Raw genomic sequence first — 72089 nt, forward strand, 5'->3', positions numbered from 1 at the left:
CGAAAGCAATTTGCTTGTTCATCAATACTTAATTTTGCAATCATAAGAGGATATCAACATAAATGAACCTAGCTTGTGAGTTTTAATGCTTGAAACTTGAAAAAGAAAGTTGCATTTCCTCAAAGTGTAAAGCATTTCCTCAAAAGCGCTTTAAAAGTAGAATTTTGTTACATATAAATAAAGTCGCGTACTAATATGCGTATGAATACTGATTTTTTTATATTTAAAATTTAAATTAACATTATTTTTAATAAAATCTACTTTTTAACCAATTACATTAGATTGATATACATATTAATAGATAATTATACTTACAACTAAATTTTTCCTTAAAAGTAAGGTGTGGGACGTAATTTTAGTTTTAATGACATTTGAGAATTAACAAACATAGTCATCCTATTAATTTTACACAACTATAATCATTCTCATTTATAGCAATTCCTTTTAGTAAAAGACTATACTCTGGTCCCTCGTATCACAACAGGCAAGCACATGGGTTGAAATTTTGTTACTTAGCTGCTGCAGTGGGGCCACCCAGGTTTTCACCCGCCCACCTACTTAAGATTATCTATATAATCTAAAAAAATAATCTAATCCATAATCCTTCATATTCACTACCCATCTTCGACCTTTGCCTCTCTCCTTTTTTCTCCTTATCCTTCTTCCTTCTTCTTTTTTTTCTTGAAAAATACTATAATCACAAAAAAATTACATAAAAATAAATTTACAAATTAATATAACTTGATGTGATACATTAGATTATAAAATTATTTTTATTATAAAATAGATCTAATAAATTTTATAAAATTACATAAGTTTATAAATTTATTTTATGTAATTTATTTGTGCACGTAGCAATTCACTTTTTTCTTACTTTCTCCTTCTTCTGTTGCCATCGGTTTGTGTTGGTCAAGATCTATTGGTTGAGAGACCTACTCCTATAGTTGTGGGACTTAAGTAAGTGATGGTTGAGACCAACGATAGCAACCGTGGGGATGGTTGATGCGCTGTAGTTTTCTGTGTTAGATCATAGATAATTAATGTGCTGCAATTTTCTGAGTTGGATAGTTGATGAATTGTGACTTTCTAGGTTAGATGGGTGGACGGATGGTAGTTTTCAGGGACTAGAGGATGGCTACCCGCCCATATTTAGGGTGGGCAGCAGCTCGTATATATAGGGCGGGTAGCAGCCTATACTATATTAATGTCACGTTACTCATCAACCTTGAATTTTATTTTATTTTTTCACAAAAAGAGATAATCTATGGGTTAATGAATCATATCAGTTGAATGTATGACAAAACTCAAACTATGTATAAAAGTTTTACTACGTGATAATAAAAAATAGACACTTTTGAAAAAAGTGGGTTGCATTTTAGTATTTGAATGGACACTTAATAAACGTTAAGAGTACAACACTTTCTAGTAAAAACTAATGATAAAGTTAAAAACAAGTCAAAGATAGTGATGAGAAATTCACAAATAGAATACGATACTTCCAATTAATCTGCCATACAAGATTATATTATTTTTACTTCTCAATTAGTCTCTCCAATCTCTATTGCCTATCCACTCCGAAGATTCACCTCTCAGATAGCATCCACTTAGTGTAAAACAATTGAATATTTTCGTCATTGTACGTCATGTTAGCAAGTGAATGAATAAAATAACTCATTTATATTAAGGACACTGCTACGTCCACCACCGACAAAAGCTACTGAGCATTTGTACCGACAGTGTTAAAACATTTTTTTTCTTTTTTGCAGCATTTTTTGTGTATTTAAAAACAAAAAACACAATACTTAAAAAAAAAAACACACATTTCGATGCATATAATCGGTACACATAATCGATCGATGGGTCTATCATTTTCCTTGTATTAAATGGATACTATCCATTTCACTTGAGATGAAGAGGATACTTATCCTAACAAGCCTCACCAAGTCGTATTTATGAGCTTTATCGTATTAGATATTCATGTAATAAATCGATTTATTTTCGTTTTCTTGACAAATATGGGATTGAATAATATAAACGTAAACACAATTAAAGTTTGTCACAGAGAAATCACATTATCAAAAATAAAAGAAGAGATTGAATATATAGGAATGGAGTCTGATATGTCAAAAGATAAAAGCCCATTTGACCACATTATGGATGGTGGAGTGGAGTGGGGTTAGCCGAACAGTAGGTTTTCTGATCTCTCCAAATGATAGAAAATAAAATATATATGATAGAAAATGAGATGGAAAAGAGATGAGGGAGAGAGACTTTGAGGGATACATCTTTATTATTGTCCATTGTTCCTGAATACATGATATGTACCCATATTTATAAGTGAATGAAACTAGTTGGTTAAAGAAAGAATGGAAATACAATAAATCAATGATATTGATTGATACTGACTGATTTATACAATAAACTAAATATTATAGAGGATAAGTCAAATCACCACACATACTAAAATTTTATGAATATATTATATAATAAGTATGATAACATTTTCCATCACCATCCTGAGTTCATAAATAAGATCATGTTGTCGTCTAGGTGGATGAGACTTTGGGATTTGATTAATGACCTGACAAAAAATGTCTCTGTGGCACATGGCACAAGTGGATGGAGGGCGAAAACAAACTAATGTATAAAATTGATCATGAAAATGAGGGTAGCGATCTATTAAGTGCAAAGGAAGCCTCTAAAAGAATTGGGGTGGACGGAAAAGAATACAAATAACACATTCAATACGGGACTTATCACGGATAGAGATCTGTTAAGTACGTAGGAAGCCTTTGGAGAACGTGGACGGAAAAAATACCAAATAATACGTTGAATATGAAACTTATCACAAACAGAAATCCGTTAAGTACATAGGAAGTCTTTGAAAAACGTGTCGTGAATAGGACAGAACATCAAACAACACGTTGAATTTGAGACTTATCACGAATGGAAAAATGCTGCGAGAAATATTAGGAAATTGATGGCTCTTATGCCAAAATGCCAACGACAACTTGTACAATCAATTGGTAGTCCGATATAAGAAAAATCAAATTGAAAATGGGATGTAACTAAGAAATTTTGTGAGAGGTAAAGCTAGCAGAATAAATTTAAAAGAAATACTCCATACAATTGAGCTTAGCATTAGCCAAGAGTTCTAATACCATGATAGAAAATAAAATAAAATATATATATAAAAAAAGATGGAGAAGAGAAGAGGGAGAACGACTTTGAGGGTTACATCTTCGCTATTGTCAATTGTTTTTTCATACATAACATATGTCCCTATTTATAAATGAATGAGACTAGAGAAAGAATGAAAATACAATAAATTAATGTTGACTAATTCACATAATAAACTAAATATAGTATAGATAAGTCATATTATTATACATATTAGAATATTATGAATATATTCTATAATAAGTATGGTAATATTCTAACACCAAAGATTGTCAAAATGGTAAAAGATTGCTTGGATATCAAACTAAGAACCACCCTCTTAAGATAATGTCCTCGAGCTAAATAAATTTTAACATGCATGATAGCTGGTAGAGTTGCATGAACTTCACGAAGTAGTAAGAATAGAGTGTATCTATTATTGCTATAATTGCAAGGTGCGTGTGCTCTGGACAAGGCCTCAAGGTGCTCTAAATATGCACACCAACCTCCTTTGTTTCGAAAACAGAAATTGGAATTTGTAAGGGCATACGAGTCCATCATCGTACATTATACATCACAATTCATCTGATCATCCTGCATCACGCCTCCGACAAACGTTCCATGCAGCCTTGAGGTTTTAAATACATATTTCCAAGACATTTGCCGGCCTGGTTCCTGGGGAGAGAAAATAAACCTATAAATAAAAGGTTGTATAGGTTAGAAATATTTATTTTATTTTATCATTACAATTTTCTTAAATTCTTACACAAATAATAAATAATTTAACATTTTCAAATCTTAATTCAATTTTTTCAAATCTCAAAATAATAATAATATTTTAAACTTTTATCTCGAACTCATAATTCTCATCTTACTTTCAAACCTTAGGCCTAAGTTGTCCGATCCAAAACTATTGATAGAAATATAAAAAGGAAATTTTGGATCAACATTCCCGTGCTAAGAGAGATTTAAATTTACAACCTGTGACTTTCTTTAAGAGAGAACTCCTTACATTAGTTGAACAGAGGAACATTTCTGCTTACTCTTTTCTCAATTTTTTGTTTTTTGGTTAACCAAAATTTAGACCTGATTTGATTTTACAAACATTTCAAACTATCTCATCTCAACATTTAAACACCATTCAAATATAAGCATTTTTTAATTTTTAATTTTCAATTATTTCATTTAATTATTACCTAATTATTATAATTTTCTTAAACTTTTACACAAAACACAAAAAACAATTCAATTTTTTCAAATCTCTAAACAAAAATAATAATTATATTCTAACCCTCTTTTAACTTTATAATTTTTTTCATTCAATTTTTTCTCCCTCATTTTCCAAAATCTCATAAAAATCTTATCTAAAAATATTTCTCTACTATTTACAAATTATTTTATTACTATTTATAGATTTCTTACTCATCTCTTTTCATTTCTATAACCAAACCAGACCTTGGCAAGTTCTTTTTCTTTGGACTATACCTCGTCAATATTTAACGACTTTGATGACAAATGTCCACAGAGCCTTTTGCGTTTTCTTTTATCTTTCATGTAAGCGGAGATTCATTACAGACAGACTACCAAATTGTCGTAAACTCGTGGATGCAGGGTTGAGTTTCTACAGAGCTGCAAAATTAGAGTCCAGCAACGGATGATCATTTATGTACAAGATGCACATCTACAAAAGGAACTACAACTACATAAGTGGTTAGTGTGATTGAGTCAACCACACCCCCCTTTTCAACACCAGCCCAGCCCCCCCCCCCCCCCAAAAAATAATAATAATAATAATAATAACAATAACAGAGAAGTAAAAGCAGAAACAGAAACATATATAGATCTATATATATGAATATAAGGAAAAAGAATAGGGACGAAGCATTTAAGTTTTCATGGTATCCTTGGAGCGGCAGCAGCCCACCATTCCAGCCGATGAAACACATGACACGAGAAGAAAAGTGGGGGAAACGCGTAAAAGCTAGAGTTCTTAAAAGGGAAAAACATCATGTGCAAACTGTAAAACCATGAGCAGCAGCCAAATCCACCATCCGCGTCAAATATTGAGCTTGTGGACAGAAAATTATGGTATTATCTGCAAATTCATTTTAGCTGGATGAGAAGCGGTTCATGGAATGCAAATCTTTATTCCAACGTAAAAAATGTAAGGTACTGGGCCTCTTGAATCACTTTTACACAAACCAGAGCAGTGTTAGGAAATAATCTCAATGACAAAATAAATTGTACAGATAATCCTTAGCAAAGATGACCCATCTCACAGACAGTATGAGGAAAGTACGATTCATCAAAGTGGAGGCTTCCCATCGGCAGTTAATGGAATATAACTTTATAACCACGAGTCAAAAGGGGATCTTCCTAGAAGTCTGTCACAGCTGTAATATTCACAAACAAAAAGTCCTAAAAGTCTCCTGCCCTGAAGCTGCAGAAGGTCTTGGCATATGCAGTCATCTCAAGAAAGGTGAAACTTGAGTTCCTTTATGAGTAAACTAATAAAGAATAAGCACAGTAAAGATCAAAGGAATCAAAATTGACCACTAGCCAATGCTGCAAGGCAAGGTCAGGAGATGGTGTGTAACCCCCAAATAAGACTAATAAAAGAATTCCATTGAATAATTACTGGACTAAGCTTTATTTTGATCGCATCATTAAAAGTACTAAGTTCAAAAGAACAGGTTTCTGGATAATTCAAGGTAGCTGGGCCTCCTGACAAGAATATTAATAAAACACAATATTTTCTATACGAAAAACCACTAGCTCAGTTGTTCCTTATTTTGTTGCCCTGAACACTATTGTTCCATTCAGCCCATTCAAATTTCAAAACTCGGCAAACTTAAATGTCAAATACAACCAGATCCAATCCAGTTCAAAGGGCGTGAGAATCAGTCCCCTAAGCCTCTCTCCAGAAACTTCTCCCTTTAACTTGCACTGTTCAATTTTCACTTCGAATCATAGTTGTAGGTCCCTTAAACTTTCCTCTCCCGCAATCTTCTCATTTTGTCCCCTTCACTTCCCTTGCCCTCCATTACTTCACCAGTACCTATGTTCAAGGGCACCCACAGGACTGTTACAGCTCCCCCTGCCTTAGAAAACCTAGCCCTCAAGGTATAGGTAGCCTTCAGCCATCCTTTTCCATACCCAGGCGGCATCTTCTTCAGCTTGGCCTTCCTAATGAACTAGAAGCTCGGTTCTTCTGTGCTTCCCTCTCCTTGTATTTCTTTCCGATTTAGTATCTGGATGGGGTTCCGTTTCAAGATTACCCTTGTCATTAACCCATGGAAGTTTTGTTGGAGGTTAAACCATCTGGCCAAGCTGCTTCTTCAAAAGGGACGGCAAAAGGAAGGTGATGTGTACTCTAGATCCTTCTGGAGGTTCCACTGGTAAGCTATTTATTCGATTCTTGTATCTTATACATTCCATGGCATATCGATGCTAACTTATTTCTTTTCGGCAAGATGCAGATTGTATGGATGGGGTTGCAGTTAAAACCATTCTCCCTTTTCAAAGCTCTGCTCCTCCCTTTTCATGTCTGCATTCTTCTTCTAGCCATCTTGAGCTTGTATTAAGTTTTGTTCAAGTGTCTGTAATATGAATGCCCTGCTTTTAATATATTCCTCTACTGCTTGTAATTTTATTGTGCCAGATGTGTGTTGAATTTATCATAGTGGGGGATAGTCGTATAGGGCTTCCAAGGGTGAGACTTTAGTTGGGAGGTGGTAGCTACTATTGTACCACCATTCAGCCAGAGAAACCCACGTGTACCCATCTTTAGGGCAATCTCCCGTGAAACTTCTAGAGTATTGTTCAGGACCTCAGTTTGGCCATCAGACTGAAAAATGGTACACCGAGGTATAATTCAAGGTGATTCCTTGGATTGGAATAACTCTTGCCAGAACTTGCTAGTGAATGTTGCCCATCTGTGATAAATGTGTCCGGCATGCCATGAAACTTCATGATATTATTGATAAACAGTAGAGCTAGATGATGCTATTTAAAGGAAATTAATGTAACAAAATGGGCATACTTTGTGAGCCTGTCCACAACTAGAATAATTGAATACCTGTAGGAAACTGGTAGACCCTCTATGAAGTCCTTGGATATCGATAACTCCCTTGTAGGTACTAGTAGAGGCTATAGTAAACAAAAGGCTAGTGTTTTCTATTTTGCTCTTACGACAAGTCTCGCACTCTTTGACATAAGCTCTGATGTCAGCATTCATCCCCACCAAGAATTAATCCCTCCTAGCTCTCCAAGCTATATCATTAACGCTGCTCAGGATTCAGCACTTGAAGGTACACCTTTTACCGATATACACTATCCCTTTATAGAATAGAATTCTGTCCCCCCATAATATACTGCAGGGAGCTAATGGAGGACTCCATAATTGAAAGGATGTACTGCACTTATTTTTTTTATTTTTTGATAAGTGAAGGATGCAATGCACTTCTTCGTCCCCTTCATAGCTAGCCTTTAGGTCTTCCACCTTGGAGCCATCTTTTTCCTTCTAGATAGCACATCTGCCACCTTGTTTTCCTGCCTACATATGAATTCCACCACAAAGTCATACCCTAGCAGTATGGAAACCCGTTTTGTTTGAGATGGAGTCCTCATATCTTGTTCCAACAAATATTTGACTTTGTGGTCTATTCTGATATGAAATGATTGCCCAAGCAAGTAGGGCTCCACTTTTGTATAGCTAGGACAATGGCCAAGAGTTCCTTTTCATAGGTTGATAGGAACGAGTCCCTTCCCTTTAATCCCTTGCTTGCTTAGGAACGTAATAGGTTAACCTTCTTGCATTAGCACCTCCCCTATATTAGACTCCCAGTCATCATACTCAACTGAGGACCTTCGTAAAATCTGGCAAGCTGAGTACTAATGGTTGCATTCAACAATCTCTAACTTACTAAAAGCTTCTTCAGCTTTTTCATCCCACCCAAAAGGATCCTTTTCAGCAACTGTGTTAAGTGGGCAGCAATGGCACCCCACCCCTTAATAAACTTACTTCTTCTTTATTGGCACTAGGTGTCGGGGAACAAAGTCCCAACTAATCTCAGCGGTGCATAGGTCCTCAGCAAGTACACCTCATATAATTCAAGGGAAAATTCCCCAAGTCTAATGGCTCAAGGGTTCAAACCTTAGACCTGGAAGGAGTATACCACCAAGGCCAAGACTCTTACCACTTTTTTGTTTTTTGATAAGTAATAATTTTATTGAAGAAATAGGCATAAGCCCAAATACACAGGAGGTATACAAAGGATAAACCTACAACTTCCAGAAACAAAAAGAAAACAACCCAGAAAACTAAAAAAGAAAGCCAAGACTCTTACCACGCAAGCCAACTCCTAGAGGTTTACCTCTTTAATAATTTTCTAATTTCTATAGTACATGTTAATCCAAAGAAACCCCGTAATGGTTTCGGAGTGGTGGGCCTAGGCCACCTTGTCATGGCCTCACTCTTCTTCAGATTGGCCCTGACCCCTTTACCTGATATAATGTGTCCAAAACACTCCACCTCACCAACCACAAACCTACATTTTCACCTCTTTACAAAGAGCTGCAACTGCTTCAACACCTCCAACACCCTTCTCAGATGCCCATGATGCTTAGTTTTAGTCTTACTGTAGACTAGTCATTAAAAAAACAACACATAATCCCTCAAGAACACCTTAAAAATCTCATTCATCAAACTCTGAAACGTGGATGGAAATGGGCTCACCAAAACATAATGACCCTTGTAGGTCCTAAAGGCCGCTTTTGGTTAGTCTTCAGCTTTCATCCTTGCTCCACATAGCTCATCCAAGAATTTATCTACCACTAGAACGGGAAATTTATTTTTGACGGTTTCCTTATTAAATGCCCTATAGTCGACATATATTCGCCTTGAACCATCCACACCAAGAGTACTAGTGACAAAAAGGGACTTTCACTAGGCCAACTTTTTTTTTGATAAATATTTTCACTAGGCCTTATAACTCCCGACTTACCTTCAATGAAACATGGAAACCGCTAGGAAATGCCCTAGCTACCGCCCCTTCTCCTTAGCGTTCTGTTTCAATAAGTCAAAGGGGCTGCCAGGAAATGAGTTTACAGCAGACCCACAGCCTTACCCTAAAACACTTCCAGAAACCATAGGATATACCTAATGAGTTATATTAAGCAACAACTCAAATTCCCTAGGTTTGAGGTACAAATTGGAGTCAAAGTATGTGGCACTACTAGTACAAGGCTAGTCACACAGTCAACACAATTACACACACTAGTGCATTTGGATACTTGACTATTGGCTCTTAAAGGCACACTTTTAGGCCAACAACGGGTCCAGACAAAGGCTTCAGGAGGACTTTAGGACACCACAAATGGGCTGTCACTAGCCCTAACACAAGAAACCAGTTCAGCCACATCAACAGTGGCACCTAGCTGCTGGAAATAGAAATCCTAAGGGACTAATTAAGTACTTGAAAGCATTAGAACTTATGTCTAACTAGATGTAATGTAGTCCATACAAAAGAGCATCATTGTATCTAAATGAGTGTTATGCTTAACACAATTAGAAACCAAGGGAAATCAGATCAGTCCAAGCGTGCAAAAGAAGGCAGGGAGGAACTTTTGAGGCCTATCTTAAGTAGAATTATAAATAGCAATGGCTATGGGTTTTTTCCTAGGTTGCAAAGGAGGACCTTATGAGCTTGACTTCAAGGTAAGTGGCACGATGATACTTTTACATGAGCTTAATTATTATTATTATTATTTTTTTGCTTGGAAAGTGTTGTTTATCTACACAATCTACTGCCATCTTCATTGACCAGCCCCTTTTCATGAATATTGGTTGGATTATGATAATGCTGCTTGAGGATACAATTATGTATGTTTTGCTTACTAAGTTAATTTGTCTTGAATGGATCCTATGTTATGATAATCATGCTTATGACTGTTATTAAGCCATGATTAGTGCTATGCCATGCACATGAATATGACATGCCAAGAACATCATGAAGTCGATTTCTTCACATGCATCTGTTAAGAAAAGATTAGAGAGAAGCCATGTGAACAATAAGTTGAGCTTTAACAGTAAGCAGATTATGTTATGGGTGAATGTGCAAACCACACTGAAGGAAATTTATGTGAAACCATGGTCCACCAAAGATATGCTATGAATTATGATGCGGTCAACAACAATTGGGCCGATGCACAAAGAAATTATGATAACCACAATACAAGTGATAGACAAGATTAACAAGTCATGCACCAAACATGTAAGATGCATAGATTCAATCATTCATTCACCCATGACCATGATGTTTAGCCACTGTTACAATTACCAAGGTTACTCTAAGATGTTTAATGAATTCTACATATCTTATGTTACTAATGAATGATCCACATAGTATAGAAGTGTAAATATGCAAGATTTCCTATCCTTTCCACTAAGAGCTAGGGTATCCTGCCAATCTTTGCATTGGCTTAGCTAGTTTGCTTTGCCATCAAGGCATGACATTCTATGGACCCTTCCACCACCTCTCTCTTCACAAATTTGGGGTGTCTTACTTTCATGCAATTCATAGGGTTCAACGAGCAATCAATATTTCCTTGCCTCAACAAGAGAAGCCGCATCCCACAGGGAAAGAGTCCCGTAGACCCCTCAGAAAAGATAGCAGAAAGAGAACCGTTGCTTTGACTTGACTTTCCCCAGTAACCCTTTGCACTCTTGTCTGTAGATTGCCACAAAAGATTTGCGAGTATGCCCCTCATGTCAGATACCTAACGCAGCTACAACATTGTACAAGTCAATAAGCACAGTGCCTAGCATCCATCATTTATGTCTTGGACATACTAGGGTTACTAATCTCCTCTCCCTATCCAGAATCCTCGAGATATTTTCCCTCAGGGTACCAGTGAATGCTTTTAGGAAGCGACATCAATTGTCAAAAGTGAGTGACTCTTCAGGAATTCATTTTTTGAACGATCCAGACTTTTGAGCTTTGGTTGATCTCCTACATCCTTTTGATTACCTACGTTTTGTTGAGCGGATACCGATATGATCTAATCGATTGCATAAGACAGAATTACAACCCAAGAATGAGAAAAAGAGCCATTTTCCAGGAGAGAAATATTGGTCAACTTCCACACAAGAATGATAAAAAGAGCCAATGCCTCCTTTCAGTATTTCAATTGAAATACCCGTAAATGCTATTTTTCACAAAATGGTATTCTTGCTTATTTAGATGATCCTCAATACAGAAGAAAAATTCATGAACTACAAAAATTTAGACTCTTTTCTCACTACTAAGGAAGAGCAAGAAAACAAATTAAATGATTGTAAATCGAAGCCCCCTTTTGGGTAAGTTTACAGAAGGAGGTGCAATTTACTTTTTGTATGTTTTATGTTTTTAATGTGCCAAGTGATTCTGTCAAGATAAAGCAAGCAGGCAAGGCATTAGACTGAGTTTTAGAGTTCCAAACCCAGTTAAAAACATCTTAATGCATGGAATGAATTTTGAGTTCTATGTCAATGTCCTATCAGTTATCAAACACTTCATGTTAAGTCTTTTTATAAATCAATAAAAATGAGGAAAATTTTCAGTATGTTCGTTTTACGTTTTAGTATAATTCTTTTACCTATGGGAAAAGATGATACACCCTAATTGCAAAAATTTGAATATTGATCTGTTTCAACCGTGCCTTGTTTAGCTTACGTTTAGAATCACCCCGTTTTCATGAACCTTGTTGATCATTTCCTAGTATATACCCAATCTAACACTACTACCACTTTAGGCTAAATGACACATTCCCCAAAATGAGCTACAGCCCATTCTTCACTTATGCTCCTAAACTTTAACTTAATGCAACCCACACGAAATTGAGATTTTGGCATTAATTTGAATAGAACCATGTGAAAATACAAAATTGCCACTTGCATTAAAAGTGTTGAAGGCTAATTTTTTTTTCTTTCACTCATTGCTTCGGTCATAGTTAATGACTGTTTTTTACAAAGGTAAACTGATATCGAAACATCAAGATGTCAGGAAAGATTGGTACTTCATTTCATTTAGGGGAAGTGTAATTATCCTTTAATAGAGTATCATTTTTTAAAACTCAGGAAAGATTATCAAATTAAAATTAGGAAAAAAACATGGTAAAAAGGATAGGCTTTAATTGGAATGGAGGCAAATACCAGAAACACTTATAGCAAACTGACCTGAATGAGCAGTATATACAACCATAGGATACCATGCTGAAGGCCAAGATCCTTAATAAATCGCCGCTGTCAGGTATGTACAGAGTATGCAGGACCATTTTCCATTCCCTTATCAATATGGAAACACTTGGAACATTCAGCATCAATACACCAGAGATACATATGCTAAAGCAAGACTCTGTAAAAGCAGATTATGAACACTGACCTTATCAAGAACCATAACCATGAAATCGAATCTAAACCATGAACAGAGAACTGATAGTAGTTTGGCGAAGAACCTTCGAACTTTGATCTAGGCCATGAGATGCAACCTATCAAGCAAAATAAAACATTATTATACAATGAGAATAAAGCCCCGTTTGGTTGTAAGACTTAATTGAGATAATTTTAAACTGAATCTAACATCCAAACACAACTCTCAAATACTAAATTCATCTCAACTCAAAACCTCTTTACACGCGGGACTCAAAAATCTTTTTCAACTCAACACCTCTTTATACGTAGGACCTACAACCTTTTTCAACTTCCCATAAATAGTACTAAACTCATCTTAACATCCAAGCACATCTAAACTCATTTTAAATGGGCCCTGCATAACTCATTCCACCAACTAAACTCACTAATATTCATAAGCTCAACTCAACATCAAAATGCAGCCTAAAGCAGCAAAAGGAAACTTGAACAAAATACAAACACTCTCTTTATGTTCAATACTTAGTCATTGTAGAAATTGTCTAACCATCCACAATGCAAGATTCTTTCTGAAGTTAAAATATTGAATAACATAATAACAAAAACCAAAAGAAAAAAAAAAAAAAAAAACTTTCACCATGTAAGTTAGAGCAGCATAGCGTTCCTCATTCAAGTACAATGGTTTCCCTCTATGCATTTCAATGTCCTGCAAAATGGAAAAAGAAAATTGTAAAAAGTACACATGAAGTTTCATGGATACATTAAAGACACAAAAATTACAACAAAAGATAGCAGCAAACAGATATATTCAAACAAGTATGCCATTTTTCAGCAGTTATATTGAAAATATTAAAAAATGACCAATCAAATCAATGTTCAATAAAAGGAATTGAGGTATTGCGATGAAATTTGGCAAAACTTAATAGGTTTGAGATCAGCATTTGGGTCTTTAAGAATAAAGGAAAACCTCATAGATCGAAGTGTTGAAACATTTGCATCCACACAATCAATTGGACCTTTTGGGTAAACAGAGGAAGTTCCAAATGAGAGCAACATCATTATCATGACTATTACTATTATTATGATGTTTTTTTTTTATTTAAGTAATTACTATTATTATTATACGTGGATCAATAAAATCTTTTACTTATCAAAAAAAAATTATTATGTTATTATTTACGGATATTATTTTGTTTGTGTTGAGGAATCCTTTCAAGGGAGAAAAATGAACAGAAGAATCCTTCAAAGTGATAAAAAGAAAGGGTTAAATACTAAAATAGTCTCTATGGTTTGCCTCTAAGACAGATTAGTTCCTAAGCTTTCATTTTGAATTTTTACTCCTTATACTTTTAACTCTGATCAAATTAATCCTTCCATCACTCCATTAGTCAACTGTTAAAAATTGTCAAGTCAACAAAAATAAAAAATGCAAAGCACAGAAATAATATTATTAAAAAAACTTCATTTAAAAATTAAAAAAATAAAAATTTTAAAAAAAGTTTCAATTTAAAATGAATAACTATGTTTTTCTTATGAATTGTATTTTTATTTAAAGACAGTCAAGACTGAAGATTTTTTAGAAGTTTTTTTTTTTTTCAAATTTAAATTCAAATTAAAAAATAAGGAATTTATAGAAGTTTAAATTGAAATAAAATCCTAAAACTGATATTCATTTTAAATTGAAAATACTTTTAGAATTTTTTTTTAATTTTTAAATGACTTTTTGTTTTTTTAATATTATTTCTTTATTTTTTAATTTTAAATTATGATGCACAAGTCACATCTAGGAGTTGACTAATGGAATAGTGACGGAAGGATTAATTTGATCAAAGTTAAAAGTACAAGGAGTAAAACGTTCAAAATTAAAACTTAGAGACTAATATGTCTTAAGAGGCAAACCAGAAGAACTACTTTAGTATTGAACCCTAAAGAAAAGTGGAAAGAAACCAGCAGGTGAACAATTACCTCTTCACCAAAAGCATCCAAATAAGGTGACGGCCAAGGAGCCTGTCGTGCGCATCTCTGTAACAGGATCGTTGTTCTCTATCACATCAAAAAGTTTCACTAATCAGTTATCAAACAGGAAAAAAACATGGAAAGAAAAATCAAGACAAAACTCAAAGATAAACAAATAAATGAAAAACTATTTAGGGTAGACGCATAAACTAGAAATGAGCAAGTAGAAAGCATACCCTGATCAATAGGAAAACTCCAGTACCAGCACCACAGGCCATTGCATGAGCTTGGCATCCACTTTGGCTTTAGAATCAATAAACAAATAACCGAATTTCCAGTTAGTTGATAAAGCATACTCACGCAAAACAGGTGATTGTGAGATCGAATCTTAAATCGTGAATTGTTAAAATATAATTCAATTCCTCTTTTTTAGTGCAATGTAAATGTCTTGTTACATTAACATCAGGAGTGTATCCATGTGCACTTTTGAAAAAACATTCTCTCTAGAATCAACTGAGGATAGGTAGAACAAAAAACCTGCAGCATGACTTCCAGCTGGGAGAACATAATCTACCACACAGGAGGCATAATGCAGGATCAGGAAGGATAGTTTTGCAGTCAGGGCAACACTGTTTTATCAACCTGATAGAAAATATATACTATGAATGAAAATTTTCATGAGGAAGAAAAAGAAGGAAAGATCGCCTGTGAGGATATCTGAGGTGGAGAAGTTAAAACAAACCTCTGCAAGAGATCCTGGTAAAGATGGGGAAGATGCATTAACTTAAATGGAACTGCAGGTTTAACATGCATAACACCTCCAAAACTACAACGTTCAAATTCCTTGTGAAAATGATAAAACCATTTCAAAACTAGAGAACGCAGAACTTCTTCCTTTAAAACAACGTCCAGTGATGGAATCTTAAACATGTTCTCCAGCTTTTGAATTTCATTGAGCTCAACCAGAGAACCATCATCCATCATATCATTGATGGCAAAAGATGATCTACCAAGCAAATTATTCCTATCACAGAATGGTGCAGGGGAAGAAGGGTATAGCAGTTTCCACAGCAGTGCACACCTCCTCAAATAAGGGAAACTCATGCTACGAATTGTATCTCTTATATTACTAGATGAGCCAATATAGTTTGAAGCAAAAAATTTCTGGGCACATCCAGATTCTGCCAAAACTTTTGAGATGTCAGAAATCAGGCAATCGTTAAATCCTAGTTCACTTGTCTTGCATTGATGCAACCCGCAATACATAATTATAGCCTGCATTCCAATTTGCACGATCAGGAGACCAGACTACTTCTAAAAAGAATTACTTAGAAAATAGAACTAAGTGCAGCTAACATACCTGTGCTATAGAGACAGCATAGAAGACATGCACAAGCGACAACAATGATTCTTTGCAAGAAAGAAATGGGAATGGTAGACAAAACAGAACCCACATCAATGATGAAAATGGGTCACGAGAAAGGACAGGATCAGAAGCTCGATTCCAAAATTGAGTATCAGGACATGATTCTTCCTTATCAGCATGTTTTACGATGCGCAACATATTACCTGTGAAGCATAGCAATGATGATAGCAGATAAGCAGAATATTTTGAAAAAAATAAAAAACACACACACACACACTGCTGGACATGCATTGCGTTAATTGCAAAGAAGACAAAAGGAAGAGGATATTGTAATCATCACAAACAGGTGTTATGCAAATATTCTAACCACAAATCAAGCATAAATCCAAATATGGTTCGACTCAACATATTGATTATGCTACATCTCTCACATGTCAACATTGGATCTCTTTAGCCAGATGGGAACAAAAACTTTTATGACAGAAAATTAAGGGGGTAGGTAGAAAGGATGGAAAAAAGAAGGATAAAATGTATTTTGTATTATGTTTCCACTATACCTAGTTTGAAATTGCTTTTGATATATTACAGGGGCAGAATCACCAAATTTCTGCTTATTTTTCTACTTTTTTTATCGATGAAATATGGAAAACATGATTGGACAAAATCATACAATAGGAAGAGGTGGGTTTAATCGTACAAGACCATCATCATGTTGGATTGGTGCTACGTATGCAAGAAAAAGTGGGGAGTCCGTGGACCACTTACTATTGCATTGTGATGCAGCCACAAGCTTATGGAATGATATCTTTGCTAGAGTGGGGCTACATTGGGTGATTGGCAAGTTGGAGGCATCCAAGGTAACTCTCAAATAGAAGCTATGTAGAAGATGATCCCAATCTGGTGGTGCATATGAATGGAGAGGAATGGATGGAGTTTTTTGAGGATCGTGGACGGACAATGGATGAGCTTAGAACTTTTTATTAATACCTTATTCCATTGGTTAGTTGTTATAGAATTTAATGGCATGAACTTTCAAGATTTCCTAGTATCTTTATACAATCATGCATAGGTTTTGCTCTTGTATACGTCCCGAGTACTTGGGCTTTGCCTACTTTTCTCATTAATAAAGTTCTTATCTATTGGTAAGAAAAAATCATACAATTTATATTTTAATACTCCTCCTCATATGTGGGATTAAGTATGAAGTCAAGGTTTGAACTCGACCTCAATTTCGATACCATTTATATGCCAATTGTACAAAATGTTTACGCTAATGGGTGGAGGTGATTTAATCATATAATTTGCATTGTAACATAAACAATAATAGCTTATAAGATGAGAAGGCCACAGAAGTAACAAAATTGTACCTTGTCCGGACGTGCCACTGGTATAATCTAAAGATATACCAGAGCAAATAGACGCTGCAAAAAGCTGAGTACCTCTATATCTCTGAAGCACATGAACACCATTCTTAGTTTGCCAGTTTTGGACAACTTTTAGCAGCAACCACATTATAAATCCACTAGAAGATTTGAGTTCCTCATACATGGCATTGATGCCATAATTTGGAGTGATATGAGTCCTTCCACAACGAGCAGCAATTTCCATTGAGATGAGGGAGTACTTAAGAGTGTCCCACATAAGCATTGAGTGGCTTACCCTTGCAGACCTTGATAACTTATCCTGTTTGTTTGGATAATACATTTTAAAGAGCGCTTGAAAAACTGGCTCAAGATTTTGCCTCATTCTTCCATTTCTCTGCAGGGGAAAAGATTTAAGAGTTTCATCCTTCCCAACTACATTGGCTGCAGATCTCAAGAGAAGCAAGGCTGGCTGAATGCGGAGTGAACTAATTTCTTCAGATGATGTTGCTGAAGGCCCAGCACCTAGATAAGAACTCATGGTTGAACTTACAGACTGCTTCCACACTTCCTTGCAAACCCCAGGCAAAGCAGGCAAGACAGAGTTGACAAGTCGACGACAGGTGGGGCAGAGAAACTCTCCCTGACCAGATGGAGGACATGAAAGATCAAAAAAAGCCCGTTACATTTAACCCCAAAAAATGAAAGGCACAGTAAGGCTTTACCTGAGATGGATCCACAATATGCCCTCCTTCAAAAACAATTCTTCTGACAGATCTGGATAACAAGTAAGACATCTTAGGAACTTTACATAAACAAACATCGAAGTCTCTCCTTCACAAAAGTGATTGCGGTAAGACTATAAATATCTTTCCCAGTTGTTTCAAGATGAGAACACAAATCGCAAAAAATCTTTGAAGCGCACAGGTTTTATGGATCTTATTAAGTTTCTCTAATGCAACTATTCAATAAAAGGGATAAACAGATGTAGAGAAATTCCAATGGGAAGGGAAAAAAATAAAAATCAGATAACAAACTCAAGATCTTATTATGTGTTTGAGCCATGCCACCGTTTGCCACAAGGGCAAGGTGGTTATGAAACGCCTTGAGGCAATTACCTTCGATGGATTATCTAACCACGCATATAGCTACCAAGCAAATGCACCTTCTACATTTTTACATCTTAAATTGCCCTATCTCTAGTTACTTGTGTTTCCAAGTCACTTAATCTTATTTTTCTTGCATTTAACCTTTAATTCAACTGTCTCTTTTATTGTATAACTAGGAGTGATTCATTACTCAATCGGGGATTGCATAATATTGTTATGTCATTATTGATAGACAGCTATCCATGTTATTTTAGAATAGAAATGCAAAACATGCTGGATGAACTACAGAACAGTCAGCTAAACTTTCCCTCAGTCATCCATTTGCCTTGGTACACATATATACACAACAATATTCCAGTGCACACCCTTATCTTCAGCATCATGTCAATTCAAAGCTTAATCACAAAGCTTAAGCATATAAGGCGAGACACTCTAAAGCCCAATTCCCTCAGTCCCAATTTAAAACTTTTTGCATGCAATTTAAATTTCATGGAAGTTGCACAATCTACATTAAGATAACCTTCAGATTATTCACCAAAGTATATTTATAATGCAAAAGAATTTCTAGAGGCCACCGGACTGGGGAAACTTCCCCTAGAATTACCCAAGGTGAACTTGCGAAAAACTCCTTGCCGAGGGCCTACACACCCCCGAGATTAGTCGGGACTTTGTTCTTGGACACCCGGCACCAATAAAAAAAGCATATTTATATTGCAGAATCTATTTAACAGATTACACATACAAATTGAGACAATAAAGAGCCTTATTTCCTTGTCCCAACATAAAAACTAGCAGGTTTGTGGTTCCAACCACATTGAAATGCCACAAAATGTTTGAGACTCATTCGAGGTTTCAAAAGGAAAATTTCTATACATAAATGCATAATCTAAATCCAGGCAGAAAACAGAAGGCATTCAATTATTATATCACCAAAATTATGACAAGATAGATCTGGAATAATTTAAGATTTCAACTCCTCTTTCAGAGATAAGATATCCCAGAGTGCAAAAGGCAGCAAGAGCCAAAATAAAAAATACTCATAATCTTATGTCATATGAAATCTTCTTCCCAAATATTTACCTCTCCTTCAAAGAAGATAAATAGCGATCAAGACATCCCTGATGCACAGCGTGCCCACAGGAAGAGATATGAACTCCATCACAATCTGAAGGGCCAAATCCATCGTATGACGGACACTTTGAAGTAGATTCTACAGAAGCCTCATCATTATGAGAATCTTGAGATCCTGAAGGACTTTCTTTCTTCTCTCTCCAAAGAGCAACTATGTACTTTCCAAGTAAGACAGATTCTGTGTCCCTGCCTTTTTCAAAACCCCCTTCAGCAGTAGGAATTTTAGTATCTTCCTTTGAAAAATCGGAATGCAACAAATTATCATGCACTTCCCTAAGTATGGAGAAGTACATATCTTGTTCCAATGTCTCAATGGAACATATACTTCTCTCGCTCCCATCCTTGAATGTGTGTAGCTCTTGAATACCCCTTAATGCAGGGAACTGAGCCTTGAAAAATCCTAGAAAAGCATTGACTTCCTCAGGTTGCCCACAAAACTCATTGGCTGCATTCTGTACCAACTGTGCTGAAAGAGAAGATGAAATCAGCCCTGGACCGCCAGACGATGTGCTTGTTTCAGATTGATCAGTCACCTTGCCAGTGGCTGTAGAAACATTCTCCTTCTCTAAACGGCAAAATTGTTCCCATGATGGGGGACCTCGGTCAACGAAACTCACAAGTCTCGATTTCTTGTTCCAAGAAAGCAAAATCATTAATTTGTGACTTAACTACAAGCAATATACATCCATTGATAGTAGTAAAATTATTCCACAACAAAAAACCTAGAGGAAACAGAAATGACAGCAAAGACCCTGCTTACCTGGAGATGAATCAGGAATGATATTGGGTTTTTTGAGTTGGGATCATGGCATAGAGAGCAAACAACTTGTGCAGACTCTTCTGAATCATCTCCAACATCAGATCTATTTACATCTAGTCCAGAATTTGAACCTTCATCCACAGCAGAATCAATGCTTGCCAAAAACTTAGATTGCTCAGCTCTCATTTTCTCCTGCATAACAAACCAAGTTAATTCATACCTTGGAAAAAGTTACTTTGGTAAAAACAAAAGAATAAACATACAGCAAGAGCAGTTTAGATTTGGTTTTTCTAAATTAAACTTTGTTTAAGAATTGCTGTCAAAAATGTGAAATACCCAGGAACGGCTGAGGGATATACTCAGGTGAACAGACAGAACTAGATAACCATCTCTTTCAAATTTAGGAAACAAGTCAAACCCTCCCAATTATGAAACAAAGAATTCTCCTACTAAATATATTACACAAATGAAGCCTCTGCTAACAATCATTCATTCTCTGAAAAAGTCACTGGAAGAAATGCATTCAAAAGAAAAAATAAATAAATCTCACCAAGATGGCAGCTTGTCTCTCTCGAGCTTTTGCCTTACGTTTCTCACTATCAGAATCCAATCTGGAGAGATTCATATCACTACTAGGATTGGGGTGCGATAGACAACTGACGACTTCAGGTGCAAGTTGTTGCAATTTGGCCATGCATCCAGAATCAATCTCAGCAAACTTCTTCAATATACTTTCAATCAGGGAAGAAAGGTTGCAACCTCCTGCATCCAAAAAGATGTCTGTGTTTTCTTTCTTCTCCATCCTCTTCAAAACAACAAGAAGTGACAACAAACTTTGTCCACCAGCATCATAGTTTAATCCCTCCCAAATTTCTTCACTAGAATCAGCTAGGATTGGGAATACATCTCCTTCAGAACATGGCTGATCACAAGATTCTCTCTGCTGACAACAGATGTCTAATGCTAATGAGAGTAAGTGCAATGCAGTAAGAACAACACCATCAGGAGCACGTGATTCAGTCCCTTTATCAGTGAAAACAGCATAAAACAGCACTGCACGGATAATTCGAAGGACCACCTTACAAGTCGCTACTCTAGCTACCTCTTTGAGTGGAGAAAAAATCTTAGTCCACCTGGGCAGCTGATTGGTCCATGCAGAGACCCTACAGAAACGCAAGTATCTCTCTTCAGCACTCTGCAAATCCCTTGAATTCCAACGAGGGTGGTACAAATCCAATTCTTTCCAATATCTCCATCGGAGTGAATACATACCCTGCATACAATATATATATTATGTATATCAGAACCAATTTGTGTCAACTCAGGAACACAAAGGTTTTGGAAAGAAACAAAACCTGATTAAAGCCAGATGGTCTGGAATATGAAGCAACCGTATCCAATATTTCCTGAAGCTGGTCAGACTTTGAGAGGTCACGAGGAAGAGATTTCACCAATTGACTACGAGTGGCATCTCCAATGGCTAACTTACAAATCAACTCTCTTTTCAAACTTTCAGCTGTAGTTATCCCAGAAAACCGCCTTTCTTTGACTATCTGAATAATGATAGTGAGCATTTCCTGTAACAGAACTGGTTCAAACCTGAAACCAAGTGTCCATTACCAGAAGATCAACATGATATTAGGGGATCAAATACCCACCTCAATATAACATAAAAAAGGTTACACTCACAAGGACAATTTCATGATGATATTAAGAATACATATATATATATATATATAAATCCCTAGGGATTGGCTCAAGTGGTAAAGGCTTTCCCCAAGTCTAAGGTTCAAATCCCCTTAGATGTAAACAATCTCTAAGGGGCCATCAGACTGAGAGATTTTCTCTTTGAATAACTCGAGGTGCACTTGCGGGAAACTCCTTGCCAAGGGCCTGTGCACCCCCGGGATTGGTTGGGACGATGTTCCTGGATACCCGGTGTCAATATATATATATATATATATAGAGAGAGAGAGAGAGAGAGAGAGAGAGAGAGAGTAAACTAACCAACACTATTTTGCTGCAGGGATAATAATAAATAAAAATAACTCAAAAAGGAAAAAATATGCCTGATATCTATAGATTAATAAAAGGTGCCCCAACTGATGGTACTAATCATGTATGAGTCAGTCCATTAGAAGAACATAGAACAGGAAACATGGAGTGTGCAAACTTAACAACTGAGAAGTGTAATATCAGACAGAAATTAAGGAAATGAGCACCTACTCGTTGGACCCATCAAGATTCAAAGAAAGGTAGTTTGACAGCCCAAAGCGTTCTAGAATTCTACTGACGAACAGATCAGGTGGAGCCAGTGCAGCACAGCACTGCAGCAGAAATAGATCAAGCTCTAGACTCTGTTCAGACCTGCAGCAAAAAACTATCAGAAAAACACAAGTACCCCTTGGCTTTCTTACCACAGGAAAAAAAAAAAAAAAAAAAAAAAAAAAAAAAAAAAAACGTAATAAAACCCCTATGTTCTCAACAAAGTACATTATCACATTTTATAATTTACTAACCACCCAACTGAACGATACCATTCACAGGAATATACGGCAGCATCGCCATGCTTCCTCCACATTCCAGCATGAACCTCAGCACAAAATACCCTCACTCGTAAAGGATGCTCCATAACAAAGGCAGAAAAACCAAATGGATGGCAGCCCCCAAGAACATGAGCAAAGAAATCAATGCAGCTTGTTGATAACGAGTTAACAGAACTGCCACTAGTCATATTTGGCAGTGCAGATTCACCAAAACATCTTCTCAATGCTTTATGCAAAAGAAGTGAAACTAACCGATGCAATGGAATGTGGACAGATATATCCTGTGAACTAACATCGTAAACTATGTTTGGCCAATCAGACAAATTCAAAATATGTAGTGCATCTATATCCATCGTATCACCCTCCATCAGAATGTCATTAAACCACGCCAAACTGCTGGCATTAACAGCATCGGCATCATAACTGATCATTGGTTTGTTGTCCTTACTTTTCCTATTCTCCAATTCAAAACTCACACCAAGACCACTATGTACATCTGAATAGCACCGCAAACCATGATCTTCACTTGAACTTGCAAGTCTGCCAAAAATATATTTGCCTTTTCTAATCTTGGATAATGTCTCCTTCAGTGCTGAAAAATTGCTACCAGAGTTACTGCTAGTATTTGGAGTTAATTTATTAAGAGCAGCCCCAGTGGTATTATCAACTTCCAACCAGTTCTCAATAGCCTTCAGACACTCGTACATTAACCACTTGACAGATGGTGGAATGAAGAGATGAGAAAGGTTATCATGTTTAGCTTCACCAAACTTTGATAAACAAGGGAGAGCACTACTCTTCGGTGTCGCGCTACATGCAGAGCTTTCCTGGGATAACCGTCCTACTTTGGCATGCCGTAAAGCATCTGTGTCAACCATGTCTAGCTTATCTTGCTCGTATGTGCTAGAAAATATTTCACCATCTGTCTCTTCACTACTAGCAACTGAAAATGCCCCATCCACCAGGAGAGAATGAATATTACCAATAGAATGACATAAAGCAAAAGGCCCAAGCATATTATCATTATCGTCTTCTATATGGATGCCTGTTTCTCTCTTTTGCGGGTTCATCCCTTGCACAAAAGCCAGAAGTCTCACCCAACTTCTAGATATATCTTTCTGGTCATGGATTACATATTTAGCCACAACAGCATGACTCATAACAAAGCGAATATCTTCAAGCACACGAATAGTGGTCTCATACAAGGTTCCCCACTTGGCAGCCTGCAAAAGGACAATTTATCCACAATTTTTTATATAGAACAGAAATGAAGAGGGGGATCTCTTTCCCCTAAAAACGAACTGCTATATTAAAGGGAAATAGTTATCAGCCAATAAATTTTTAAAGCAATAACTATTTCCATCCATGTAACATGATGATCAAAATCTACCACTTGCAAAAAAGGTTAAAAATTTTGTGTTACCTGCAAACGGCCACATTCACCGGCACATGAAACAAAAATGTCTCCCAAACATCCTAATAACATTGCAAGTAGGTTCATTTCCTTCACGAGACGCGGTGTTAAAGTTGGCACAGTGAAGATTTGCACAGAGAATGTAGACAGTAGCTGATTCTTGAGAGCATGATCGCCACCCTTTTTTATGGCTTCATTTACAGCAATCGGATAGTAGCTCAAAAATACTTTCCCAAACTCATACTTGAAGAGAGGTTCCCCAAGTAGTTTCAAAAGCAAGTCATATAGTTTCTTCACAACTTCCTCTTTCAAAAACCTCTCTGTCCTCACCAGAATCTCCAATAAGCCATCAGAAGAAAAGACAATCCTAGAAACAAAACTGAGCAAACTCTCACTGTACTTGCAAAACTCTAAAAGCATCTCAACCACTGCAGATGTTAGTTCATTCGCAACCTTTCTCCTTTCAGCAATATGATCAACAGTTCTAGGACTTTCTGGAGAACTAGTTTCTGCAAGTAATAACTTGCTTTTCCAACAAACAAAGAGAGCATTAAGGACAGGGCCCACAGAGTTTGTAAACTCCTCGGGAAGAGGTTGTATTTGTTCCGCACCTTTATGCTTTGAGCAGAAGCCCTCACGTTTCCATGCTGTAACATCCCCACAATCACAGCAGCCACCGCCTGTATAAATAATAGAAAAATCATGGTCCTTGTGGTTCCCATTCTGAAAACAAGGAACACAAATCGCACATGTCGGGTCATGTTCGCAAGTCCGACACCTATATGCTACATCATTATTTCCCCAAACAGCGCCACAAACACCACGCTCGCCAAGACTCATTTTGGAGAGGTTCTCTAGGGCAGTGGATGGTTCACCCTCAAACATCAACCATTGTAACCATAGCATGCTCTCTCGGAATCGTCTTTTCAAGCTAGCATTGGATTTTTTAGAACTTGGCTTGGCTTCCCAGAGTGCCTCCACCCCTTCCCCATCCAGAAGCAATATAGCAGAAACCAGCTCTGGAATGCAGGATTTGTCATCCTTGACAAATGCAACTAAACCATGTTGGAGCTGATTAAGTTTTTCCTCGGGAACTCCAAGTAGAGCAAGCCTCTGGTATAAAATGAACATACAAAATGTTAACATATATACACCTAACCAAAATACGATTTAGATTAAAAAAAATAACAAAAAAATTAACTTGTGAATCAGAGAGTATGTGAAGAATTTATTTTCTTTTGTGAAGAATTTATTAGTTATTCACATGCTTTTTTTTGTTCACTTATTAATAGTAATACAATTATACAATAAAATATCTAACGACTTTTATATTATTAGATACTTATACAGATTTATTCTTGATCTATAAATTTTTCTTAAAACTTAGAAAAATGAGTAAGTCAAGAAAAATTGTATAATTTTATGACGTATGATTTTTTTTATATAGTCACATGCAAAGTATATATTACTTATGCTGACACATACCGCACACTTTGCCGATCACCCCTCGGACACCAAATCCTAGTTCCGCCCCTATTAGTGACGATCTAAAGTACAGTCTTATCCAAGATGAACCAAAAATCAGAACATGTACATTCATTCACTTATCTAAGAAAAAAAGTCCGAGGAGAAGGGCTCATATATTGAGGTAAGTTTCCATGTAATCCATTTTGTTATATCAGAAGACCCGGCACGTACTTAAATTGGCTAAAATTCTAAAATCCATGAGTTTAATTCATTCTATCGCCCGTTTGCTCAACGCATAAAGCATGAGAGAGAGAGAGAGAGAGAGAGAGAGAGAGAGAGGAGGGGGGGGGGGGTGCCAAAAATTACAACCACAAAGAAATATACAACACTTATGGGGGAAGGAGCCAAATTTAGGCAATAAAAGCGTACACACAGTTTCACATGACAATATCAACCTCAACTCTGATTACAAAAAGAAGTAGTAGTAGTAGTGCAACAACAATAATAAAGAAGCAAGAAACGCAAACAAAAGAAAAAGAATCAAACGGAAGTTTATAGAATAAAATCGAAGGGAGAGTGTACCCGTAGGATTCGATCACGGGGCTTGAGGGGGCTGGATTCAGGAGGTGAATCGATGTCCATGTTATCCATAGTACTAGGAGAGCTGCGCCAGTAGCGCACCAGCCAATCCGCGCAACACAAACACCACCGAAGCCCAGAGCTGTCGCTACCCAGGTTTGCAGATACAATTGCTTCTCCCCCAGAATTTTTTTTTCCCTCAGAAACCCTAAGATCCCCTTTTTAAATTTCCAGGGGACTCTGATTCTTTGGAATCCCGCAGCGGTTGCGGCAGCTGGAATTATGCTTCCATTTTCTAACCCCACCCAACACTATTTAATTCTTTATCTGGAATTATCTCAGAGATAGATAATGGTAAATACCATTTCTTTGGTTTTTGCGGATAAATTATGTTTTTTTTTTTTTTTTTTTTAGGCAAGGCTACCACGCCGCCTAGAGTTAGCGTGCCGCCCAGGCAAATTTTTTTTTTTAATTATTATTTTAATATATTTATATTTTTTAAAAATTAAAAAAATTTATGAATATATTTAAAACCACTTTTTCATTCATTAAGTTAAAAATAAAAAATAAAAATTTGACCAACGGTCATTTGGAGCCGTCAAACAGAGCATAAAAGTTTTTCTTTTTTTGTTTTAAATATAATATATTTACTATTTCACTACAATTTATTTATTACTCTTTTTGTATTTAATTTTTTTTTTATTTTTTATTTTACTTAATGATTAAGAAAGTGAGTATTAGTAAATTTATATTTTTTAAAATTTTTTCTTAGTGATTAAGAATATTAAAAAATATTTAAAAGAAAATGAAATGAAAATAAAAAAACTTGTAATGTACTTGAGTAGTGGATGGGTAGTAATAGGGTAGTAAGCCAGTAAGCCTATCATTATCCCTTTTTTTTTCATTGTCGGTATATGTACTTACTACTTGCAGTTTCTAATATCTTATGGGAGTTAACTTATATGCTACGCGTAGGGATTGTAATATATAACACAATTCGTGAATCTTATATTAACGCAATGTGAAATTAACGAATTTGAATCTGATATTAATGAATTTGAGTCAAAATAGATTAATCTGTTACGACACGAATTATAAATAGGTTAATAACAAGTCAACATGCTTAATACAAAATCTATCCATTTTTATTCGTTTATAATTTATTTCAAAATTAAAATTTTATTATTGTTAAATTGTAATATTGATATTTTTTCAGTATGTCTATATTTTTATTATTTTTATTGTTAGTATTATAATTTTAAACCTATTCTCATATTTGTTATTGTATGGTTTGTGATACTAATTTTATTATATGTTAAATTTGAAAAATATTGATGTATATTTTTTAAGATATTTTGATTATTAATAATATAGATTTTAACTTTTGTTTAAAATTATGTAAATCAAATTAAATGAATTATGGATTTTAGTTCAACTAATTTACATAAAACAAATGGATTTAAATAAATCGTATCATGTTTACATATTTCTAATTAATTATTAAACAATGTCAAAATGGGTGACACTATGGGACCTATTATTTAAATGGATTCGACTAAGGTTCAACACATTTAGCTTAATAGGTTGGGTTCGATTAATATATATAGTCAAATATTCATGACTTGATACGATACGGATACGAAAACACGATTTGTCACCCTAACATTGTGCTTTTTTTTTCTTTTTTTTTTCTTTTTCTTCTCCAGATATTTTGGCTAAAGAGAAATTAATATAATTGGCTTTTTGGAATTAAAATATATTAACAGAGAAATTTATTTATCATTCATTTTATTATCATCACTCCACGATTTTTTTTAATGTGAAATTATTATCTTTAAATAGTTTTTGAGGTTTTATAAAATTTTCTTTTAAAAAATATTTTTGTCTCATTTATATTATATTGTGTTGACATGATTTTGTTGAAACAATTTTTTAGTGGGCCAAAAGCCAACGGCCCACATTAAGAGATTTTTGATGGCGAAATTAACTACCTTTGATAATTTTATAGTATCTCAACTTTGCACTTAATACAATGAAAAAAAAAAAAAATTAGGAGATGATGAGAATTTAGGAGATGATGAGAAAAATATCGTCCATATCGTCCCGAGGGTCTTCCTTTTTTTCTTTTTTTTTTTTGAAATTATAGATTTTGAGAAGAGTTAAGTCTAATTTAGATAGTAAGAACTTCTCATCTTATCTCATCTCAATATCTAAATATCACAAACATAAATATTTTTTAATTTTTAACTTTATAATATTTTTATTCAGTTTTTTCTCTTTCATTTCTTATAACCCCATAAAACATCTCAACTAAAACAATTTTACTATTATTTATTAACTATTTCATTACCATTACAGATCATCTAATCTCACTATCCAAACTAGGCCTTATTCACTTTATTATATGTGTTCTATATACCGACTTGTTAATATAATTTTACTTTGAGTTAATATATTCTTAAGTCGATATATAAAGCATACCATACACATCACTTAAATGATAAACTTAATGGATAAAATTTAAATTTTAAAATTTATATTTCAAATCAAATTATATAATTAATCACTTTACTAGATAGCTCTATACATCAGTTTGAAAATAAAATTATATTTTATATTTTGTCTCTTTGTTGCTTAATCTTATTTGCTCTCTTTTCATACTACTTAATTACTTTTGGCTTTATTTCTTCTTTGCTTTATATTTTATTCTATTGTTGCCCTTATCATTTCCTTTTTTTCCCTGGTAGAATTGTTCGCTCGGGCATGGGACCGGCTACTTGATTGTACTTGAATCCGTACCCGTGTAATGCAGTCCATATATCCATGTTTTGAATCTGGATTGAATTTAGAAATAAAATAAGATAAAAAATAAAAATTAAATAAATTATTATTAAAATAATATTTTTTTAATATTATTATTATTTTAGTATTTGAAACTGTTGAATTATAATTTGAAAAAAAAATTAAATTGTTTATTATATTTTTTGTAAAATTTAAAAAAGTTGTAATGATAAGATGAGAGCATTCTTACCAGATTATGCATTTATAAAAATAATGTACGTTTTAGCCATTAAAGATGAAAAGCATTTCACAACGGAATAGACAAACTCAAATTATTTGAGTTTGAGCTACAGTATATGTAAATGAAAAGACAAATTTGATAGTTACTATTGAATGAGCAAATATATATTTTATTATTTTTTATAACTCTGTCTCTTCTCTCAGCCCACATCTACAAACATCTAAATAATTTAATTAGAATATGATTACTAACTAACATATAATAGATAGAATAGTAAAATATAATAAAATTAAATAAATTAATAATTAAAAAAATTAAATATTTTTGTAATTATTAATTACTTATTATTATATAATGAATAAATAGATAATTTAATGTAAAAATTTGATGTGAATAGTCAAAGTCAAATTCATCTCATATTATTTTATTGCTATATAATAATAAAAAATAGCTATTCCAATGTAGAGACTTATGTAAATAGAATAGCTAAAATCTAAATTCATCTTACATTCATAAAAAATGTCTTTTACGTATGCATAATCTACTAACAATGCTCTGAGATGAGATAAAATGAGATACTTTCCATATGATATCCCTATTTTACGTGTAATTTTATTGAGTGATTCTATTTAAATTATTATAATTAATGGTTTTCTTATTTTAAATTAAAGATAATTTTTGCGATATTATTTTTATGATTTTTAAGTTGTGAAATTATTTTATTATGCTTTATTGTTATTTATTATTATTTTGTATTTAAATTGTTCTTTAATTTAAATTAGTTTTTTTTTACTTTAAAATTATTGTTTTTTCATATTTTATTATTTTATTTTATTTATTCACTGCGTTTGAATTATTTTATTTAATTTACTATTTTGAAAATAGTTTTCGTTGGATCAGTTTCTTGACCCAAGATGTGAAACTTGGACCTCATTTATTTTCTTTTATTTTCTTTTTCTTTTTCTTTTCCTTTTTTTTTCTTTTTCTCCTATTTTTCTTTTCTCTTTTTCTTCTTTCTTTTTCTTCTTCTTTCTTTTTCCTCTTCTTTCTTTTTCCCATGCTTCTCTCCTGCGCGACATTCCCCTTCCTTCTCTCCCTGTCATTTTTTTTCGTCTGCCCCTAGCGCCGCCATCGCGCTGCCACACCACCCCTCTCATTTGCTTCCCCTCCGGCTGGTAAACCTTCCCATCCATTTTCAGGCCACCCCCTGCAGTCGTTAGCCGCCACGCACGGTTGGAAGCCGTGGCATCGTTTTCTTCCAGCTCCGCTGTGCGCCACCCATTGCAGTCGTCGTTGCTTCCATTCTCTTCCTCACCCACCGGCGACCTCACCCCTCCATTTTCAGCCCCCAAACACCACCGTTAACTGCCACGAGCACCACCCAAGCCTCATAGTTTTGTGCTCCCCGCGCCGTCATGCCTCCACTGTTGGCCACCACTTTTTCACCACATCATCACTAGCCACCCAGCTACCTAACCCACCCAACCCTAGCTCCGATCCGTCACCAGTGAAACTCAACCAACCCGCTTTTCATTTTTGACTTTTTGGCCTTCAACTACCGTTTGTGCCGCCACCCACAACTAACCACCATTTCCATTAGCTTTACTGATATCTCTAAGCCCTACACTAACTTTCTCTAATTTTCGTTTGCTTCTGTTGAAATTTGGGTATTTTGTGACCCACGGTCACTGTGCATTTTGCACTGTTACGTTGGTTTGCCGCTGCTTTTTGCATCTTCGTGATCATTCAAAAAATATTTTATGGCACTGTAAGTATTTTGTAAACTTCATTTAAGATTTAAATATATTTTTATATTAACAATAATTGTGATTTGGTTGGTTGTGCCGAACTGAATCCAAGGAATTGGGGGTCGGTTGGATTGGAAGAAATAGTTGTGTATATAATTGTTTGATATTGATTGATGTTGGAAATTGTTGTTGGTTATTTTTTATATCTTGTCGTAAACATTGCATGGTGCATGCATGTTCATGTTTAAAAAGGAAAATTGGATTTTCGTGTAATTCCATGCATGTTCATGTACTTATTTGGAAACTAAGTTTTTATATGAGAAATGATTTTAAATATGTTTGAAATGAACTAATTGAACGGTTTGATAGAGAGTCGCTGTAGGAATGGTGGTAAACAAGGACGGTGGTAGAGTCCCTCCTACGATGCACATGTAGGGATGGTGGTAGAATCTAACCTGCGATTCCCACCTACAAACGGACTTGTAGGGATGATGGTAAATATGGATAGTGGTGGAGTCCCGCCTGTTATTCCCTCCTACGGTGCACGGGTAGGGATGGTGGTAAGCAGTGATGGTGGTAGAGTCCTGCCTACACTACTCCGATGGTTGGTTATTGAGCCATTTTCTGGGAAAACGACGATTGTTTTAATGGATTGGGTTTTCAGACCAAAATGAGATTTTGGCGTGCATATGAAATTGGTTATTTTTGGAAATGATGATTTTCAGGACATATGCATATGACACTATGTTCATCCATTTGGTTATTGCATGAATGTATTTTTATCTTGTGGTTCGTTTGGATTAGAACTTACTTGCGGTATCGTCTTTGATACCATAGATTTGGATGCAGATGATGAGGAAACTGAGTCTGAGAAGGCGGCTCTGCCGGATGATCGATTTGGTACTTTTGGTCATTTATTGGAAAATTATTTCTCTATCTTTAAATTATGTATTTTGGTTTTATGATTATATTGTAACTTGTAATATTTTTAGTACGCTTGTTTTTAAGTGAGTTTGTATTTAAACAAAATTCTGATACTTAGTAGATTGACATTTATTATTATGCTGCATTATTTTTGTTGTATACGTGTTGCTTGTACATACACTTGGTAGTCGGCGATGGGATATGTGACCCATAACTTACCTTCTCACCAATTCTTAATGTAGTTCATGGCGAGCAAAAGACATGGCAATTGGCTAAACAGTTCTTAACGTAGTTCATGGCGAGCAAAAGACACCGACGACCCACAATTTACCTTCTTACCATTAAACAGAGAGAATGAGAGAGCTTAAAAGTGTATTTGACCCAATTTAATAAGGAGAAGCTGATAACAGATGATTAGGGTAAGAAGATCACGCTAGCTGCCCTACTAGAGGCATATGACCTTGGAGTCCATTCATGACTGAGTTGTCCAGGAAAACTCCTCGACTTTAAGGGAATTTATGGACAGAACTAATAACTATGTTAACATAGAGAACACATTGCAAGCACTTTTAGAACCCAGGAAGCAAAAGATGAAGTTGAAAACTAAGAATCCAAGTAATTCGAGAGATAGTAAGTCATTAGGGTGGGGAGGCAAGAAAGACACCTCACTCAGCAAGACCAAGGGCCTCACTCATCCATAACAATCCAGACGTACAAGAAAAGTCGGAAACTACAAGGAAAGAGCCATGCCCACCTACAAGGGGCCAGTTTTATTGCAAGTACCACCAGTCAGATACTCATTACACAAAAGATTGCTCTACCATAAAGAAAAGAGTAGCCGAATTAGCGGGAAGCGAGGAACTTAAATGAATGTTGGCCGACCATGTCAAGCCAAGAAGAGAGGAAGGTTGAGGGTGTGAGCCCAGGCAGAGTAGGAGCCTGAAGAGATAGATGCAAGACAAGGAACAAAGGCAAAACATCCCCAGCCAACCTCTCGACCAAGACCAAGCCCCTAAGGGGAAATCCGAACCATGGTAGGAGAATTTGCTAGTGGGGGAGTGACGACATCTAGCATAAAGAGTCACGCTAATCAAGCAAGGTATCCCAAGGTGTACTTGGCAAATAAACTCTCCAAATACCCTAGATTGGGTACCACACCTATTATTTCCTTCAGAGACAAAGACTGCCAAGGGGTCTATCCTATACCCCCATGATGACGCATTGGTAATGACCTTGTTAATTGCAAACTACACCATTAGGTGGATCTTAATCGACAATGAGAGCTTAGCTAACATCTTATTATGGGATTCCTTTGCCAAAATGGGCATTAGCCTAGATAGGCCACACCAGTCATAGACCCATTTGAAGGGATTTTCCAGCAAGGCTGTTCAACCAATGGGTGCCATCGTATTACCAGTCACGATTGGTCAGGGGGCCAACGTAGTTAAAGCCCCCTTATCCTACAACGCCATATTGGGACTCCTAGCTTTGAATGATTTGAAAGTTGTCACTTCTACCTACCACCGGAAAATGAAGTTTCCAATGGAGGAAGACGTCGACGAGGCCAGAGGGGAGCAAATCTTGGCTCGAGAATACAACGTGCAAGAACTCAAGGCAAGGGCACCAAGGGTATGTGTCATGAAAAACTTGAGCACTAAGCCACCACCTCCTCCATTGGTTGTAGCTGGCCAAGACATGGAGACTAGGGATGAGAACAATCTAATACAAGTAGAAGCAAATGAGCCTTTAGAGCTAGTGACACTGCATTCAGATCGTTTAAGCGCCACTACTCGTGTTGGAACAGGACTCCCACCCAAATATAGAGAGGCCTTAAAAGAACTACTGATTGAGCAAAGGGATGTATTTGCTTGGAGTCATGAAAATATGCCAAGAATTGACAATGTCATTGTGGACCACTTGTTATGTGTTGATCCAACAGTAAAGAAGATACGACAAAAGAGAAGAACCTTCAGCATAGAGAAGTGCACATCCATAGTCGAGGAGATTGATCGCCTCTTACCCACAAGATTTAGAAGAGAAACATATTACCTAGAGTGACTCTCCAATGTGGTGTTGGTAAAGAAAGCTAACGGGAAGTAGAGAATGCGTGTTGATTTCACAGACTTGAATAAACCCTACCCACGACAGTTTCCCATTGCCATGGATAGACATCCTTGTAGATGCCACAGCAGGGCACCGAGTGCTGAGTTTAGGGATGCTTAATCGGGATACAATCAGATTCAAAGAAACAAATTAGATTAAGAAAAGATGGCGTTCATTACTGACAAAGGTCTTTACTACTATTGAGTAATACCCTTCGGGTTGAAAAATGTCGAGGCAACTTATCAACGGTTAGTTAATCAAATGTTTAAACAATAGATTGGAAATACTATGGAGGTATAAGTCAACGACTTGTTGGTGAAAAGCAAGGTACCCACCCATCACTTGACCGACCTAAGAGAATCTTTCACTATGCTTCGCAAGTATAAAATGAAATTAAATATTGACAAAGTGTGATTTTGGTTTGGATTCGGGGAACTTCTTGGGCTTCATCGTCTCTGAGAGGGGCATTGAGGCAACCCAAGAAAAGATTGATGCCATTGTGAATTGAAGCCGCCCCAGAACATCAACGACGCCCAACGACTGGCAAGCAAAGTAGTAGATTTAACAAGTTCGTTTTAAGGTCCACGGACAAATGCCTTCCCTTCTTTAGGGTCCTCCGAAAGGTTCATCTGTGGAATGAGGAATGTGATCAGGCTTTCCAAGAGTTGAAGCAGTACTTATCCAACCCACCACTATTCAAGCAGCCTAATTAGGGAGACACCTTTTATGTATACTTGGCGGTATCCCCCTATGCCATTTCCGCAGTCCTAATTAAAGAAGAAAAGCAATGCAACACCAATATATTACACCCATGAAACCAAATATCCATAAATGGAAATGCTGGCATTCGCATTAGTGACAGATGCTAGGAGATTATGGCCATATTTTTAAGGTCATCCCATGAAGGTGTTAATAGAACAAGAGAATATTGTAGAAACCAGACAGCTCAAGTAGATTGGTTGCGGTCAGTAGAACTTAGCAAATTCGACGCCGAGTACATACCTAGAAGTGCAGTGAACAGGCAAGCTTTGGTAGATTTCGTCACCCATTTCACCGGGTTCCCAGTACAAGCTAAAGTTACACCCAACCAGCAACCTTGGCAGGTTTTCATTGATGGATCCACTTTTCAAATAGGAAGAGGAATAGGGATCTACATCGTCGAATAAGGGGGGAAGAGCATTATTACATGGCCACACTCACATTTAAAACCATTAATAATGAAGCTGAGTACAAAGATTTGATAGTCGGACTCTCGATCACGAAGCTCTAGGCGCCATGGAGATTGAACCAAAGGAAGATTCCAAAATTATGGTAAACCAAGTCAGCAGGGCATATGCCACAGAAGGGAAAAAGTTGAAAAAACACCTAATTTGGGTGTTGGAAATCCGCGACCAATTGGCCTATTTTAGTCTTAAGCAAATACCAAGAGAAGACAACGTGATAGCAAATAGATTGGCCAAAGCTACCTCCACGAGGGATGAGGTAAATCTCCCCTAGGAGGTACACAAAAGAGTGATAGAGATCGTAGCAATCGGAATGAAAGTGAGATAGGTAGGGCCTGTTTTGAGTACTTCTACTCAGGCAAGCTCCCCGAGGAGAAAGAGGTAGTGAAGAAGATCAACAGGAGCGCAACATGATTTCTCAAAGTTGATGGAATCCTTTACAAAAAAAGGATTTGCCATAATGTTGGGGCCATGTATCAAAGGCTAGTGAATCGCATGTTCAAAAACCAAATCGGTCATAGTATGGAAGTTTATGTGGATGATCTATTTGTCAAAAGTAAGGAACCTGAGCACCATATAACTAACCTATAGGAAGCTTTCACCGTCTTGCAACAATCCAAAATGAAGCTCAACCTGACAAAAGGTGCATTTAGTGTGGACTTATGCCAATTCCTAGACTTCATGGTCTCAGAAATAGGTATAGGGGCCAATCCTAAAAAGATAAGAAAGATAATCAACATGAAACAGTTCCAGAATATAAATGAAGTGCAAAAGTTGATCGGCCAGATGGCAAAACTCAACAAATGTGTATCCAGATCAATAGATAAATGCTTGTCTTTTTTTAAAATACTGTGGAAGGCTCAGTCTTGGAATGACGAATGTGACAAAGAATTCAGAAAACTAAAGGAGTACCTGTCCAACCCGCCCCTCCAAAGTCAAGCCAAATAGGGGGAAGCCCTATACTTATATTTGTTAGTCTCTCTGAATGCCATCTCAGCGACTTTGGTGAAGAAAGAAAAAAGTACCAAAGACTGATATATTAAAAAAGTACCAAAGAATGATATATTATACAAGCTAAGCTTTTAGAAGGGCCAAGACTTGCTACCTGTGGATGGATATATTGGCATTTGCACTAGTAATGGCCACCCAATGATTAAGGCCCTGCTTCCAAGCCCACTAGATCAAAGTGTTAATAGAAACTCCCTTGAAAAAAGTACTGCATAACCCGGTAAGTCTAGATGCCTCATGAAGTGGTCGGTTGAGCTAAGTGAATTTGGTATTGAGTATCTACCACGAAACTCAATTAAAGGACAAATATTGGCAGGTTTTGTAGTTGAGATTACCAACTTCCTCGAAAAAGTTCAAGTGCACTGGCGAGAAATCTTTGGCAAGTTTACGTCGACGGTTTCTAATGCCACTCTAGCAAGGTTGTAGGCATATATGTCCTAACTGATTCTGGAGAAAATTTTTATTATGCAATAAAGCTCACATTTAAAACTATTGGCAATGGGGCAAAGTATGAGGCTTTATTGGTAGAAACATTGGGAGTAAAGGAAGTCGATGTAAGGGCCAACTCCCAAGTGGTAGTTAACCAAGTAACGGGGGGATACGTAGTGAAATGAGAGAAGCTGAAGATGTACTTGAAGCAAGTATGGAAGGAGTGTGACCACTTCTAGTATTTCAACATTAAGCAAATATCATGGGAAGAAAGCTAGAAGGCGGACAAGTTGGCATGAGCTGTCTTGGGCATGGATGAGTTGCCCCTACACTAGGAGGTAACAACCAAAACACTAAAGACCCTAGCTGCCAGATTTGAAATCTTGGAGATAAGATTGGGAGCTTCTGAATGGGCACTTGACATGATTAAGTATTCAACTGCTGGAGAGCTCCTCAACAAAAATTGGGAGGCGAAAAAGGTAAAGAACAAGGTAGCCCGATTCACTCTGATATATGAGTATTATACAAAAGAGGCTTTTCCACACATTTCCTAAGATGCATCTCGCTGGAAGAAGCATAATTCGTGATGAAGAAAATACACAAAATAATTCTGGCAGAAGAGCTTTGTCAAGAAAGGTCATGAGAGTAGGATATTATTGGCCACACGCCCTCAAATACAAAGAAGATCTTGTTAGAAAATGTGCAAAATGTCAACTATATGCACCAATGCATCATTGTTTGCTAAAAGAGTTAACATCGATTTCATCACCTTGGCCCTTCGCACAATGGAAAGTCGATGTTGTTGGCCCCATGCCCCCAGGCAAAAGAGGAGAGAAGTTTGTCATGGTCGCCATTGATTTTTTCACAAAATGGGTGGAAGCAGAAGCCTTAGTAACGATTACGACTAAAAACATCACCAAATTCCTATAAAAAGCCATCGTATGTCAATTTGGCACACCCCCAAAGCATAATATCTAATAATGGACGATAGTTCAAATTTGACCACTACCATGGTTGGTCCACCGAGCTAGGAACTAAGGTTAAATATCACCTTCGAGTTATCTCCAAGTCAACAGGCAAGTAGAGGTGACTAACAAAATTTTACTTGAAATCTTGAAGAAAAGATTGGAGAACAAAAAAGGAACTTGGGCTGAGGAACTTCTGGGGGTTTTATGGGCATATAGAACTACCACAAAGACCCCAACAAGAAAAACTCTTTTCACCTTGACCTACGGGAGTGAAGCAATAGTACCAATAGAAATTAGAATGCTAAGCTATAAAGTCCAACACTACGACAAAGAGTCTAATAACAAAGGGCTGAAAGAACATCTTGACCTACTAGAAGAAAGTGGAGAAGAGGCAGAAATGCAGATGATGACTGACCAAAGAAAATTAGAACACTACTTCAACCGAAGGGTCAAGCCTAGATTATTCAAAGTTTGGGGCTTAGTCTTGAAGGAAGACGGGATGACAACTCAAGGAGAAGGAATACTTGATCCTCGGTGGGAAGGACATCTGGTTATAGCCAGCCACCAACTAAGGTCATACTGCCTCAAGGACCAGGAAGGAAAAGAGCTACCTCATCCAGAGAACTCTGAGCACCTTATGAAATATTTTGCTTAAGATTACTTGTACAAATTCAAAACTGCAAAAGCATTATCTCATTTCCAGATATTATTTCTTGTGACATGAAGTCATCTCCTCGTCAAACGTTAACTTACATCAAAGTCGAGTGCTCTCGCACTCACATTTGACGATCATAGGGTGATGACACTACCTTGAGTGCATCATTTTTCGCAATTAGCATGGTCAAGCACATTTCTTGCCTAACATAAAAGTTGAGTGCCTTTGCACTAGTATTTGGCAATCGAAGGATGATAACACTGCTTTGAGTACACCACTCATCATTAATTAGATCCATCGAGCACATCTCCCGCATAACGTGTCATGTGCCCTCACACTCTCATTTAGTAAGCAAAGGATGATGACACTCCCTTGAGTGCATCATTCCTCACCAATTTGAGTGGTCGAGCATATCTCATGTCTAATATAAAAGTCGAGTATCCTCATACTCACATCCGACAATTAAAGGGAGATACCACTTCCTTAAGTGCATCACTCCTACTGGCGCGTTCGAACACATCTCTTGCCTAGCATCAAAACTGAGCATCCTAACACTCACACTCATCGATCAAATAATCCATTAATATAAGTATGACTTATTCTTTTTTAATTCACAGCAACTAATAAGGTCCAAGCAGATGCAACAAATAAAGCCCAAGCCAAATGAAGCAAAATTCAGATTACGAAAGGATAGTGCAATTACAAGAAAAAAAGAAGAAACTAAGAGTTGTGGGTTGGAGGTGGAAGGGCTTTAGGCATCATATCTCTACCTAATGAGACCTAGAAGGTGGTGTGACCTGGGTGAATGGACCTTAAGTTTGTACAAGGATTCTCCAACAAATGTTCCCTCAACTTCTATGGGCCAAGTTTGGGGTCCAACCCCCACACTTTGTTACTGATGCTCTTGGTTGCCACAAGCTGCAGAGAAATGCGGACAACCTCCTTCCTTGAAGTGTTTAGTTTGACTTCCAACTCGGCTACTTGCTGCTCAAAGGAGGCTAGTTTCAGCCTTAAGGTCTCTATGACATGGCTAAGTGGCAAAAATCATTGGTTATGCTCCTTGAGCTCCTCATTTGCCTCCTCAAGTCAAGCCTTTGTATGGGCCACTCGCCATGGGCGCAATCAAAGTCCAATCTAAGTGCCCGACAAGAATCTTTTGGCTAAGTTGTCCTGTTAGCATACTAAATGCAGCACCACTTGGTCTCCTTTAATTCTTCGTCTCGGCAATGGAGCCTATCTCGCCCAGTGTCGCATTTCTCCTCCAAGACTTCAGCCTCGAAGTAGCACCCCGATACCTCTTCTCGGGACTTCTCAAAATCCTATCGAAGATCAACCATGTCATCCCGAAAGTCAGCAACGTCATCCTCTAGCGTATGGGAACAATACTCCAAATGGGAGTAAGCCTATTCTAACTCATCCCTCTCTACCTTTACCTAAAAGAGAACTCGGCAGACTTTGTCAGCAAATGCATGCAAAGAGTGAACTTCCTCCTCCAAATAAGCCTAGCGATCAATGATCTAGCTAGCAAGTGAACCAACCCCTTAGGACACAAAATTAGTCTTGATTATAAGATGGAAAAGAATGGAATACGACAACTAGAATAAGGAGGCTTACCGAGGATAAGAAACTCCAAAGTTTGTGTTAGTATCATGAACCAATTCTTCCATATAGTCATCAGCTCGCAGGGTAGTTCCTGAGTGACGAGGTCCAGAGGGGCTAGGCAACCCAAAAAGCTAGACTCCCCATTAGCAAAAGAAGGCTAGGAACCGCTTGCCCACTCAAAACAACGAGGCAACCAAGTTGCGGGAGGTTGTGACAAAAAGGTGGCACTGGCTGAAATTGCAAATTTGCCCTTGCTAGGACGTTCAGCATCACCTGAAGACAAGACCTAGGCTGAAGTCTCCTATAGATTGGTGGCCAAAAAAGCTCCTCCCCTAAGAGGTGAAGTACTGAAAGGTGGAGAAGTAATAGAAACCCGACCCCCGCTAAGATCTGCACTCGAAGGATTATTGTGAGATAATCCTTGAGGATTGAACTGGGATTTGGGAGCTTCCCACCATAAACTGTGGAGAAGGATAGATGGCGTGGGAGTATCATCATTAAGCTAAGGTAACGTCTCCTTGCGAACCCCATGTACTCCAACATGATTTCCTAGCACCAAAGACATCCCCCTAATGTCCTCAAAAGGCATCTTGGGAAAAGGACCCATAAAACCCTTGAGTACAGACTTTAGAAATGCATAATACAGTACCGCGTCAATGTCTACCTCCTCTCAATCAAGGGTTTCAACCAGGCAATCAAGAGTTGACGAAGGTTGATGAGCCTATCCTTGATCTTTGGGCGAGGATGATGAACGCACTCGAGAAGCCTCAAAGACACCTTAAGGGCCAAGCTTAGGGAATTCAATGTTCATAAACACCGCCAAGTTAGCCTCTGCCTTGTTTAGGATCTCCTCTAAATTGTTGAGAGTGTGTGAGGTCAATCAATCCAATCTGCTACCTCTCGACTGCAATGAAACCCACCGCTGTTGGTAAATACTACCTAGAGGAATGGAAACCTCATGGTCAAAGCTTGACCCACCAATTGGCTCCCAGGAAGATTTGGATTTAGTAAAGAACAAGTATAGGGTCCAAGATTTTGTAGTTATGGATCCACGGTTATGTTATGTGGTGTAGTGTCAAGTTCTTAAGCTGGTCTGTGAGTAGTATTCTGACCTTATTGCCCGGGAGTTTGTTTACACTCATGGTGTCAGACATCATGATGGGAATCAATGTAGCTTCCGTTCTTAGACCAGAGGCTGTTTGGTCTAATGTTTGATCGATTCTTAGCATTTTCGAATGGTTCCCATGTTGTTGGCTGCCAGTTTCTAAGTGGATTTTCCAATCCTCGTGGACAGAAAAGATCCCCTTCTATTCCACTTGAGCAGAAAGGGAAGAAACATTTCCAGGATAGCAAATCAATTCTTTGTGCAGAAGATCGGTGTCCTTCAAAGTTCTTTGGACGATGTGAATTGGTACCCTCTGATTTGTTAGGAGATCCTTGAGGACGTGAAGAACATGAACCACAGGATCCAAAACAACAAGTGTTATCGGAAGAAAGTGAAAGTTGAAAGAAAGAAGCTGACATATTAGGGTTCGAAGGGAACATAATGGTAAGAAACTAAAACATGAAGGAGAAAGGGATTTAGAAAGGGAACGAAGACAGTTGGATGGCTTCCAACAAGGAAGCGACAGGTGTCATTGGCACAAAAAAAAAGAAATTCCCCTAATCCACACTGCACGAGAGGAAGTGGAAGGTAAATCGGCACACGCTACCCTAGACGTGGGAATATGTGTCATCAAGAAGTTGGTTTCAAGTGGGATGAAACAAACGAAAAGCCACTAAAATAACATGAAACAGAGTGAAAAATTCTCATCAAACCCATAGATTGGAGTTTGCAGGGTAACTGGTGGGCCGAAAAAGAGTTAGACCAAACCACAAGACCCAAGGGTTCATGGGATCAAAGACCATAAGCCTAACCAACAAAGGTTAAGATCGTGTACCGTCGAATGCGTAAGGTTATGGAATTCAAAAATAGCCATCATTAATGGGGATTTAATGACTAACCAGGTGATGGGGTGTTAATGAACCGCAATGTGATACTCACACATAATATTTTCCCTGCATTAATATCTTAAATATACTCATTTATTAGGGTTATACTATCTTTAGTACCACAGAAAGGCATAAAAATTACTCAAGATATTTTTAGACACATATAACCCTAATAAAGAAGCAAAATGGACAGAAGAGAAAACCCCCTAGCTACAATCCTAATGTATTGGCAAACACTTTTAAACTCCATGGTAAATCTCATATTCAAATAAGAGTAGACAATACACATGGTAAGAATGTACATGACTATTGTTATTCAGTTCTTCTACATACCACCGGGGTTGCGCCCCCGCCGCGGCCTCGGCTGACGTGGCATGCCACGTCAGCAGAGTTAATTAATTAAAAAAAAAAAAAGGGAAACGTAAAGCGGGAAACCTGTTTCTTCCGAAAACAAAAACAACTTTCGTGAGCCGCTTGGTTTGGTCTGAAGAAAATTAGGCTGAACGGAAATCGTGTCTGTTGCCGTCGTGGGTTGTCGCCGATCTGTGTGAGTGGCGGTCGCCGTCGTTCGTGAGCCGTGAGCCGCTTCCTCGTTTGGTCTGAACCCATTTGGCCTGAACGGAAATCATGGGTTGTTGCCGTTTAATGTTGTAGCCGATCTGTGTGAGTGGCGGTCGCCGTCGTTGTTCCCAGAGCTCTGAGTCGAAGACGAGGCCGTTGATTACCTGCACTGAGAATGGGAAGTCACAGAACCCATCCAGCCAAACGTGATACACACGTCGAACGTTAAGCTCCGGCGAGACGAGGTAAATAACTGAAGCACCATGTACATCTGTGTGAGTACCGTCGGCTGTTTATTTTCTCCATTGTACATTAGTGCAATAACGTAATCGATTTTTTTTTTCTCTATGTTCTTGGTAAAAACCAGTTGTTCCAGTAGTAGGAGGGAAAAAGTGGCATTTTTAGGCTTGTACAACGCAGGGGCGGACGAACATTAGTGAAGTACCGTCGGCTTGTAAGGTATATTATGGATAGCTAGATCCAGTACTTAGATCTGTTAAAATGTTATAAATTAGTACTATGCAATGTGACTGAAATTTCCGTAAGAGGAGGAACATGTGAGAATACAGAGAGGTGAAATGCAGTGAAAATTTCTTGCACATAGGCTATGTGTCTTGCAGAGGAACAGAAATGTGCTTGACGTTGTAACTTAAAGAACATTATTGATGTCGATTGAGGATGAAATGTGCATGTTGTTAATCAATATTCAGTTTACTTTTAAGAACTAATTTAAACTAAAATGGTATGTAGAAGAACTGCTAATTAAAATGGCAAGGAAATCTACTCCATGCCTCACAGCTTGTAGAATAATAACCATATATAATTTTATATTTTTCTCAATCAGTTTTAGAAGAGTATGCATCTCATGAGAAAGATAGATGATACAAAAATGCGAAACTTGATGCTTGACCTGCAGTGGCTATAGATTCCTTGTGGGTGTCAGTCTAAATTTATCTAATATATGAGAAAGGGGATAGATAGTTTGAGGCGATTGTTTGACATTGGTGTTTATTTTTTTAGACAATAATAAATCAAAATGAAAGCACAGCTTAATATGGAAAATGAATGTCATGATGCTGATGCAAAGTCTCTATATAGAAGTACTGTTGCAAAATAGGAAGCTAAGTCATAAGGCATGGATTTTATATAATGAAAGGGCCTTATATGAGAATTTTCCATAAAGTCAAGAAACATGTTGTGGATTTAAGACCCTTATTTGCATTTTTACACTTCAGATTGAGTATTTGCATTTTGCTCCCTTTCAGGATGGGAAATGGGAAAGAACACCCGTACACGCAAAAACCATGTAGCTCGAAACCCCCATACACGGTATGTTATATTAGAACTTTTATATCAATAAAACTTTATGATAACTATTGATATGAGTTGTTTTTTACTTCCAAATTGAATGAATAACTTTATCCACCCTTTTTTTGCAGGACATATTATCAAGCTGTCCAGATGACCTGCATGGCTATTATGGAATCAATGTTGGGGAAACTGAAGCACCATGTACATCCTCTACAGTTAATGAAATTAGGGAGAATAGACCAACTGGTGAAGAAACTGATGATTGTAGTGCCGAGACATGTCAGAATGTTGATGTCGATGGTGATGATGTGATTGAGGAGCCAAGGAAGGGGATGGAGTTTAACTCATTTGAAGATTTATTGAGTTATTATAAGGATTATGGTAAGAAATGTGGTTTTGGTGTGATGACAAAAAGGACTGAGAGGGCAGAAGATCAGTCTGTTAGATATGTCACCCTTGCTTGTGCTCGTGGTGGGAAGGCCCGTAATAGGACTTTCAATGTCGCCAACCCACGTCCGACAGGAAAGACCGAATGTAAGGCAAAGATTAATGCCTTAAATTATGATGGAAAACTTCGGTTGACTACGGTTCATAATGTCCATAACCATGACCTTAATCCAAAGAAATCTCGCTTCTTTCGATGTAATAGAGAAGTGAGTGACGCCGTCAAAAGAGTTCTAGATACAAATGACCAAGCGGGTGTCCGGTTGAACAAAAGTTTTGGATCTCTTGTTGTTGGTGCTGGCGGGTATGAGAATCTCCCGTTTTTAGAAAAGGATTGTCGTAATTACATCGATAAGGCAAGACATTTACGACTGGGCGCAGGTGGAGCTGGTGCTCTGCGAGAATATTTTTGTAGGATGCAGTACAAAAATCCTGGGTTCTTTGCATTGATGGATTTAGATGATGATGGAAGGTTGAAAAATGTCTTCTGGGCCGACCCCCGTAGTAGAGCATCTTACCAATATTTTGGTGATGTGGTTACATTTGACACGACCTACCTGACGAATAGATATGGGATGCCATTTGCACCATTTGTTGGTGTAAACCACCACGGACAGTCAATTCTATTGGGAGCAGGCTTGATATCTCGGGAGGATATGGAGACTTTTGTGTGGTTATTCCAGACTTGGTTGCAGTGTATGGATGGTATAGCTCCTAAAGCTATTATAACTGACCAAGATAGAGCGATGAAAAATGCCATTGCTATTGTTTTCCCAACGACCCGACATAGATTTTGCCTATGGCATATACTGAAGAAAGTCCCTGAAAAGCTTGGTTCTTATGGTTCCTACAAAACTGGGATGAAAAATGACCTGATGAAATGTGTGTATGACAGTCAGAGTGTTGAAGAGTTTGAAACAAGTTGGGAGAAGTTAATTACCACGTACAATTTGCAGGAAAATGCGTGGTTGCAAAGTCTATACGCTGAGCGTCAGTATTGGGTTCCACCATTCTTGAAAGACTACTTTTGGGCTGGAATGAGTACAACGCAGCGGAGTGAGAGCATGAATGCTTTTTTTGACGGGTATGTTCATGCTAAGACCAACCTGAAAGAATTTGTCGACCAGTTTGACAACGCGTTGAAAAAGAAAATAGAGAATGAAAATGCTGCAGACTTCCACTCTTTTAGTGTTACCATCCCCTGCATATCTCGATCTCTAATGGAGAAGAGGTTTCAAGATTTGTATACGAATTCTAAATTCAAGGAAGTACAACAGCAAGTTACTGGAATGATCGATATGAATCCAAAGTTACATATGAGTGATGGTGCAGTCATGACTTATATGGTAAAAGATGAAGTTCATGTGGCAGAATATACTAAACTGGTTACATATTTTGTGGACTTTAGTGAAGAACAATCACAGGCACATTGTTCTTGTGGATTATTCCAGATGAGGGGGATATTGTGTAGGCACATCTTGGCCGTATTCAGATGCAACGAGATTACAACTTTGCCAGATAGCTATATTTTAGATCGCTGGAGGAAGGATATCAAGAGGCGATACACGTTGATCCACAGTAGTTACGATGGAGGGGAAAAACGGGCAGATTCTAATAGATATGGGGAGTTGTTGAATATCTGTTATCAGATGATTACTCTTGCAGCGGGTTCGAAAGAGCATACTCAGGATGCGAAAGCTAAGTTATATGCCATGATTGATTTGTATGGTACCAACCAAGAACCCCCATCGATGACTCAAACTGGTTCCAATGTGCATTGTACGACTGGGGATGCAATTACTCTCGGTGGTTCTGGGCCAGTACGCAGTCCAAATGTTGTGCGTGGGAAAGGCAGACCCCCATCTCTGAGGAGAGCATCCCGGATGGAGAAAGATATGGGAAAGTCCAAAGCGAAAGCGAGGAAAACACCAGGAAAGGGGAAACGCAAAGAGGTATGTTTATTTTCGTCCAATGTGTTATATGCTATTATTTTAAGATCCGATAAGATATATAACCTGTTATTTGGTTATTAGCGAGATGGAGGAGATACACCCATCTTGAACACACAGAGATCTTTATTTGGCCATTCAGAGATAGATATTATTGGAGCTGGATTAGTGGAGGTAAAGATCTAATTTATCGTCATTGTAATGAATTATGTAAATGATATGGTTGGGTGGTGTAAATTTGAATTTCTCACCAGGTGGTTCCAGAAAGCACAGCTTTGGACTTTAGTGGAACCCAGGTTCGAACTCCAGTGCTTCAAAGTCAAGAAAGTGTAAGTGGTTTCCAATCTAAGTAAATCATCTTATTTTTGTAAAAATAAGATATGACGTTTTTATTTGACTGTTTCTCTTTACAGATTTTGCTTGGGTTGGATGAATCACAACCCCGTGGTTGAACAATGGGATGGAGTTAATTACAGCCATTGCAAAAAATGATTTTATGGATAATGAGTATTGTAAAGATTTTGGGTGGCTTTGTGGAATAACCTGGATTCTAGTGGAAATGGATGTAACTTTTTTGATAATTTTTGTGGATGTATGGATATTTTCGTTAGGGGGGTTGATGGGGGGTTAATGTAGATTTTTGAGAATTTTATTGGATGTATGGGTATTTTCGTGAGGGGGATTGATGTGGAGTTAACAATTATGATTGATAATTTTTGGAAACAAATTATACCTTTTTTTTGGCGTCTTGCTGTGGAGTTATAGAAGAGAGAAAATATTCTCTCTTGTGTTCCTCATTCTAATTTGGAAACAATGTGTATGCAGCAGGTGGAGTTAATTTTAAATTGGTGTGAAGAATTAACAGAATTTTAGACTTATAAGGTGTTGAAATGATGTTTGTGGTTTAAATAAGAAATTGGTGCAGTCATGACTAAATGCAGCAGATTTGTAAAAGAATTGCACGTATGAATAAACAATCACGCTGCAGGAGAGTTGCATGATAGATAGGACAACGGGCAGCAGTGTTAGATATGTAGTTTTGCATTATGGGATTGATAACAGGTTTGTTGACAATTAACAGGTTATGTGATTGGGTTAAGTACAGAGTGATGGCCCGCGTTGGTCTATAGTTAGGTAACTACCAGGTGTTTGTCCTTAAGGATTCAATGCCTTATGTCCAGAACCTAGTTGCTGGACTGAGTGAGATCTCACGCAATACACAAACTAAATGTGTCTTGTGAATATGCAAGTTAATCTTCTGAACAGAACATACAGAAAGGTAATGTTGGATGAACATACATTCAGCAAGAAGAGGGTTTAATCGACTCAGAATTGGGGAGAAATGAGAAGTTAACTTCTGAGGTAAATACAAAGGTTCAATCATACAGATCTAGCAGACTCAAACATCAGAACTAATACTACTTCTGAACATACAGCTACTGCAGGTTAATGTTGGATGTACATTACAACTTAGACATAGAAAATAAGCGAGAGTTTCTGAACATTACATATTCTTGCATTGGAATAATCAGTTAAATACTACATAATAACAATAGACAACAACCACAAAAGCCCAATAAAGCCGGAGTAGTGCACGTGAACGCCTTATGGAAATCTCTCTCAACTCGAGCTCTTTCTCCTTCTTCTCGAGTTCTTTCTCCTTCTTTAAAAGTTCTGCGTATATTTCTCGAAATTGATGTTGGCAGTGGTGTTCGCAATCATCATTACTATCTGCCCACTTGAAAAATTTGCAACATGGTAAGCCCTGGTCAAAGCGTGGTTAAAAAGAGTGTTAGATGTCACTAACACTAAATAATTGTTATGGAACTTAGCCTACAAAAATATTCTGTAGTTACCTTTGTATTATACTTTGGACAACCTAAGAAGGGTCGTCCTGGATTTCGCTCAGTTTTTGAGTATCGCACAACCGCTTCAAGCTCACAGAAGCAAAATTCTGGACCCTCCTTTGTAGGTTTAGCAAAGGATGCAGAAGTCATTGATGATGATGATGATGACATCTGGACGAAAATGAGTACACAAATGTGCAAGTAAGCAGTTCCCAAATCTAATAACTGGATATGAACAAAACTGAAACAGGTTCTAAATATGGTAGGGAAAAACAAGTGCTAATTCATTCTATTGAATTCCCTCAAAGGAGTCTTGTGATGTCTCGGTTCTAACACTTGTTTTGACATAAAAATACATTGTATGTAATCATCATATGCCATAAATCTAAGAATGGTAATTTCTGTAAACATCACAACACTACAATATAGCATTGAGTCAAAGCAAACTTCCAATGCATGCCAAACATTAAAATCAAACCGTGTACCCCATTACCACAACATCATCATCAAGCTGTAAAATTATCCAACATACTTCCAATACCATTTACTCAAACCAAACATTTAAACTTTATGAACAAAGTTTGAATTAAAAAAATTAAACCATGAGTCATGTTTCTAAAGCTAACAGGACAACTTAATCCAAGGATGCAGAGTATACCAATGTCTCGGTTCTAACACTTGTTTTGACATAAAAATACATTGTATGTAATCATCATATGCCATAAATCTAAGAATGGTAATTTTTGTAAACATCAAAACACTACACTATAGCATTGAGTCAAAGCAAACTTCCAATGCATGCCAATCATTAAAATCAAACCGTGTACCCCATTACCACAACATCATCATCAAGCTGTAAAATTATCCAACATACTTCCAATACCATTTACTCAAAGCATAATAAAATGTAAGAGATTCAGATTAAAAAGATGACTCACAACCAAGACCAATCCAAGAAATACACGCAGCACAATATTATCTCTGATGTCAGTGAGGGTGTCGTCGTGTGTTTAATATATATGAACTTAGGAAGGGTTAGGGTTTGAGTGGTTAGGGTTAGGTATAGGATTCGGGTTAGAGTGTTTAGGGTTAGGGTTCGGATTAGAGTGTTTAGGGTTAGGGTTCGGGTTTGAGTTTGAGTGGTTAGGGTTAGGGTTCGGGTTTGAGTGGTTAGGGTTAGGGTTAGGGTTTAGGGGCTTTGTGGGAAGGGGATTTCAGAGAGACGTCGCCGATCTGTGTGAGTGGCTTCATGGAGAAGACGAACACAGAAGTCGAAGAGAACATGGCTGGGTTTCACGGAGAAGACGAAGCTGTGATGAATCATGGGGGGAGAAGAAGAAGATGAACCAGTGGAGGAAGATGAAGAATCGGGGAGAAAATAGAGAGAAGAGGAAGACGAAGAGAAGATGGCTCGGTTTCACGGCCTGAACGAAGCTGTGATGAATCGTGGGGCGAGAAGAAGAAGATGAACCAGTGGAGGAAGATGAATAATCGGGGAGAAAATAGAGAGAAGAGGAAGACGAAGAGAAGATGGCTCGGTTTCACGGCCTGAACGAAGCTGTGATGAATCGTGGGGCAAGAAGAAGAAGATGAACCAGTGGGGGAAGATGAAGAATCGAGGAGAAATAATAGAGAGAAGAGGAAGATGAAGAATTGGGGAGAAAATAGAGAGAGGAAGAATCCGGACGAATGGGAGTCGAGCCAAGGACCCGAGGCCAAGAAAATTAATTACAAACTAAAACGACGTCGTGGGGCTAATTTGCCACGTCGGACCCGAGGACGCAGCTCGGTTGTACACAGCATTTTTGATTGTTATTAGAGCCTAAAACAAACTAATTCCTAATTATTAGAGCCAGCCTTATTTCTCGAACCCTTGTCTCTAAGGTTATGGAGAGAATATTGAAGAATGTGAAAGCTAAATAGCTGTGAGACCATTTATTGAAAACAAAGCTTTACAATTTAAGCTTTATTTGGATGCAGAAAGCATATCAACTCATCTCATTTCATTATTATAATTTTTTTAAATTTCAAACAAAATACAATAAATAATTTAATTTTTTCAAATCTTAAAATAAAAATAATATTTTAATATTATTTTATTCAACTTTTTTATCATCTTATCTCATCTCAAATCACAATCCAAACCTCCCAAACTTTTAATCCAAGAGGCCCAATTTTTTTCCTCAAGCATTTGCCTTGTTTTGGATGTGATTGTGGCATGAAATAAGTATACTTATCAATGTAGTATGTGATTAGTTATCTTGAGAAAAAAAAGATCAATATAAAAAGTTATGACTTAGGAAATTGAACAAGTTATGACTTTGTTGGTTTTCATTTTTTTAATTTATCCCCTGAATATACAAATTTTTACATTTCAATTCTTTTGTCCAATTTACTAACAGAGAAATTTTCGCATGACAACTAATTAGAGCTTGACATGTGGCATCAAATACCACGTCAGACCCTTATAAAAAATGAATTAAAATATCTATAAGTTAGAGTAAAAACTAATGAACTATTCAAAAATAGATTAAAAAAATAGAAACTAAGATAAGTATTTAAAAATTTTAAATATTTCTTAAAAATTTTAAAAAATATTTAAAAACTGTTACACAAAATATTGAAAAGCGAAAGAGCAAAAATAAAACTTAAAAATTAATTTAAAAATGATTAAAACAAAAAAAATTAAAACAACAAAACCTAATAATTAATTTTAAAAATGATAAAATGAAAAAACAAAAGTAAGAAGTAATGTTTTAAAAAGATCTATAGCTAGGGTGGGGGAATCCCCTTAGCAGACTCTTTTTTTTTTTTTTTAAATTACTTTTTAAATTTTTAGATTTAGGTTTATTTTTTCTTTTAATCTTATGTGTCTATGTTATAGATTTTTTGTTGTTTGACCCCATTTGGAACTTAGATTTCTCAATTTAGTCTAATTTTAAGCTGAGTCTAATAACCAAACACTCAACTCTCAAATCATTAAACTCATTTTAACTCAAAACTTCTTTACACGTAAGACCCACACCATTTTTCAAGTCAACAACTCTTTACATGTGAAATCCACAACTTTTTTCAACTTTCCATAAATACATTTAAACTCATCTTACATCCAAACACATCTAAACTCATTTTAACTGGACTCCCTAAAACTCACTCCACTATCTCAACTCACTATTATTCATAAAGAACTCAATTCAGCTCAACATTCAAATGAGACATTAAGAGTTGGGATTAGAGATTGATGGGTAAGAAGAAAAATGTGAAATCACAATGAATGAAGGTTAAGGTGATACGTAGATTAGTTTATGTTCCAAGGATTCCAGTTAGCTCTTCATTAATCAATGTAAAATCAATGCAATCTATTAACTGTGTATTTTTTGCCACTAATGCATACACACTTGTTGATGTCGGCTATTATTGCTATGCATTTATGCAACATTCTTAATTGGGAAGGAGAAGCTTCTAATCGACACAAGTGGAGTCCTTGGAGTCAATCCTCGATATGTTTGGAATCTAACAAGGTCTAACTTATGAAGACTTTTGGGTATTCTACAAGAGAAATTCTATTTCTACTTAAAATAAATGTATGACCTGTTGCGTACTGACGTGGCAATACTTTGTGCCACTGCCTCATCGGCCTTGAACTTAGGTTGGATAGAATAAGGTTTAGTTTAGGTGGCATGATCACACACCTTAATTCCTTTACAATCTATTTCATGGTTTCTCTTCGTAAAACTATTCACCAAGTATGGTTAAGATCTTTTCAAGTGTCCAAATAAAACTTCTCTAACCTAATTTAGATATTCTACACTGTGATTTTGAAAACACTACACTTGGTCCTACTATTGAAAGTGAAAAATAAATTTTGCACTGAGAAATCCTAAATATCAATACAAACCTAATTATGTGATTCGTTTATCAAAATTCAACCTAAAGTACATTGAATTAAGCAAAACGTGTTTTCAAATAAATGTATTATTTGAAAACTGAAAATGAGATTATTGTGCCAAAAAATTCTAAATAATTAATTAAGTCTAATGATGAAGACCATACCACATTCTGACACTTCTAACTACCTCAAATAAATAAATATGTGCTTTTGGCATCATAGTGAGTAACACTAACGATGCTGACAGACTAAAATCTACACGATTGCTCAATTCGTGAAAACTTATGGAGTTTCTATGAGATTCCTAAAGCGTATAGAAATTTTACTATTGAATTTCTAACAGACTGTTACACCTCTCATTCTTACTAGCAACAAAATATAGCCCACCATTCTCGCCTCTAAGGATAGCACTAGATCCTACTCGTTGCAGATCCTGAAAGAGAGCACCAGGGGGAGGCACCCAAAGTCCTTGAGACTTCTTGTTCACTCCTGTACTATCTTGGAAGTCTGACCCTAATGAGAGAGCATTGTGAGCTGCTTTAACAGGCTGCACCTCCTTGTTCTCAAACACTTTCTAATTTATGCTATACTAGAATCCCTAGGCCATAAGCAAGACTTTCTCCAATACATGATGATTGCCATTAGCCCGAGCAAAACAGATAAGATCATCAAAACCAGTAAAATCTACTACCAGGTGATGCCATAACTCATGGCTTTCCCAACACTATCTCAGTTTGGTTTGGGGCATTTACATAGAGCATGAACCACATCTTCTGTTGCAGTTCCACAAAAAGTACGTAAGTCATCTGTAACAACTTGCCTTCTTCTCAAATTGACTTTTGTAGGAAGATCATTCTTGCAGACACGCCATATAAACACCCTTATCTTGTTAGGAAGGATGAGCCTCCATATCCATTTCCATAACCTCTTCTGGTCTGTAGCAGTGGAGGACTTAGCTTGTCTGGCATCATGCTCCAAAACTCTAAAGAGCATATAATGGTTTACTTTCTCAATATCCCACCACATAGTGTTCTGATCAATAAGGGAGTCAACTTTTTGTCTAGCATCCAATTCTACCCTATGAATACAGTTTTTTAGTAGCCTATGATTTGGAACCCAAAAATAGTCTATACAGTAATCTTACTTCCAGTCCCCACCCTCCATCTACAACCCAGCTTCATATGTTTCTTGAACTCCAAATACCTATCCAAGCATACGAGGGGAAGTGACCCAATTTAGCATTTAGAAAATCAATATTAGAGAAGTATTTAGCTTTATAAATCTTATGCAAAAGAATAGACTTCTCATTCATAATTCTCCAGTCTTGTTATGCAAGAAGTGCCATATTCAAAAGCTTAAGATCCATACCTCCATCAGCCTTTAAGTCACACATCTTTCTCTAGCTGACCCAATGGATCTTCTTCTCCTCATTCTTATGTCTCTATCAGAATTTTGCCATCATTCTCTCCAACTCCTTGCAAAAACCATTTGGTGATTGAAAACAACTCATAGTATAAGTGGGGATGGACCACTACCTTTATCAAAATCTCATTTCCACCTTGTGACAACAGCTTTTCTTTCCAATACTTCAATTTCTACCAAACTCTATGTTTAATCTTAGAGAACACTTTATTTTTGTCACGCCCAATAATAGGTGGTAATCCCAAGTATTTTCATATTGTTGATGCTGTTGTACTCCTCACAAAGCTAGAAGTTCTTCTTGTCTGCTGATTAGAACATTTCTGCTAAAATCCATTACTATCTTGGTTCTGTTAATCTTTTGGCTTGATGCTTCTTCATACACTCCAAAAAGCCATTAAATCCTCATATGCTCCTATATGTCTGTCACAACCCCACCCTATCAAGAGCAAGACTGTGATCCCGTACCTGTTCTTTTTCCTATTATAACAGTAAATTTATTTCTAAATAAATGTCCATATTGTTATTAGTATTATTATTATTTTATTAATTTTTTTAAAGATAATGCGTGACAATTCGAACGCATCACGCATAAATTCTAATTTCTAACTGAAAGAAACATCTAATAGACATACCTTTACATTCCTTTACAAAGGACTCTCAGAGTCCGACATCCATTTATTTAACATAACTACTTTAAACAAAAAAGGACTCAGTCCCTTCAGTCTTTACAAAAGAAAACTAACTTAAAGCAAGAGGGGTTTCCATTACCCCACTATATACCTTATACCCGAAGGTATCTTGTCTAAAAGTTAACTCAATAAAACATCCTCGTGTGGGGTCCAGTATTAAAACGTAAGAAACTTATATCATCATAAAAAGAAACCAAACTACATAGGGACTACTAAATGTCGGCCCCTCCCTCCTCAGCAATACTCAGCTCCTCAGTAGATTCGTTTGTACTTGGACGTTTAAAACATAAACACAAAGTGAGTCTAATACTCAGTAAGCAGTACACCATGCTGTTAACTTAATAAGCATATAGTACTTTCTTTTGAAAACATGCATCCATAAACCAATACTAATTCTAACAATACTTCCATGCATATGCTTTCTTTATAATATCATGCATATACTCACTTCATACTTTCATGCAAAATCTTTATTTCTTATTTTCATACATACTTATATATCGTATCTTCATGCATACACTTAATTTAATCTTTCACTTTCTTTTAGCCAACACACTATTACGCCTCGTGTGTTGGGGTTAGCGGTCCTATTGGACCTGGATCCCACCCGTGGCCATAGATTATGAACCCCTTTCTGTCAGGGAGCAGCATTGGGTGCACTACCAGTACTACTTACCCGGCATTGCAATCTTCCCATTTCTTTGATATCATTTCCTTTCATGTGGCCATTACATATTTTCATACATTAATTCATTTCTTTTCTTTCTTTGAAATCAACATTTTCAGTATCTTCTTTAGTCCGATGAATATGTTTTTATTTTGGAAAGTGGCATTTTATGTCATGTTTACATATAAATAAAATCTTAGTTATTTCAAGAAGCATGTATAAAAATTTCATGACTTAGGGTCTACATGCATGCATTACCATATACACATACAATTAATTATAATCAATAGGATACTTAACAGGGACTACCAAGAAAGGCTTGTACATAATATAAACTCATTTATTCTTTAATTAGAGGAACGTTTGAAAAGAGATGGAGATATATTCTTCCACAAGAGAACTTGGCATGGGCGCATGGTCATAGCTACGTACCTCGATCCGCTGCAATCCCTTTAACTTTAGAAAATCCTAATCCAATAAATAACAAGTGTGTTAAAACTTATCCGACATCCTTTAGATCCCCTTTTAATGATGGCTAAAATATTATAAATCTAACGTCGTTTTCTACCCTTAATATTACTTCAAATAACTACCCTCTCGACAAATCCTTACAAGAGTAACATAAGAAGATAGTTAATTTAGTTAACATAACATCAAAACAACTCCATATATGCATTTAATCACTTAAAACAGAACATAATTATATATATATACAAAACAGAACATTAAAACAGCCTCTCATATATATTTATACTTAAAACAGAACGTAAATATGTATATATGCAAAACAGAATATTAAAACAGCCTTTCAAATCTATTTACATGGAAAGCAACCTCTCAAATAACCTTATATATTTATATATCTGAAATACCACCTCAAAACAACTTTGTATACACTTGGTTAGCAAAACAGAACACATGCACATATATACATACCAAACTACAATATAAAGAGATGAAAATAAAATAAAAATTGACACAATACAACACATCATTCGGTTGATCCTAACAACACCTCAAAACCATGTACATATATATACTTATAAGATGGTTGATGTATTTAAAAGAAATCCATATATCACTTACACTAAGAAATGAGTTAGGAACTCTTACCCCCAAATTTCTTCACTTCTTTAAAGATGAAAACACTTGAAAATTCCAACTATAAGAAACCTCAAAGTGGTAAGAAATAGATAAAGTGCACGGTTTGGAAAGATTTAACTTTCTTTATTTCTTTTGGGAGTTCACATGGTTTAGATGATATAAAGAAGGATTAGTTCTTCTCTTGAACTAGAAGAAAGTGAAGGAAGAAGGAGATGTACGATGGCTTGAAGAAGTGGAAACTCGTTAGGAAATGAAAAGGGGTCAAAGCTTATCTCTTAAGTGCATGTTGGACGTCCTAGATTAAGCCTAAGAAGATAAAGCTTATACCTAATTCAATCCAAGGGTGTAAGTTCAAAAGGGCTAATTCATAATTAATTCAAAGTGAAGGACTTAAAAGAAAGTATATTAAAGATATAAAAATATACTATCATCTCATTTTAATTATTCACATCAAATAAAAACACTCACATCTTAAAATAAAATAATTTGAATTAATAAACTAATAAAATCTTTACATGAAAATATTTTAATCTAAAGATTAAAATAAAATGACGTAAAAACTCATGTAGTAAGACTAGGGTATTACAATGTCAGCCTTACAAAACAAGACATAATCATCTGCAAATAGCATATGATTAACTCAAGGTGCCCCTCTACAGAGTTGAATGCCTATGAGTTGATGAACAGCTTCAACTTGTTGAAGTAGACAAGTAAGGCCTTTAGAGCAAAATAAGAACAAATATAGGGAAAGAGGATCCTCCTGCTTGAGGCCTCGAGAGGGAATAAATGGAACCCTTAAGCTCTCCATTGATCAATAAAGAGAAGGAAACATATTTAACACAAAACATGATCAATTTGACCCAATGATGACTAAACCCCATTTTCACCATAGATGGCTTCAAGGAAAGACCAACTAAACCTGTCATATACCTTGCTCATGTTCAACTTAATGGACATGAACCCCTTTTTACCCTTTCTTTTTTTCCTCAAAAAATGAATAATCTCATGAGCAACAAGGACATTATCAGTAAGTAAACGCCCAGGAACAAAAGCACACTAAGAAAGGGAAATTACATGAGTTAGAATGCCTTTAAGCCTATTAGCAGCCATTTTTGAGATTAACTTATAGATAATATTACAAACACTTATTGGTCTATACTCAATAATAGAAACTAGATTTTTTTTCTTTGGGACCAAAGCAATAAAAGTGTGATTAATGGGATGAGAAAACTGACCAAAGTTAAGAGCATTGAGAGCAGCTATTGTCACTGACTTTCCCACAATATGCTAATACTTCTAGTAAAAGAGAGGAGCCATCCCATCAGGTCCTGGTGCTTTGGTGGTGTTCATTTGCATTAGGGCCTCAGTAATGTCTACTTCTGTGAACCTCTGTGATAGCACCTAGTTCATTTCATTAGTAACTAGAACTTTTAATCCATCTAAGGACTCCACATTCTACCTCTGGACAGGAGTAGAGAATAGGTTTTGGAAATAGTCTACAATAATCTTATCTCGTGCTTCCTCTACATGCCAATGTCCCTCTTCATCTTGAATGCCAGTAATAATTTTTTTTTTTTCCTTTGGGATGCTCTCCTGTGAAAATACTCAGTGTTAAGGTCATCCTCCTTTAACCATAAAGCTTTTGATCTCTATCTCCACATAACTTCTTTCTTTTTCTAGCCAAGGTTTCAACTCTCCTCTAATCTCCTTCTGCAAGGTCACATTCTGAAGTTGAGGGTCTTCCTCAAGAGCCTGATTCAACTTAACTTTTGCCTTCTTGATATTTTGATAAACATTACCAAAAGAATCTTTGTTCCACATTTCTAATTTTTCACTGCATCTAGAAATTCTTTCCATAACCCCATGCATGTCTTCCCTCCCTACATGACACTGCCACGAGTCAACTATCACTCTTTCACAATCCTTATTCCCAACCCGCATTGCTTCAAACATAAAAGGTCTATTTCCTCCTCTATGAAAGTCATCTTAGTAGATTTGCGAAAAAACTAGAAGATGATCAGAGTGAGCAGCTATTCCATGCTTAACTCTTGCGGTGGGGAACATATGCAACCAGCTATCATTTGCTAAAAATCTATCAATTCTTTTATAGATTCTATGAGGAACCTCTATCCTATTACACTAGGTGAATTTTGGGCTAAAAAATCCTATATCTACTAAGGCACAATCATCAAGAACTTGTCTAAAGTCAGTCATTTGCTTCTCAGATCTCATTCTACCCCCACTTTTCTCTTAATTACACAACACCTCATTGAAGTCCCCAAAAACCAGCCAAGGTACAGGTTGAGAAACTGCTAGTCTCCTTAAAGGAGACCATGACTCTTGTATTCTAACCACTTCAGGATTTCCATAGAAACCTTAAAAACCACCCATATGTCACCCTTTTGACACAAGCATGAATGTGAGAATTAGAGTAATTTTGGATTTGCAAATCTACTTCCTCTTTCCATAGTAGAGCCAACCTACAACTCCTCCCAATACAATCCACTGCAAAACTCAAAACCCATCTTTCTCTTCACAAACTCCATTTTCTTAGCAGACAACTTTGTTTCCATAAAAATACTACCAATGGAACTTCACTCCTTACTAAATCAAGGAGTGTTCGAATTTTTTGTGGCTTTCCAAGCCCATGGGAATTCCTATTTAGTATTTTCATAGCTCCCAGTGAGGCTGGATTCCAACCTCTATCGATATACAAGATACATCACCATCTTTGTTTGGTTCCTCCTGCAGAGGGGAAATCATGGAGTGGACTGCTTGCTTATTCTTCCTCCCCCTCTTGCTTGTTTTCTCACTAACAAACCCTTCAGTCCCTCCATTGAATCCTCTTTTTTTTTATTTGTATTTCGGTGATAGATTCAGTAGGCAACACTTCACCTCGGGCTTTTCTCTTTCAAGTTCTACAAGAAGTTGGTTGCTACTTTTGTTTCCTCAGTTTTGAAATAACAATCTGCTCCTCCATTTGATCAACCAAATGCAGGCTTGGACTGAGGCCCTCTTCACAATTTTGGCTGGACAATGAGCTATTTTTGGTATTACCTGGGCCCATATGATGGGTGGGTGGGCAACCCATTAGTAGTTAGGCCCAGTTGTGGACTGCCATTCATGCTTAAACTAGCTGGAAGTTCCTTCTCACTAGACCATAATGTCTCAAGATTCTCCCCCATTTCCATTTTCACCACTTTTCTTATTCAGCTCATCCATTAAAACCAATCCCTGAGTATCCTTCCTATTCACAGCCAATCCCATAATCTCCTCCACAACTCCTGCTGCCTTCTAGCCACTATTAGTACCCTTCCAAAATGAGCTTTAGGAGTTGACCCTTCATCAGAATTATCTCCAGAAAATTTTTGATCACTGAAACCACCATCATGTCACTCAACCTGGTACCTATCCTAATATCTTCCTCTCTGAGTATGGTTTAAGAGCTTGTCAACCTTGCGCCTTCCTATAGCCTCTACTCTAAGTCATGAGCCAAATTGCTCAATGCCCACCGTTTGCTTGGTTGCTCTGGAACAGACCTTCCCTATATGTTCTATTCGTCCACACTCAAAGCACACATGATAAAGCTTCTCATACTTCAATGGCACCCACACACAATCTCCATTTACTATAATGGTTCTTCCTCGAGTGATGGGTTTTGTGATGTTAATAACAATCTTCACACGTAAGCTCTTCCTCCATCCAACTCCGTAATCATCTACATAAACCTCCTCCTCCACCCTATCGAACTGCCCACTCTTTCACCTATACTTCAACTCATGTAAGCCAGAGGTAGATTATGGAGTTGAACCCACATCGAAACGTAGTTGAAGTCCATTTTACTCGGTTGAAGTAGGCCATCATATGGTTTGATCACAAAAAGTAAATTATAAAAAAACCACGATCTCCCCCTTCCACTCGTTGTTTATCTGCATGAGTCTCAAACAACAGTAGAAACAAATTCAGTCCCACCTTTTGGAATATTGCTAGTTTACTTAAGATCCATACCCTCTCCATAGTGGCTGCGATCGTTATTTTGCTTATTATCCTCTCCATGCAAACCCTACTAATCAGAACCGTTCACCCTTACGTTGAGCAGTTACGATTTCCTTTGCATTGAAGGCTATTCGTGCATCTTCCTCTTCTGTGAGAGTAAGAATACCCTACTAATCCTCCAGTTCCTCCATAGGAAGAAGAAATATTGTTACACCACCTTTGTTACACACCAGCGAGCCAGAGAGGAGACAACATGATGCATTTTTGTATTCCAAAAGAAGTACATGAGGGAGATCTTAGAAACACTCAAAATGGATAGTTGTAATTCTGTGAATATCCTTATTGCAATGGCTACAACATTTCCACACAAAAAAAAAAAAAACAAGAGAAATGAATGAGTCATTGAGACGACTCTTTATAGAGACTTGGTTGGAAGCTTGAATTAATTATAAAGCTAACAAAGAATCCAGTGCAACATGGTAGGAGTAAGCATACTGATAGTCTCATTTCTTAGAGACAGTGCAAAGCAAAGGACAGTAGAACTATAATATTGCCACAACACTAAGTAAGTAGTAAATAGTTTTACCTAGGCATTATCAGGTGAAACTTTCGTGAGGTTAAGAGACATGCTTGGTATAATGATATCTTGATTTGAGTGTGTGTGTTGGAAATTTAACCAAATCTAGCGTCCGAAGACTTTAAGGTATTCTAAAAATAAAACTTCTCAATTCCCAAGAGTGTCTTATTTGCTGGAGAAGACGCTGTGTTGGAGTTGATGTCTGAGCGCGAGTGTGAAAACACACAGATTTTATGCGAGGCAGGAGATATGTTCGACCACACTAGGTGGCAAGGTGGGAAACGCCTAAGGAAGTTGTTTCCTCCTTTATTGCTGGTGCAAGTGCAGAGCTCAACTTGGAGAGTGAGGCGGGAGATGGCTCAACCATGCTAAGTGGTGAGGAGGGATTAGACACTTAGGAGAGGTATTCCCACCTTTGATCGTCAGTGCAAGTGCAGAACTCGGCTTTGCTAAAGAAGATGCTTAACCTTGTTGAGGGGCAACTGATGTGCGTGAGTGGGGTTAGACCTATTGGGAGATGTGCTCAACCTTGTTTAGGGAGGCTAACTCGACTGCTTGAATGTGGTTGAACTCAGTGGAAGATGTGCTTGGTTGTGCTTCTATGGCGAGAGGTAGAATCGACCACACTACTATGGTGAGAGGCTAGGCTCGATCTCGTTGAGAGGTTTCTGCCAAAAACCGAACAGGTTAATGTAGATTATCTAAATTACAAGTCTAAGATTTGCAAGCCTGAGCCATCTCGGTAAAGTGTGGTGAAGGCTTGAGGCACATAGGCGAGGCCCGCCACTGGGTGATTTCCATCAAAGTATGTTCCTTGGGCATGCTGCCACTAGGATTCTCATGGGAACAAATTTTTTAGGAAAAGTGAAATTCAAATAGCAAGTTTGAAAGAGGCAAACTAGGGTTGTTTAGTTGTTTTCAATTTTTCCCAATAGAGATTGTTCACTATTGAATGATTTTTGCCTAGCGGAAGTTGTTCATCTTTGAGTACTTTTGTAGTTATGAAGATTGTTTGCATTGTATTGTAGAGTGAAATCCACCACTCTTATATCCTTTGGATCAATTTCCTTGGTGTTTTGATAATATGGTTGATGAGCCTTATGGCTGCCTTTGAGGTTAGATCGGTGGGTCCATGGGCCATGATTGTCGGTCAAGTCTGGTGGCAGTTATAGTAGGCAACATGCCCGTGAGTGGGGTTGGTGGGTTAATGCTGGATAACTTCATACTTTGTTTGCACATGGTCTAGATGCCATGCGACATATGTAATGACCAAGTTACTATGCAAATGGACAAGTAACTACTACGCAAGAAACTTGTAATGGGTGAGCAACTTACTGTGATGAGTAAACTTGTGTGGGAGAGCAAATCCAATGAGACTATAGGGTGGCGAGAAAAGGTGGCAAGCAATAAAAACTATTGATGCCAACAACTTGTATGGTGGCTTGCATTACGTGCTTTTCGGTGGTTTCATTTTCTCTATGGCAGCTCTTAGGGTGGTCGAGCAAACTAGTTTGGTCTCGCTGTGCTCGTTGCCTGCCACATGGATGGTGAGGTGCTACGCAAGGTAAGGCTAGTGTGTTGTTGCCTGGTGTAAGGGTGGTGAGGTGCTTGTTACCTGTTGCCTGCTAAGAGGTATAGCATGTTGTGACCCAAGCGAGAGAGACGCCATCGTCTTTGTCCGTTTACATAGCAAAGAAGGGGAGGGGGGGCAAGAGTACTTCTGCTTGCCTTGAGCATCGCTGGTGGTTGAGATGTCATGCCTGCTATCCACTTTGGGATGTCGTGGGGGTGCGCAAGACAAGGCCGAGGTTCCAGGGCACCTTGTGATGTGAGTAGCTCCTTGGGTGAGCTTAGGTGATGATGGCAAAAATTTTTGTGGAGGGCTAAGCTTTTGTGGTTAAGGACCATCTTGCTGGAGACATAAACTTCTAGTGGATTAGAAGGTGGCTAGTGGTGATGCCGCCATCTCACGAGTGGTTGGTGTGTGGATCTTTAGCAACTTGCACCTTCTTCGCATACAAATAGACATATTTATATGCAACAAATGTACATTTGGTTGCAAATAAACATATTTAATTGCCAGGAATGTACATTTCGTTGCAAATAAACACACTTTTGCAATGAATGTAGATTTCATCACAAATAAACATATTTAATCACAATGAATGTATATTCCCTTGCAAATAATCACTCTTTCGCAACAAATGTGCAATTTGTTACAAATAAACATATCTTTAGCAACAAATGTACATGTTATTGTGAAGACAGTAGCGCTGACAATAAATTGATTTGCAACGATAAATTTTTGTGGCTAAACTAATTATTTGCAACGAAAAAAAATATCGTTGATATAAACTTTTCCCATGACTACATTTTTGAGAGTAGGGCAACGAAAAGTGATCATTGCAAATACATTTTTGCAATGAAAAATGGACTTATTGCAACGAGATATTGACTTTTTGCAATGGTCTTTTTCCATTGCAAAAAGTGATTTTTGTTGTAATGACATCTAGGGGGTCATGTTTATCATTATGTCCCTAACTAGATATCTTCAATTAATAAGGGTTCTCTTTTAGAGATGTTCTTAATTAGGCATCCCTATTCTCTAATATACCGATATATTTAAAAGAAGGCAGCAACTTATTCATGCACAAATGCAAGGAAATGTGTGAGTGAATCAAGTGTTTTCAGCACTAATAGATGTTCATGCACAAATGCAAGGAAATGTATGATTGAATCAAGTGTTTTCAGCACTAATAGATGTTGCAAAGCAATGCATTACATATATTCAGGGTTACTATGAGATCTTGTAAAGTTCGACGAGGCATTTGTCTTCATGCACGGGTCCGTGTGTATAGCGGATTGGGGCATCTGGATTAAGTCGCTTCAGCCTGCACTCATGATAGTAAAATTACCTGATTAGGAAGTACAATATTATTCTTCAAAATCACCGCAACAGAAGGGAAAAAGAAAAAATAAAGAAAATTTTCCCATAATATTGTAAAGGACCGAAGAAACTCACTCGTAGTTAAGGACAAAATAATGAAGGAAAATGGTCATGACAAGCTTGGCCAGAGAACTTCCTGGGCAAAGCTTGCTTCCTGCTCCAAAGGGAATGAAAGCCCCTGCTTTCGTTTTTATATTCTATTAATACAAAACAAATAAAAATTCAATTATTTTCATGCATACACACGATGAACATATTGGTCAAAGGAGTAAAAATAAAAACAAAAACAATTAGCGTTAATCTAGGTAGCAAGTAAGAATTATATATATATATATATATATATAGAGTACTTACATCCCATCTCAATGGATTAAAATCTTTTGGGTTTTCATAAGTTTCAGAATCCATATGAACAGCTCCAGTCCAGACCAAAACTTTCCATCCTTTTGGTATGTTGTAGCCTGGAAAATAAATAACTCTCTTCTAATTTTGAGCAATAATATAAACAAGAGGAATATAAATAGGTCAGAAAATATTGGAGGCATGACTAATCAATTACCATGCATTGGAACATCGACTTTGGCCTCTCGAAATATGGACAAGATATTTGTCATGCGCAACATCTCATCGACTACCTAGATGTATCATAACAGACAGGAATATATATGCAGCTTTTTACATGAATCAGGGTAATTATACGAGTAATGCTAGATATTATCTTAAAATGTGCAAGTCTTGTAAATTCCACTGAATTGGAAGCTATACGCCTCTTTGTGGGGTAGAGGATCCGATCGTGGCCCTACCACCACCACCACAACCCAAAAAAAAAAAAAAAAAACGGATTAATTAAAAAAAATAAAAAATAAAAATCCACACTACCTTAGCAAGATAGTTCATTTGTTTAATTTCCTTAAGGTTCAATCCTTTTTGGGTGGCTGGTCTTCTCTTTATAATCTCGTCTTGCTCTTGCTGGAAAATGATTTACAGCATATATGGTCAATTATATCAGTGAGCACCAATGATAAATAAGTAACAGTACGTAGTAGTGTTGGCATTTTGAGGTTTAAATTAGCAAAGATGCAGCCCATTTGATTAGATCGCAAACGTAGTACCTTGGCTTTTTCTAGAATTTCAGGGTGCTCTGTTAGGTGCAACATTGCCCACAATGTAGTAATTGCGGAGCCATTAAAACCCGCTGCCAAGAAAGTGAGAAGCAAATCTACGACATGCTCATCCTCCAATTTTTGACCATCCTCATCTTCAACTTCCATAAGCAAATCTATCATATCTTTCTTTGCCTTGGGTTGATTACTTTTAGTCATGATCACCCTCTTTTCGTTCAACACTGATTGAAGGACCTTTACCAACTCCTTCCGTGCCTGTTACATGATCAAACAAGTCTTCATGAGAAATTAATTCTCGGATCGTCTCTACCGCAAAAGCTAGAAAATTAATTATTCTTGTGTATATTTTTTTTCACGACCTGCATTGATGTTGGATAAACTTGGTCACATTACATGAGATAGAAGTCTGCAAGAACATTCCATTAAGAAAGAACGAAGATTTTACCTGTAGTGCTTTGTGGAAAGCGAAACCAGGTAAGTTAATAACCATAGAAACGATTCCCTTCATATAATCACCAAACAGATCTTCCTTTGTCCAGAACGTGGAATTGTTAACAGAGCCCATGAAAATGTGCGCCATGACCTTAAAGGTAGCCGTCTTCATTTCTGTGTAGAGCTGGAATGGCTGCTGCATGCTCGCCCATTCATCCAAGGAATTCACCACCGCCTCTTCTATGAGCGGGATATACATTGACAGTGACTCATGGCCATTAATGGGAGCTGAGATCAACCGGCGCAGACGTGCGTGTTCTGCGCTCGTGACGTTGTGTAGGGATTTCCTTCCTGATATTAGATAAGTGGATTTTGGGTAACCAAGTTTGAAAAGCTCGTCATTTGTCAAGACACGCCGACATAATTCTGGCCTGCAAACGATGATGCTTGGACACCCAAAAAGGTGGGTCTTGTATATACCAGTCTTCCCGTACCTGTATCATCCAAAAATCAATCAATATCTGGAAATCTGGAGCTCGAAGAAAATTTGGAAAATGGCTCGAGCAGTTTTTCTGCAACTCATTAGTCCACAGGCGCCGGAACTAGCAATCAATATATGAAGAAGTGCAATTTTGGGTGATCATGATCGAAGGAAAGTCACCGATCGATCACGACGTTGTTGAAACAGTTGATGATTTAATATGTTATCAATGGCAACTGCAAAGAGGTTCGTGGATTTTAATCACACACACACACACACATATAGCTAGGCAAGCAATCGTGGGAGAAGTTAAAGAATAGATCGAGACCTGGAGACGAGGCTCTGGATAAAAGAATTCGGGTCACCAGATCTTAAGGATGTGAAGAGAGAAAGCATGTTGCCAATAAAAGGCAAACCCAAATCACCTGGAGGGAGAGTGCATGCCATTTCTCCCAACCTCCCAACATAATACCACTCGTTCACTCTCTTCACAAACCAAAACACAAAAACCCAGCCACCCAATAATAAAGCCCCAGCAATCGTCCGCAACACATCCAACTCCATCTTCATCAACTTCCTTATCTCTTCCAGCTTAATTTCTCATAAAGATGGACACACACACATATATATACATATTTTCTGACATTTTTTAATAATTTAATTTAAAATTATATAAAAATAAAAAAATAAAAGAGTATTAAATGTGAATGTTTTTAATCTTAGATTTATTTTATTCTCCTTAAATCATATATATTTTCATTGATTCATCATTTAAATCTAAATTTTTTAATTTGATTTATTATGTTCTACATACATTTAAATTAATTTTAAATATCATAATTTGACTTTTCATGGAACATTTTCTTTATTTGTTTTTAAAAAATTTATGTTAAACAATATGGACAAGCTAAAAATTTTAAATCATAAAATTAAGTTGTGTAAGGCTAAATTTCAAAATAAAAATAAATTCAACGAACTTTTCAACTTTTATCATTGTTAAGATAAGGTTTTGAAACAAAATAAATGACAAATTTCTTATAATTCAAACTTAAAAGTACTTCTTGTATATTTATGCACGCTTTTAAGTAATAATCTTTTAATTTTTATTATATACAAATTTGTATATATCTTACAGCCCTTTACATAAATTTTGGGTACGTCCTTGCATGTGTATATATATATATATATATCATATGCAAATGTAGGGTAGAGGGAAGCGACTTTTATATTATATATGTTGGCTGCTATTCGATGTTTTTTTTTTTATTATTATTATTAAAAATGATAAATACATTAAGAGAGAAACAATCATGGCTGCATATTACCCTGCTCGAGATATTTTAAAATTACGTTTGGATATTAAAGTAACGTTAGATATTTTGTAAATAATAATAAAATAATAAATAATAATAAAAAAATATTAAAAAAGTAATGATAACTCTACTACTAGCCTAAGGGAGCCTAAGACTAGATGAAGACTTGTAGGATACGAAAACTATTCTATTATGTATTCATTCCAAGGTTTTCAGTGAGATGATGTAAGTTTCTTTGAACAATAAATAATCTATTTATAAAAAAAAATGATAAGTACACGTTACTTTTAAATAAATGATATTTTAAATAACTTATAAATTATAGTACAATATTTTAAATAAATTATATTTTTATAAAATAACTTATAAAATTATCATATTTTTAAAAAACATTCTTATTTAAATTATAATTATATAAAAAATTATGAAAATGATTACGTGTTTATTGCTTTTTTATTTACTACAATAACTATATTTTACTTGTATTATTTATAATACAATATTGGTCAAATCTAATCATGATAACACCTTGGAACTTTGAAGCACGTGTTAACATATAAAATATAAGATAACGCTCCCAAGTCTTTGATTACAAAGTCACGAGTTGATGTAGAAGGGTTGAGACTACATTAGAGGAATTACTAACAACCAGTATATCATCAACATATATGAGAATAAAAATGGTGACAGAGGATCGATATAGATAGAAAAGAGAAGTGTCAACACTTGAACCAATGAAGTCAAGTTCAAGAAGGCATGCATTGAGATAGTCATCGGAACCAAGTCCATGGTGCATGCTTCGAGCCATAAAGAGACTTGTGTAGCTGATAGACATGAGTGGGAAATTGACCATCTTCAAACCCTTTGGGTTGTTCCATGTATACTTCCTCTTCAAGATAACCATGTAAGAAGGCATAAGAGATATCAAGCTGTTGGACCACCCAGTTGTGATGATTTGCTAAGGCAAGCACAAGTATGATTGTAGTTGGCTTTATAATAGGACTGACGGTCTCATGAAAATCAATGTCATGTTCTTGCTCAAAGCCTTTGGTCACTAGCTTGGCTTTATATCTGTCAATGGTGCTATCTACATTTTGTTTTAATTTGAAGACCCATTTGTTCCTAATAATGTGCTTATTAAAAGGTCGAGGACACAATGTCTAAGTTTTATTGTTAATCAGAGCTAAAAACTCATGCTGCATGGCTGCCTGTCAATTGGAATCTTTAGATGCTTGTTTGTAGGCACACGATTTAGAGGGAAGAAGGGTGGAGGAGAGGGCTGAGATGGGATGTTTAGAGGAATGATAAAGGAGGTAGTCAGGAAATTGTTTAGGTTTGAGGAAGTTGGTTTGAGATCTTGTAATTATTTGTCTAGGAGGAAGAGAGGTAGGATCTGTAGAGTGCGTAGATTGGGAGGAAATAGGGGAAGAGTAGTTGATGTGTGTGGAAGGTGAGGTAGGTGTATTGTCTGTTTCGATGAGAGATGGATCTGCAGAAAAATTATTAGTAGAAGATGATAAAAGAGGAGTATTTGAAGGTGCGGAAGATGAAGTCGTACATGTTGTGATGGGAACAACAAGGTCCAATAAAGTATCCTCCAAGATCTTAGTGGCAGCAGGCAACATGACAGTAGCTGAAGAAAGGATGGTGGCAATTGGACTGTTGGGAACAGAAGAAGAATTAGTATAGAAGGTGGTAGTAGCAAAGTTATTTTCATCAAACACTACATGACGGGAGATGTAAACTCGACCAGTTTGAGTATCAAAACATTTGTATCCTTTTTTATTTACAACATAGCCAAGAAAAATACAATTCTTACATTTGTAGGATAGTTTGTGATTAGAGTAGGGTCGTATAAGTAGAAAACAGGCACAACCAAAGGTCTTAAGGAGTGAATAGTTAGGTTTTTTTTTTTGAAAAGGTAGAAGTAAGGAGAGTGATTATCAAGGACATGAGTTGGCATACTGTTAACAAGATATTTAGTTGTTAGAAATGCATCAACCCAATGTTCAGAGGGTAGATGAGACTGAGCTAGAAGGGTGAGACCAATTTCTATTAGGTGGTGATGTTTTCTTTTAGATATGCCATTTTGCTCAAAGGTATGTGGGCATGTAAGTCAATGTAAAATACCATGTGTATCTAAAAAGGATTTAAAAGCATGAGAGAGATAATGTCCTCCATTATCTATTTGGAGTTGTTTAATTTTATAGGACAAAAGGTTCTCAACTAAGCATTTAAATTTGATAAAACATAAGGAAACATTTGATTTTTGTTTAAGAGAAAACATCCGTGAGAATCGAGAGAAATCATCAATAAAAATAACATATACAGCTACTAATTGACATTACAGGAGAGGTCCATACATCTGAATGAATGAGTTCAAGAGGGTGACTGGACTTATGGGAGGAACCGGCAAAAGGGAGTTTATGGCTTTTAGCCATTTGACAAAATTTACAAACTTGATGTAGTTTATGTGAACCAGAGACACAAATGAGGGAATCATGAGTGAGATGGCGCATGATGGACTCTGATGGATGGCCTAATTTGGAATGGTAAATCTCAATAAGAGTTGTAATTCTAAGGCGTTGGAAGAGTCGTATGTGGCAGCTAAACCGTGCATGGTGGCCATTCGGTGATTGTTTTGGGTATTTGGGAGTTGTTTGGGTGTTGGGCTTGGCTATGGGAGGCCAAGGGAAGCTCATGGTGGTCTCAAAATGGCAGTGAGGGGCGGAGCACAACGGCATCTAGCCGTGTACAGTACATCCGAGAGAGTGAGGGTACGTGTGAGGCAAGGAAATGGCTAGGGACTATGGCTAGGCAGGAAGGAGCTTAGGAGGGTACTGGTGGAGCTATGGTGGCAAGGAGAAGGTGGCACAGTAGCTGGAGGGCGGAAAATCTAGGCCAAAGGGTGGAGAAACTCATAGGAGAGTGAGGGAGCATTCGGCGAGGTGGGGGCATGGGGTTTCGTGGGGAGCTGGGAAAGGGAGGAGGAAGGTCAGGGGTGGTGCTTGGTAGGGCCATAACTCGTGTATAGCGGTGCTAAGGCCATCGGTGGGGGTGAAGTCGTGTGGGTAAACCCATTTCGGGTTAGAGGGAGGGAGCTATGCGTGGGGGCTACCAGTGGTGGTTTTGGTGGAAGGTGAGGTGGCCGAAGAGAGGAGCATGGTGCGGTGGCATTGGGTGGCACCACAACTATGAGAGAGAGAGAGAGAGAGAGAGAGAGAGAGAGAGAGAGAGCTACCGTGAGGCTTTCCCAATGGTGGGGAGGTACTCCCTAGCGTGAGGGAGAGTCACCGGTGAGGTTCTGGTGCTGCGGTGGTGGCGTGGTGCGGCGGCAAGGGCTGGGTTGAGCTGATGGAGGAGATTGGGTGGGGGAAAGGGCCATACGCATGAGCTGAGGGAGAGGGAGGAGAGAGAGGGAAAAAGGGAAAGTGAAGGAAAAAGTTAGGGACTTGGGTATTCAATCCAAGCCATTCATCTTGGGGTTTTTAAAATGATCTAACGGTGATGATTAAAACACTAATTTAACTTAAAAACACCGAGAGGAATTAAAATAAAATATTATTTAACTAAACTTTAGTTTATAAAATATAATCTTCATAATTAAATAAATGATGAAGTTTTGCTAATTATTTTTAAGAGAATAAAACCATTTAAATAGATTTAGAGTTTCCAACATAATTTAAATCTCATAATATTTTTAAATAACTAAAATCATTTAATTAAAATAATTTTTCACAATTATAATATTTTTGAAGGTCTTCAAAAATATTATAATTGTCTTACTTAAAATCAGGCTTTGTTCAATAATACTGAAAATATCCCATATAATTATTTCTAGAATATTTAAAATATTCGAAGGCTTTAAAATATTGAGCTTGCTTTAGAAATCACTTGATATCTTTAAAAACACGCCATCGAGGTTTCGCACGCAGTACGAGACTTGTGACTATAAGAGAGATAAAGGGAAGGGATATTACAGAACCTAACAAAAACTCCTAATAAATCTCAATAATTTATCGCTCATAAACTTATCTAATATGGCCTATTAAATATAATTTAGGCTTAAGAAAAATTATCAGTATTCCGATCTTAGAATTATTGGGCCAGGTCATTACAAACTTCCATCTGTCCTCAGAATTTGCAAGACCTTAAATAACTTACATATTTATCTGCCACATGTTTTCCATGTCTCTTTACTCCTCAATCATTTAGTAGAACCTAGTGTTCAAAAATTTTCGATTGTCTCATATTTTGGTCCGACGTCTCACTAATCCTTTAGGCCCACACGTTAGCACGCTACGCCTCAATCATCATACACTTCAAATTCAACTCAAACCTAAACAAGTATCAGCCTTAACAATGAGATCGATTTAAAAGCCTAATAATAATAATAATTTCACCTAACCATTATCTTAACTCCACAAACAATTGTAATTAACTATCTCCACATAAATAAAGTTCTCCACATGAAATAATAATAATAATAATAATAAAATTCTTCATCTAAAATAATAACCTCAATAAATCGTAGCGTAAGATTCTCCAAAGTTCGGGTCCTAAATCTTACAATTCTTACTTAGTGATAGAGATGCATTACCTATAGAACATAAGAGTACTACCAATCATCATGAAATACCATATATAAATCTATGTCATAACTTCAAAACCCATTGAATTCATTCCTAACCTCTTCAAATAAAATTCTTCAAAAGACAAGACTTTCCTTATGATGAACAAGATGCATCACCAATCTTAAAACCAAAAGTTCTTGATCTTATATTTAGAAATTTTCTTACCTTTTGCACTAAAACACTTTCACGTAATAGGTGCACTTTGACATGCTTGTATCTAAAAAAGTTTATTCATAATTTTCATTAAAACAATAAAATAGTAATACTTTGAAACAATTATTGCTATTAGTGAACTTGACTTAAAAATATTTTCTTTTATTCTAAAGGAAGCGTCTAGTACATAAATTCCTTATAATACAATCATTGTTTACTAAAAATACCGAAATCATAAAAGAGAGTGTGTAGAAGTAATTATTAAAATTTCTCAAATTCTACGCTATAAAATCACAACTTAACATTTGTGTATATAATCTAGGCTACTGTCATGCTTCACTGGACTAAGTTCATTTAATATAAGATTGATAGTGACTGAGACTGTATAGAAAACTTCAATCAGTGATGATTGTAAATTAAGATAAATTTCTAATGGTCAATCTTTAAATTCTAAAAGGATTCTAACTCATCCAATAAAAACTAGATGGGATTTAATCTAGTTATTAAACCTAATTAAAACTTATAATCAAACTGAATAATTTATCACTAATAGGTTTATCTAATATGACACATTAAATATAATTTAAACCTTATAAAAATTATCAATATTCCGACCAT

At 36.8% G+C, this 72089-nt stretch overlaps 2 protein-coding genes across 6 annotated transcripts; both read right to left on the reverse strand.

The window, feature by feature from the left end:
* Nucleotides 1–3349: 3349 nt before the first annotated feature.
* Nucleotides 3350–26577, reverse strand: LOC122279330 (E3 ubiquitin-protein ligase PRT6). 5 transcript variants are annotated; one of them, XM_043089904.1, is made up of 20 exons: nucleotides 26261–26577; nucleotides 24221–25324; nucleotides 22771–24020; nucleotides 22478–22618; nucleotides 21607–21850; nucleotides 20802–21524; nucleotides 20252–20443; nucleotides 19441–20120; nucleotides 17977–18028; nucleotides 17258–17894; nucleotides 15885–16093; nucleotides 15267–15799; nucleotides 15062–15166; nucleotides 14761–14827; nucleotides 14534–14611; nucleotides 13206–13274; nucleotides 12582–12687; nucleotides 12377–12484; nucleotides 4645–4788; nucleotides 3350–3834 (listed from the first exon to the last, which is right to left on the reverse strand). In XM_043089904.1, the coding sequence occupies exons 1-17, from the start codon at nucleotides 26327–26329 to the stop codon at nucleotides 12613–12615; spliced, it is 6228 nt and encodes a 2075-aa protein (XP_042945838.1). In that variant the 5' UTR covers nucleotides 26330–26577; the 3' UTR covers nucleotides 3350–3834; nucleotides 4645–4788; nucleotides 12377–12484; nucleotides 12582–12612. The 5 variants fall into 5 exon arrangements, with proteins under 5 accessions (XP_042945838.1, XP_042945839.1, XP_042945840.1 ...); XM_043089905.1 differs by having other exon boundaries at nucleotides 3350–3853; XM_043089906.1 differs by lacking the exon at nucleotides 4645–4788.
* Nucleotides 26578–63094: 36517 nt separating this feature from the next.
* Nucleotides 63095–65957, reverse strand: LOC122279873 (beta-amyrin 11-oxidase-like). Its single transcript, XM_043090760.1, has 8 exons — nucleotides 65700–65957; nucleotides 64904–65384; nucleotides 64447–64713; nucleotides 64214–64303; nucleotides 63894–63969; nucleotides 63689–63795; nucleotides 63410–63531; nucleotides 63095–63278 (listed from the first exon to the last, which is right to left on the reverse strand). The coding sequence occupies exons 1-8, from the start codon at nucleotides 65939–65941 to the stop codon at nucleotides 63185–63187; spliced, it is 1479 nt and encodes a 492-aa protein (XP_042946694.1). The 5' UTR covers nucleotides 65942–65957; the 3' UTR covers nucleotides 63095–63184.
* Nucleotides 65958–72089: the final 6132 nt, after the last annotated feature.

This window comes from Carya illinoinensis, chromosome 10, assembly GCF_018687715.1.
Source record: "Carya illinoinensis cultivar Pawnee chromosome 10, C.illinoinensisPawnee_v1, whole genome shotgun sequence".
In the NCBI taxonomy this organism is placed as follows: Eukaryota; Viridiplantae; Streptophyta; class Magnoliopsida; order Fagales; family Juglandaceae; genus Carya; species Carya illinoinensis.

Coding starts and splice junctions, on each gene's coding strand:
- LOC122279330 (XM_043089906.1), bottom strand. CDS start 26,329: ATGGATAACATGGACATCGATTCACCTCCTGAATCCAGCCCCCTCAAG. Junction 21,525..21,606: donor GACCATCTGGCTTTAATCAG/GTTTTGTTTCTT, acceptor TATTGTATGCAG/GGTATGTATTCACTCCGATG. Junction 13,275..14,533: donor TGGATGCTTTTGGTGAAGAG/GTAATTGTTCAC, acceptor TCCATTTTGCAG/GACATTGAAATGCATAGAGG.
- LOC122279873 (XM_043090760.1), bottom strand. CDS start 65,941: ATGAAGATGGAGTTGGATGTGTTGCGGACGATTGCTGGGGCTTTATTA. Junction 63,532..63,688: donor TTAATCCATTGAGATGGGAT/GTAAGTACTCTA, acceptor TTGTATTAATAG/AATATAAAAACGAAAGCAGG. Junction 63,279..63,409: donor TATTTTGTCCTTAACTACGA/GTGAGTTTCTTC, acceptor TCATGAGTGCAG/GCTGAAGCGACTTAATCCAG.